The sequence below is a fragment of the Salminus brasiliensis genome, chromosome 22 (genome assembly GCF_030463535.1).
Source record: "Salminus brasiliensis chromosome 22, fSalBra1.hap2, whole genome shotgun sequence".
Taxonomy (NCBI): domain Eukaryota; kingdom Metazoa; phylum Chordata; class Actinopteri; order Characiformes; family Bryconidae; genus Salminus; species Salminus brasiliensis.
The window spans coordinates 24605703-24668667 of NC_132899.1; the positions used below are offsets into that span (position 1 = coordinate 24605703).

Genomic DNA, 62965 nt, shown 5'->3' on the forward strand with positions numbered 1-62965 from the left:
TTAGGTGGTTTCATACATTTGCACAGCAGAGATGACTCATATAATGCAGCATGTCTGATGTTGGTAGTCTCAGACACTGCCGGAAGTGGCCCAAATTACCACAACAGACCTACTTAGGAAGCAAACTAGTGCAGACATCATACAGTCTGGTTTATCTTCATCACTGTATATGATGGCTTTTATTCACCAGTGGCTGACAAAAAGTCAGTAAACCCATTATAGCCTTTTTAAGGCATTCATTCCCTTTTCTGTGTGACCTTTATGACTTCTTGAAACAGTGCATTAGCAGAGTCTAAGCTGATTAGTCCAGTCTAAACTTGGCTAATCTTAGTCTGAGGATTACAAATGTTCATCCAATACAAATGAGTTATTTGAGCATTTGAACATGCTCATGTCATATACTGTACAACGCATTCCCCACACACAGTATATACACTGTACATATCATATATGCTTACAGAATGTACACTGCCTATCAAAAGTACCATCAGTTTGGTATCAGATAAATGTAATATATGGTTCTAATATGTTAGTCAGTTGGAAAGTAGAAAACTAGAGCAAAACAATAATGAATAGGGCTCTAGCTGATAGTATAGCTTAGCATGAAGAATGAAGTTAATAATAAAATTATATCTATAATTTTTTTTATTTATCATTAAATATTTTTTTTTAAATATATAACAAATTTAAGTTTGATGTGTAATTTATAATATTCAAATCTTCAGCGTACAGGTTATCATATAAACAATGGCATAAACCAATGTTTTTCATTTGTCTTAATATTTTTAAAAGAACTACCAAAGGTCATAGGATTCAGTTACACTAAAATGTACTAATTTAATCTAGTTTTCTAGTTAGTGAACTGTGTTTTCTCTTAATGTAAAAGGAAGCTTCTTACTGTACCTGTCTCTAAGCAGAAGTCACTGAGAAGCCCCCCAGAAACTCCCTGTACTGGCTACTTCAGCACCTCCCAGTCTCCAGACGAAGAAGAGCAGATAAAATGAATATGAACAAATGCTCTTCAGGCTCATTCATGATCTCAACTGCCAGCAGGTCAGATGTTAAAGACAAACTCTAATAACAGATAAATCATGTAAAAGATTTCCAGTCTTTCATTCTATCAGAGCTCTCCACCTCCGTCCTAGCACTGCTCCAGTTCTGATTTCATTCATAGACAAACTGCCAAATAAACCCTCTGTTTCTGAGCCCCTCCCTGTCACCCAGCCCTCCAGTTAATCATCTCTAATTCCTCAAAAAAAGCTCATATTGACCGGACATGAGGTTCAATTTGTACTGTAACACTAAGCCAAATTACGAAACCCGTTCTCATCCATACAGCTTTCACATCAAAACATCATCTTGCACGAAGTGTTTCTGTAAACAGAACAACAACCGTGGGATTAGCAATGGCTTCAGGTCTACTGGTTGATTCTGGTGATTTTGCAAGAGCTGACATTTATATGAATACATACAAACACATTCGCTGAAATAACCAACATATCATAGAATATACAGATGTATATTCTATCATATCAGTTTTGTGGTCAGATTAGACCAAATTGGAGCTTGATTTGTCGCAAACCTAGTGTTGCCTACTCTTCAACAAACACCATCCAAACAGTGAATTATGGGGTGGCAGAATGATATTGCTTTTTCTCAGCAGGGAAAGGATGCCATGTATATATTTATAGACAAAAGTATTGGGACACACCTCTTAATCGAAAATTCAGTTTTATTGCCACAGGTAAAAAAAATCAAGCACCTTGCAGTGCATGCAGACTGCCTTTACAAAATGTGTGGCTGGTCATTCTAAAGAGTGTGGTGCTATAATAGACAGTAACATCATTGCACAAAGTAAATTCATGAATTTTGTCCCATGAGCCACTGTAAGTGATATTATTGTCTCACTTATAATGTTTAAAAAAATAGGCTTGTTGCCATAAAATTCACAAACGTAATACTGTATTGTCTATTCTCTTGTCTAATCTTACACTTTTAAATGCAGCTTTACATAGTCTTGGGAAAAAATATATGTAGAAATAGGAAAACCAGCGAGAGTGGCAAGATTGGGCATAGAAGGTGAGATTAGGCGCAGTTATGTAAGCAGTAGCCATCTAGAAGCTTAGATTTAATCAGAAACTACATATGTAAATATCTGTGTAAGATTACCTAACACATAAGGCAAGTGTGTGGTGATTCAGAAATTGTGCAGTTTTTACAATGCCAGTTGTTTAAATCAGCCTTGTAGCTCCAGTGCTAAACTACAGAAGCAAAACCCAGACACCATCCGTGTCTTGGCTGACTGGTTTGGTTATTTTTAGTATGAAAGGAAGAAAACAACTAGTCCTTGAAATTCTGACGCACGGCCGGTAGTGTACGTGCCGAACGCTACATACAAAAATTCCCAGAACAAACACACACACACAATCCAAGTAAGCTCCTTTGCCTACGACCAAAGAATAAGTGTGATTGTTCTCTATGCATTTAGACCAATGCATAAGTACATCATGGTGCAGAGGGACTTTAGGATTACTGACATGTAGGAGCACTTCCTGGGACCGCAGAGATGTAGTGCATAATCTGATGACAAAACCTTAGAATGCTGACGGATTTGGCCTGTTGCCATTTTTGCCATAATTACTTGACTCTGTTACTGCTTTCTTCATGTAATTCTTCTGTTAATGTGTTGTTGTAATATTAAAAATTGGCTTAAAATGAATTAATATGAAGGGGGGGGGTTGCTTTCATCTCATTCCAGTCCACTACTGCTCCCGCATTTCCCCTGAGCAGGACTGATGCCTGTCACATGATCATCAATAGTGGGACTCTTTTTAGTAAGTGCATCAGAAGACTCTTACGATCATATTTCTTTGTGAACCCCCTCTCATTTTCTTTATTACAAATTCTCACCCACTAACTAGGACTCTTCCTTATACATGAAGCTTTCAGCACTGGGAAGGTGAGGGCGAGCATGTGCTTCATTCAACATAAAGGAAACTATTCATGGGACAAAAAAGTGCACAGAGTGTTGGGCTTTCCTATAAAATGGGTCCAGCCTTCTTGGCGATGGCCTAAAAACACCACTTTAACACCAAGGTGAAAACACAGGTCAAGAGGACTAAACGCTGTCTAACAAGGGATATTTTATTAGCAACTGACTCTATGTTGTTTATGTATTCTTTATATTGCCATAAAAAAACATAGACCTAACTGAGGCCCATCCTAACCACGGCATGACTCTTAACAAGTGTAGTAGAAAACAAAATAAAGTTCATTAGCAATAACGTTTCGCCCCAAAAGCATGGTTCGGGCTAAGTGTGAGTACACCCTTGGCCTTCTCTGGATGTTGTGGCTAATGCTTAGTCGTGCCACTCTATAGCATAACTACATTATTCAACTATACCTAGACAGGTCCTTTGGCAAGACTCCTAACGGTACGCCAACTTGGTACCGTTATTAACCTGTCAGTATCTATGGAAGAGTGCTTGCCAAATGTCGTAAAAGTAAAATGCAAAGAGAAATGAACTTATTAATGACGTGTACTCGGTGTGTGACAGTAGACAAAGAAAGACAAAACTTATCAAGAAATGGGACATGGATTTAATGGCAAGTAACGGATAGAAAAATACACAGTAAAGCATACCGCTGTATAGTACGTACAACAGTCAGAGAGTACAGACTGACCAAATGTAGATTTCTCAGACAGGATGCAAAAGTGAACACAGTGAGGGACAATGAGAAATTAAGAGAAATCCAAGCACTTCAGTAGTAGCGGTGGTTTCATTTGTCATTTGGGCCCAAAGTCTGGTCCAAAGTACTTTAAAGCTGTCTTTAAGTAAACGCTTTGTGTATTTTAATTAAGCATACTGTCACTCTTTATTTCTATTTCTCACAGTCCTGCACTCGCCCTTGTGGCTCAAGTTCATTTGTTTTTTGGTGTTGTGCGTTTGAGTGAGTTAAGCTCTATAAGTATATATCTAACAGTTTCTGCTAAATCATGATCTTCAGATTACTGCTGCAGTAGCCCAGACTACTGCTGTTATCTGTCCTGTTAAATAAAAGTACCCGAGGTGTGTATGAGAGGCGTGTAGTTGATGGTTGCTTTGTCAAATATATGGTGAAACTGCAATGCTTAATCTTGCTGTTATACTCAGTGTAGTCAAGCACATGTGCCGAACATCAAACTGACAGTGTTTAATACCGATTCATTTAAATTCCATCCGTTCAATCAGTTCAACAGAGTTAATGGTTAGTGTTGAAGTGAAGGCTGGGGTTTTCAGTGCTCTGAGAATTTCCTAAACTGACTGGACGGCACTGACACGAGAGAGTATCTTAAAACCAGTTAATAATCGCAAACAGCTGCTCTGAGCTTTAAAGTTAAACTGGTGAGGAGGGGTTGTTGATTTCAGATATGTGACATCATTTTATATTTTTGCTTAAAATGCTAAAACAGAATAAATAAAATAAAATAAAAAATGTGTAAAACCTAAGGTCTAGGTCAAACAAAGGAACAGACTATTGGTACTAATCACATGTTCAGGAGAACAGTGCTTAGCATGCAATAGATTACCACATTTACCATCCATGAGATGGTGCATTATGCACTATGTCAGATTAGGTTAATAAGATCTAAAATAAGATTAAAATGTCATTTGTATGATACAGATGATTTTGCAGTTCTTGCATAAACCATTATTTACACAATTTAGTAGCTGCATATATCTATATCATTTAAATGTAATTTAAATCTTTAAAAGAATACTTTTATTTTATATTTATTTTTACTTGAACTACATTTAGGAGTGTGTATTTTATGCTTTTATTAAGTGTTTTTAAACTGGAGTATTTGTACTTTTACTTAAGTATAAGACTTTTATGTACTTCTGCCACCTCTGAATATTATAAGAACTCAAAAAAGGTGCTAAGGTCAGATTTCAACAGCAGAATCAATCAGCCGGGTATACAAGAGTCATGTTTAGCACCAATGGAGTGATGCATTCAAAGAAAGGCATATCCGTTGCATACACTCCACATGTCCCCTTACACAAAGACAGTCCCCCAAAAAACAAATATTTTCTAAAACAACCATATCGAGTACAAATATATACATACATGTAGTGTACAACATAAAAAAATCTCTTTTCCAACAATCGTTTCTAACAATCACTGGACATTTGCTAAAATGCACAACACACAAAATCTAAAACTCATTCATGATTTGAAATCCTCTCCTTTCATCACTTTTTTCGTTTGTAATGATTCTTCGTATCTTCTAATTCCTTCTGTATGAGATGGGACTCTGCTGTGGTTTCGGTCAGCTAAGAGAGATCAAATGGGATTCAATTAAGGCTCATAAAAATGTGTAGAAATCTGTTTTAACATTATTTCCAAAAAAAACACAAAACAAAAAAAACACACTACCGCCACATTTGTTGCCCCATACAGCAGTGCTGTAGTAGTCTCTAGAGTGAGATTTTCCTATTTAAACACTAGTAAAACGTTTTTGGGGTGACTATATATTCTTTATATAATATTCTAATATTATATGATTATTCGTTGTTGTTGCTGGAGCTTGTATAGTTAAAATTTAGTACCCTGTATTCTTCAGTTGAACTGTTTCAAGGCATTGGCTGGACTGGTCAGGCTTGGATGACCATAGCTGGTTTAGCAATGGTTATAAGATGAATTTGCCCAATTGCAGATTGTGTGCTGAAGTGAGACATCACTAATGGCCAAAATACTGCACAACTCACCAAAAGCTGTCAAATCACTTAGTGTTTTGCATGTACACATAATCCACTGTAATTATTGGATAGAAATTCTCACAGGGTTGTCACCAGAATACCATCTTCTTCAGAAGTTTACAGTTGCCAAATAATATTATGACAAACCATTAATGTGTCTTAAATATTAGATCATATGAGTTTAAGGGTTTAATGATTCGCAAAAGTATATTATTTAATACAATAATGCATTTTTTGATAAAGCAAAAATAAGGAGTGATGTGAATTGGTATATCTTGCTCCTGGGCTCCCTCTACAGTCTGAATGTGTCATTTGTGTTTTACACATGCACGTCTGGACAAGCTGAAATAATCATATGGAGGCAGTAGAGGGACATTACAGGATTTTACACAAATAAAACTGCAGTCTCACACAAGTTGTAAATATACAATACGATACTCTGCCTTGCACATGTATAAATTACTCTTTAAGTCTTATAATATTAAGACTACGGCCTCATAGACATGGTTTCTCACATACTGGAGGAGAAGGAGCTCTCCCATGGTGGAGGTGGAAGCGCTCTCCAGGGCAATCTGGGATTAAATACCTTTTTCAAGGGCATGGCAGAAGTGCTAAGTGGACAGAGCCTTCTAGCACATAATCCACATCTAGTGGACCTCAACAACAGACCAAACCACAGTGAAGGAGGTCAGCAAAAATTACTGTGGCAAACTATGTTTTTTACAAATAGCCTCAATATCCTATAAGGGCCATAGAGCACTGAAAAGTGCTTGTTTAATGTTAGACTCAAATAAATGCTTGTGGATTGTATGTGGTTTACATAATCTACACAGTTTTCAACATCATCTACCTCATCACAGCTTCTATACTGTTCGTTTTACTGAACAGCAATGCGGACAAACTAACCACGGCAGGAACTTACCATATCCAAGAGAAGTTCAATTTTAAGCTTCAGAAGATTATTCTCTTCTTCTAACTGAAGATTCCTCTTCTTCAATTTCTGCACTTCCTTGCTTGACACATTACCACCTGATTCTGTATATAAGAAAGTAACATGCGTTATACTGCAATCGAGAAGTTACCAAGTGGAGACAATACATGTTACTCAAACAAAAGACTGCACAGGAATAGGTGGAGTAACAACACATGAGAGTTGTCTTCTCACAAAGTCTCTTCTTTACCTGTGATCCACTGTCCTTCTTCAAATTTCAAGCTCTGACCTCCAATATTCAATACAGGGGCCCCATACTCCAGACCTAAGTCCACCTCCCTTGTGGATCGATCCAGCTGTTAGGTGGCAGAGGCAAGATTGTATCAGTTAGACTATCGCTTCACTTCATTTTGATCATCATATTGTTGTTAATTAACAGATCATTATCAGCGCACACTTGTTTAACCACTCTCTAAATTCTAGCTAGTATCAGTCTAATGTGAGCACAGATGTAATCATGGATACTGTCTACTTACTGTATGAAGATTGGAGAGGGAGGCTGATTTTCGAGGTGGTGTCTTCTTGGGGCTGAATGTGTTGCCAAAAAGAGGCATTTTGGCTGAGCTGTGGTTTCTTCTATACTGCAAGAGCAAAACCTGGACGAGGTGAGCAAAGTTATGACTGAAACACACACTACACTGTGGAATATACAAGCACTCATGCTCATACTTAAATATGAACTATAATACACTCAAAGTAACAAAAAGACTTGGATTTGCAAGAGCTGGATAACGATACCGGTAGCTAGTACCTAACCAGGACGAGGAGCTCAAAGCTAGAGGAACTGAATAAAACTACCACCAGCTCTCGGAAAGCTCGCTAAGGGACGGATTACTTTACGTGCTCAATTTTAAATTGTTAAATTGTTTCTGGAAACTATTAATATTCCTTAAGGAAAAAAGTGGGGTTTTATTCAGACAGATTGAGGACAGCTTACCGTTAGACTCCAACACAGAACCGTATAAACAACTGACTACTTCCGGAGCTGCTTAGCAACGTTGCATCTGATAAAAGTCCTCTGCAATATTAACTCAGTTAATAATAATTAACAATATTAACTGGGGAAGAAAAAAAACATACAAATGTTTCTTGCAATTCCTAATCTACATGGCATTAATAATATAAACCTAAATACAAATGTTTTACATTTTCATACATTTAATTGCGCATTTATCTATTTGAATACATTTTGGATTGCTCTTTAAAATATCTTACATATCACTCAGTATTTAGATCCTATAGTGCCTATAAAAGTATTGGTTGTTTTTTCCATTTGAATTTCTTTTATAAATTGGATCATGGCCAATATAATTTGGCTTTTCTATTAATTTTATTTAAGAATTTACGAAAAAAACTTTAACGTCAAAATGGGGGGAAAAATCTGCCAATTAATGTCAATTAAATAAAAAAACATATAATGTAAAATAAGAGAGCACATGGGTAAATCTGCCTACAGCACCCCATCCACACAAACGGAGTGACCATGTAAGTAAGAGACTAATGAGGGAGGCCACCAGGACATCTATGACTACTCTAAGGGGTTATATTGATGCTGCCACCACCATGCTTCATGGTTTGGATGTGGTGATGTGTAGTGTTTGGTATCTGCCAAACAGAGTGTCTAGTTTAGTCTCATTAGTTGTTTTGTAAATGATTGTAAAACAAAAACCAGATTATATTAATTATTGATTATTCCATTTATTTAAGCAATAACGACAAAGTATTCAATTTGGTGAATGTTTATATAGGCACTGTACTACTCACACTACCGTTTCTACATATGGTTGAAATTACAATAAAGAAGTCGAAATCTAAAATCCTCAGCCATCTGCTTGGACGAGCCCATTGTTGTTGAGTGTTAGCGCGGGTTAGGTTAGGTCATTTATTACACTGTGGGATTTTCGACAGAATTAATTTCCAATGGCGAGTCCTGACCAGTCATTTTAAACGAGTCAGTTGAAGATTCAATTCAATTCTGAAGCTTTACAAATGAAAGGATTTGACTGCGTGTTTTAACAGCTGCCGAAAAGTGCAGTTTACACCTGCACGTACCGATTTGTGTATGCCATGAGCTAATACTAAACTGGATGAATAAATGAGCCAAATATTGGTTTGTCGAATCACTGAGTCGGAGTCGAATCACTGACCAGTGTCGTCCTGAAGCCGTGTTGTCGCAGCGCCCTCTGCTGGGCGGCAGTAGCGCGTGCGTTCAAACCAACGTTTCAACCCGCACCCGCCCGCCTCTAGGACCCTGCGGTCTGATCAGCGGCCCGATTAAACTTGAGCACAACTTGGACAAAACCGACTGGGAAGTATCACATGTTCCGTCCAGGTTTATCAACCGTAATTTGGGATCAAACGGACCCTTTGGAAGCATGATTTTAGAAGAATAAAACAAAACCACGCGTCTTTCCTTTGCAGCTTAATTTTGCCCGGAATTGACGTGTCTTAAAGCAGACTGTGGAAGTGAGATCGGTTTTGCCCTTTAGGTGGGTGAGCGAATGTGCACAAAACAAGCCACTACTTTTAATTAACCTTACCTAGGTAGCGCTAGCTAGCTAGTAAACACGTAGCCAGGTCATTTGTGCGTGGATTTAATTATTAATTTGATGTGCTTTAATAACTTAACGCTAGCTGGATAGCGAGCAGGCTGCAGTGTTCGCAAGTTCATCCGCTTGCGACAAGTTTGACCAGACGCTAGCTGGCTAGCACTAACCCAGCTCCCGCACACATTAAAGCTCAGGGCCGTGGGTGTTTGCCAAAAACTTCGCACAGAAACGTCAGAATAATGTTTAAGTGCGTGATAAAATTGTGTATGTGATTTATAGCCAACGGTGCGTTTATAGTAACTGTGCTGTTTACGCTGTTATTTTGCGGCCCAGTTTAAGAATCGAGCTGGTTGGCTAGCCTCGGTTTATAGCGGGTGTAATTTCATGCAGTGATCTCCAGAAACTTTAAGCTGTCGTAGTTGATGGAGTGTATTTTACCACAAGGGCGACTGACAAAGTATTCCGGCCTTGAACTGCTAAATTTGCAGGCTTCAAATGCACTTAAAATTGATTGTGGCTCAGCGCCGACCTGTAAACAGATCCAGGTTGACAGATAGAGCGGAGCTAGCCGGCGAGCTGCAGAGCTAGCTAGCTCGCTAGTTAGCATCGGGGCTAATTGTCGTTAGCTGTAGCGACTACTGTTTGATTCCAGCTAGCTGGATTAATATGCCCTGAATTGCACATTTAAATTAAGTTTTACTAAGTTTAAGGGATATAAATACTTGCGTTGGATTGTGATTGCGAAAAAGTAAGTGATGCGGATTGAGTGAGTGGCTTTTATTAGTGCGGTTAGTTTTTTACTTGTGCGGGCAGTGTTAGCTCGGGAGCTAGCCTGCTGAGATCGGCCCTCTCCCTAGGCAAGAGCGGGGATCCGCTGGAAACGGCGCTGCCAAAAAAAACAGGCCTCACTAAAATAGCGGAGCCACTTCGAGTAGTTATGTACATTTTTGTTATGAGGAATTATGTTAAGTATATTAAAGCACTGGAATTTAACTGATGGTATATAATAAGTGCCCCCTTGATCACACATCAAGAAACTAATGCGCGGAAAAAATAAATAACGCGGGGGGGGGGGTGTTTAATTCTTTAAGTTAGACTAATGATGCTAACCTTATTTTTTCTCTCTAGAATATTTAAACATAAATAATATGTTGAATGTAATATCATAAATGTTGATTTGAAGGTGATCTGTCACTGATTCCCTTTTATATTTATGCACTTTCCAGCTATGGATCCAGAGAGACAGAAGCGCAAGGAAGAAATAGAGAAAGCTCTTGGATTCATTCAGTATGTTACTTTGTTTTTTCTTTGCATGTAATTGAAAGTAATAACTCCATAAGTAATAGTAGTAACTCGATAGCTATTATGATATCCCTAAGTTCTTCCTTTGTTGCAGCAGGTCGTCTTTGCCTTTTCCTGATCCTGAAGGTTATGAGGTCAGTGTGTCGCCAGGTTAAACTTAGTGCTATAATTTTTTTATCATCATCATGCAACCATGCAGTTATTAATGCCGTAATTTGAATAATGCTCTTCCATCTTTGTAGGGATTTCTGACTCAGTTAGTGTGCAATTTGCTGGATGAAGGTAACACAGTGTTTCGCGATGGAGAATGGAGGCAGGCTGCCGCACACTACAGCGAGGGTGTAAACGTAGCCCGCTATGCGCAGTCTGAGGCTCTGGTGATTCCTCCAGAACTGCTGGAGAGTCTGTATGTTAACAGAGCAGCTGCACACTATAATCTTGTAAGTAACGTCCCTCACCTGGTATCCACTTTCCATGTTGAACAATAGCTGCAAAAACGATAACGTACACAGAGGGTTTTTTTTGTTTGTTTTTTTTAAAACTGATTACCTTTTTGAAGCTTTTGTTGACATAATGTCCCAGTTTTGATGATCTGTGACCGAAGTTCATCAGGATAACATGATGAATGAGAGGGGTGGTAAAACAAAACCGTAAACCGTAGAGTGCAGTTAGGTACAGCCTAAAGCCTAGGCTGGAGCTGTGGTAGGACAGACTTTGCTGGCACTGATGGACAAAGGCTACTCCTCAGTGCCGCTGACGCAGATTTAAAACGCTCTGATCGACTGCACTTGCACATCACGGTTAACTGATATAAGCAACACAGCATTTAAATCCTATGTTTACACAATGTTAACCTCTGTTACACTAATGACCCTCTGTTACATTTCATTACAAACTCTCCTTCTCCACTTGTAGCTGACACCAGTTGTCACTTTTTCAGAAAGTACAGATATCAGCTACATTCAAAGGATTATTCAGAAGAGACAGAATAGTCTTTAGTTATGTAACTGCTGAGAAATGCAGCCTTCCTCAGTTGCAGCCTAGGTTTTGAGATGCAGCATGGTCCTCTTCCGGCTAGCCCAGTCTAGTGAATACTCTAAGCAGTTCTGGCTGGAGGGCTGAACTGCATGTCTAAATGAACCCGTTATTGAGTTAATTGCTGCATTCAGATTCTAAATGAGGTTCTTTTTTTCTTTCTTTTTTCTTTTAAAAACCTCATTTTGGTCTCCTATCCACTTGAACGCAAAGCTTAAACCCCCTGAGAACCATTTAAGGGGACACAAGAAACTTTGGTGAGCTGTGCAGCTGATGACTAGAGCTGTTTTAGTGTAGTAGGCTAATAGCAGACCCCTGTAATGATTAAAGCAAGGGTAAATATTAAATTAAAAATACACAATTCTGTGTGTTTTGTAACACCATGTGATTACCATTTGAAATTGTATTAGTTTTCTGTTAAGTATTTAGTAGATTTCAGTTTCAGTGTATCCCCATACACAATACTGTTAATATAGTAATTTACACCTTTAAAGTATCCTCAGATTACAATAACTCACTAAATTCACAGCCCTTCTTCTTTTTCTTATTTGCCCTAATAGGTCTTAGGCAAAATACAGGTTAATAGTTTTTATAAATCTGAGAATTTAACAAACGGGGGAAGTGTTTTGCTGGTTTGTAATATGGCAACCTATTAATGGAATATTTTTTTTATAATAGAATAATTGATATAAACAAAACAAATCCTGTATATGGGAAATTATTTGTAATGGCAAATATGCAAAAAACCTCTGATCTTCAGGCCTTTAGCAGTAAAATTGTTAGTTGTTAGGTAACCTTTGTCAGCTTGTAGTGTGTGTTTTTTTGGACAGGTGCAAAACCTGCAGTATACCATTAATTTAACAGCTTTTTATTGATGTTACTCCTGTAAGTATTTTTAAATTATTCATTTTTGCACTGTATTGAAATGTGGTCTTATTAATATACATTCTTTTTATGTTGCATTTTTGCTGAATGACATGTGGACAGTTAAATGCCCCCATGTCCTATTATTATGCCCTATAATAATGATCCGTTATTGCAGGGTTAAAATGAGGCGGATTATGAAAAGCTTTCTTATAAATCAGTCGCACAAGCATGGCCCATGATTCACTAAATGTGCAGTTTCTCATGAGAAGTTGCTTCGTTTAGTTATTGTCAGTAAGAGAATATTAAGTTTTGTTTTCTTTTTTCTTTTTTTTTTTTTAACTTGTGACCATAGTAATATTGCCATAAATCAGTTTGATGGATACACATTTTCATTGTCTCACTTGTAAATGCACTCTAAGCTGTCAGTAAGAACCCTGGTGACACTGTGCTCTGTGATTGAAAGTGCTTATCTTTGGTGCCGTGTCTTGTCTTTGTTTAGGGTGAGTATGAGCGAGGGGTGCAGGACTGCGACAGCGTGCTGTGTGTGTCTGAGGGCAACCGTAGAGCGCTCTACAGGAAGGCACTTTGCTTCAGAGATTTGGGCCGGTTCAGAGAGGCCTACGAGTGGGTCACTGGCTGCTTGCTCACTGCACCTCATGTACGTCCATTTTCACAGTACTTGGGCACATTTCTGCTGTGGCGGTACTTTTTTGAGTGTGATTAACTTAAGTTGAACTAATGGAGGTCAATAACTGCTGTTCTTAGTAGGTTTTATGCTCATTTTATTACTATTTTATCATTTAAACTGTTTGTATCTTCTTTCTATAAAAGGGTGTTCTATACATGCCATTGTCTATAGTCAGTGTTTTTGGTTACAGTATCAATTGTTTATTGTAATTTTTAGGCGCATGCTTGTCATTCTGTGTTGAATAATTGTTAATATTGATCACTAATTATCAATGAAGCTGCAATAGTTCATGTGTTATAGCTGTATGGCTTCTCCTTAGTAGATGATCATACTGAGCACTAGATTACAAACTTAAATTATAGATTGTCATATTCACAGTTCTTAAACATGTTGGGTAGACTAAAGAGGGGTGTTAAGTCCTAACAATTCTTTCTTCTCTTCTATGCAGGACAGACAAGTCGGTGAGTTGGCTCAAGACCTGGCCAAGAAACTTGGCCTGAAAATCCGCAAAGCCTACATCAGCTCCCAGGTGTGTAATCTGCACTCCTCTCTTTCTGTTTAAAGATTGTAGGAAAATTCCAAAGAAGCAGTGACATTATAAAGAAAAAGAGGGGTTGGCCTGCATTAATAACAGTTTGGTTTTTCTGTCTAGGGCGACTCCACGACTTCTCAGCCAGATAGTAATGGAGAAACTGCTCCATCTACAGGAGAGGTAATTGGCTTTTGTATGCTTAAAAGCTAAGATTCTAATGCCTTCTGAATGACAAGAGTCCAACCTTTTCATATGTTGTCTTTTTCTCTAGACATCTTCAAATGGGCTTGAGTCGATGACCGAGACTGGGTCAGGTACTTCTGCTTTATATACTCAAAGCTGTAGATCAGTGCTGCTTTTACATTTTGGTGTAATGCTCATTTACCTTTAGAATTAGTTTTCTTCATAATTAACGTTAATCAGTTGCACCCTCTTCACACCCCTTTCTTGAACTTTTAATCTCTTACAGAAAATGCCCAGTGCATTCCTGCACCTTTGGCCACTCCAATTCCAGTCAGTGATGATCCTCCAATGCCTGCACTCAGTCCAATAGTGCCCCAGGAGACGCCCGAGAGCCCAAGCCAAGGGCCCACAGGGCGGGTACAGTATTCTGTGCCTGTGTCCGAGCATATGGGGGAATGTGTGATGAATGAGGATCTGGACAGCCTGCTGGAAAACATCCCCAAAGGGGCTGAGGTCAGCGTGGTGAGTGAAACAGCACAGAGGGGACAGTGATGCACTCTACTTTCCTCACCTAGTATTGTTTGTGTGTCCACTGTAATTTGCTTATGGACAGTGTTCCAGTATTTGTTGTAATTGAGGAGAGTTGGACAGTTGCTTTTTAGTGCAGATTTACTAAATATCTAACTGACAGCCATAGGAGTCTATAATGGTTGAGTTTAGATTTAATCTGTTATTCTCTGTGTCTTCTTGTCATTAGAACCCTGTTCAGGGTGCCATTCCAACTAACCTTCCAAACACAGCAGTGGGGTTGCGTTCTCCTTACCCCTCTGGTCTCCCAGCCCCTTCCTCCCAGCTCACCCCACCTTATTTTGGCTCTGCTGTCAGTCCCCTCACTCAGCTGGACTCTTTCTCTACACTGGGCCAGAGTGAGAGTTCCACACAGGCCATGGAGTCTCTTATCCCCTTCGGTTCGGGGGCTGGGGCTGGAGAGGCTGCAGGGAGGGCCATTGCTGGATCACTGAGCACAGAAGGGCTTGACTCACTTTCTGAGTACACGCTACCAGGTAATCTAGAATGTTAGCAAGCTATTTTATATTGTTTGTATTATCATATGGATTTTTTTTTGTCTTAAGTCTCGTGTAGCTGTTCGGTCTAGATGTGTATGCACCTTTCAAAATTTCCTTTCTGTAGTTTAGCTTTGGAGCAATAAAAGCTTACCTCAGACTTTCATTCATTTTAAATAAGATTGTTTATGTGGTTTCTGACACTCTAAAGTGTCACATAGCTAAGACCAAAGTAGCAGCCATGTTTTTTGCCTCTTCTTTTGTTACTTAACAATTCTACGTTTGATTTGTTAGCTGTGAAATTATTTAAATTATCACTTTAAAATATGCCAAATTGTGTTTACATTTAGGAGGAAGAATCACTACCAGTTTCATCCCTGGGTTACGAAACCATGCCATCCATGCTGTAAGCCTTTTTTTCCTTCTCTTAACCCCCCTCCATTTAACCCTCACCCAGATACATTACCCACTGATGTTTTGTAAAACACTGCAATTTAATATGTTGTTTGGAACCTCTGCAGAATGGTTCAGCCGCCACCAACCTTTCCTTGTTGTCACGGAATCCGCTGGCACCCACCCATGAGTTTAGACAGGCCTGCCATGCCTGCTACAGTCGCATAGGTACTGTGTCTGACACTGCAGTATGGTGAGAGCTGTACGTACATTCAGAATGTTGTATGTTCATGACATCTAAAGAACTAAATGGACTTTTGTTCTCTGATGAAGGTCCTCGGGTCATGGATTATAAGTACCAGCCTGAAGCAGCTCATCGCTGTAAAAGAGATGTGCTGCTCTGTCGCCTCAAATCAGCAGAAGACACCACTTGGAAAAGGATACGCCCTCGCCCCGCCCGCAATAACTTCCTAGGAGCATTTGTTCTCTGCAAAGGTATGCATTTTGTATGTCCTTATGTGTGAATGCACTAGGTCTGTTGTTTATTTAAAAGAGCAGTCTGCACATAAAGTGGTGAGAGGTGAAAGAGGTGAAAACCACTTCTACGTGATATAAAGCTAGACAATTACTGCATTGCTGATGCCCACTAGCTAGTGGGTGGAAAAAAAACTACAGACAGGACACGTTCTAAAATATTCCTGTATTTTATAGACATTATGGGCCTATTCTTTCTATCTTAGCCATAGTATTTTTCTTTTTGGCCACAAGAAATGCAGATCTTGTGTCCATTTGGCCACATTTTCACCTTCTGCGCAAGATGCAGTGTTAGACATGCCTAATTGCCTTAGTTGTCTTTCGTTGTAATTTTAATTTTATCACTGTGGTAGTTTTGTCAATTCTAGCCACATATTCGTAATTTTGCACACAGGATTGGGTTAACTTGGTGGCCTAAGTGGCCAGTGCAAATATTTTTCTGCCCTGCCTTAGGGGTATACCCCTTACAAAAAGTAGCTTAAACTGGTCCTCCTGGTAAAGCTGGAAGGTTTTTGAGGAATTGGTGGCTGTTCATGCATCTTAAGTCTGTTGTAAATGTTTAATTCTGTGCATTGCGGTAGTTCTCTGACTTCTCTTTCTTTCCATGCAGAGGTGCAGGAGCGTCAAGAGTGCCAGTATGGAGAGAACTGCACCTTTGCCTATTGCCAGGAGGAGATAGATGTGTGGACTCAGGAGAGGAAAGGGGCTCTGAGCCGTGAGCTGCTTTTCGATCCCCTGGGCACAAACGAGAGAAGAGCACTTAGTGTCACCCGCCTGCTACAGCTTCATATGGGCATGTTCATGTTCCTCTGTGAGGTAGAGTACCATGATTACCACCAGACCACAACACTCATATAATACTAGTGTTATTTATACAAAGTTTGTCTCTATCTAATTTCACATCTTGATGTTGCTCTTTTACTCTAGGAATGTTTTGACAGTAAGCCTCGCATTATAAGCAAGCGTAGCAAGGAAAACCTAGGTGTCTGCTCCAACCTTACTGCAAGACATCCTTTTGATGACAACAAGTAAGCCTCAGTAATCACACACATCTTCAAAAAAGAAACACACTGATGTCTACATATACATAACAATTCATAAAAGGTAGAAATTGGGACTAATTATACTTACTGTTATTTAGAAATATAACACAGTACAATAAAAACATTAGTACATTCATAAAATACTTGGAGAGTTCATTTTATGTTGGCTCTTAAGTGCATTAGGGGTTGACATGTGGTTTGCATTCTGGCAGGTGCCTGGTGCATGTGGTCCGCTCAGCCAACGTGCGCTACAGTAAGATTCGGCCCCTGCACCCGTTGTGCCAGTTCGATGTGTGCCGCCATGAGGTGCGCTATGGTTGCCAGAGAGAGGACAGCTGTTCCTTTGCTCACTCAGTCATTGAGCTCAAGTGTTGGGTGCTGCAGCAGGACACAGGTACATAATACATGCACAATGCATAATACATATCCTGTAAGACCTACAGGGTGCTCTGACAGTCCAGTATGGCAGAATGTTGAGCCATAGACTAGTGAACAAAAGGAAACCCCACCTGGAATTTGTGTATAATAGGAATACTCTTGTCAAAGAAACTCTTGAGTACATTATCTTATATATATTTTTCTACGTTTAGCTGCGTTCACATTACATAGTTCGTACGTGTTAAGGTTGTTGTTGTTTTTTTGGTTTTTTTTGGTGCTTAGATCAGATATTTCTGACCATGTTCTTTGGGAGGGGGGGGTACTGTTAAATTTGTGCTAGATTTAATAGTCCTGAGTCTACTACTTGGAAGACGGAGGGCTGTAGTTAGATTTTAGTTAGATTTTGCAAGACGATTCAAACCAGATGTTGAGTATAATGTAGAGATGGACTACATGATCGCTGTGTAGTACTGGGTCATATGGGCCCGTGACAAGTTGAATTTCTTTACCTGCCTCAGAAACAACATCTTTTAATCAAGAACGATGCACAGGAACGTGAGTAACAGTGGAAACCGCAGAGCTGTGAATGTGAGGAGGTACTACAGCCACCTCTACAGTCTTTTATGCATTCCGCAGCAAGTGGTTGCTTCTGCACCAGGACACTGGCTGCTTAACTTCCTGTATGTAGACAGGTTTGTCCCCATTGACCAACTGTAGTAGTGGTCTTGTCTTGTCCAGGGTCTTCACAGATGGGTCTGTGGAGATGCAGTTGTCTCAAGACTGAAGAGCAAGATTAAGACAACACAGCTGTGTGGTTCTGAATGTCTTGCTTTTTTTTCTAGCAGCCACTGCTGTCTCCTGTTGGTCGTCAAACCTCTGATCCATTGGCAGGTTGAATCTGGCAGTGAGAGCTTTTCGACAAGTTGACCTGCAGGCGCGCTGGCACAGCAGTGTTAAAAGTCCACAAACATGAACTCCAGTGTATGACTGGACTGTTGACATGCTGTAGTACATGGCCAAGTTTACTGCATTGTCGAACTCTGTACAGAAACTGCAAGGACTTCAAAAGAGGGTGTATAATGACTTTCTGGTGGGCTAGGTTCAAATACCTTAATGACTACAGCGGCCCGAGCAACTGGCCTGGAAAATTATGCTAGTTGTTTAAGTTCTAGGCACAATGCAAGGAGAAAGTTAGAAATAATTGAATACCTTCTTTTGTGTTTAGGTATCACTCATGAGGAGATGGTACAGGAGTCTAAGAGACACTGGCAAAGACTAGAGCAGAATGCTCAGCGACAGAAGGTGAGAATCTCAAAGATGATGGATCTTGACTTTGGTACAAACGTTTTATTTGACTAGATAAATGACCCATCTTTGCGTAATACCATTTGCTTTATGTTTAAAAATATGCTCCTCTAAGAACTGACAACTGGTATTTTTTCTCTCTCAGCCTATGCATATGCCTCATCACACCAGCAGCAGTAGCAGCAATGCTGTAGGCAATGCTGGTGTAGGGAGTGGAGTGGCTGGTGGTGACGGCATTGGGGGCGGAGGCTCAGGGGGAGGCAGCTGTGGCAGAGGCCGCGGGCTCAACCTGAAAATGAAGTTTGTGTGTGGTCAGTGCTGGAGAGAGGGCCAGGTCAATGAGCCAGACAAGGCACTGAAATACTGTACTGCCAAAGCCAAACACAGGTTAGACTACCGCAGCACTGTCAATTTATTTATTTATTTATTTTATTGATTTATTCACAATTTTTTCACAATATAGATATGGTCTTGATACCCATCAGCAGAGTTGAGAACACTAAACCTAGGTTTACGGTCTCAGTTATTTCTGTGATATGATTATTTTCCTGATAATCCTTGTAACTTTCAGCTGGACAAAAGAGCGCCGGGTGCTGTTAGTAAAATCTTTTGAGAAGAAAAAGTGGGTGGTAGTACGACCGCTGCCTTTCTCCCGGACTTACCCCCAGCAGTATGACGTAAGTCCTTTTTATGTTATAGAACTTTACACAAACCATTGTTTACTGCTAACTACTGTAATATTGTAAAACCTGCCTATTAGATAAAACCTATATAATCATAATCAAAAAGGGTTCTTTAAAATTACACCTTAAGAAATAAAGTCTGGATGCAAAACTAAAGTAAAAATGTGTTCGTGTCTGCTGTAGATGTGTGTTCATGTGATGAAACAGAAGAAGTGCCACTACATTGGGAACTGCTCTTTTGCGCACAGTTTGGAAGAGAGGGATGTGTGGACCTACATGAAGAACAACAGTTGTGAGAATCAGAAGATCATCTTTAATCACCCATGATTTTCCATTTGTATCTGTAGCAGTTATTTATCTTTTTGGCCTTAATCTGGCATTGCGGTCGGCCTCTTCAGTACTGCCAAGGCCCAATCAACATGCATCCGGATAATCAAAAAAAAAACACACACACACACAATTCAGCTTTGCTGTATTTAGGGTTTTTTGGTTGAATTTGCCACCAGGCTTTGTGTAAACAGAGAGACTTTAAGAAATACTGCTGGAGAATGGGAGGATAAAAATGCTTTCAAAAATATCCAGATAAAGGCGAATAGGGCCAAAATGTCTTCAATTCCATTAGAGGTCAATGTAATAAGATCTATTCCAAGTCTGTTAGGACCATTTTGTTGGGTTTCTGGGTTTTAAGGTTAAAAAGTTATCAAAGTATCAAAGTGAAGGTCTCAGTCATTGATATCACAATCTGAACAGTTGCATGTCAAGAATCTTGACACTTTATCTAGCAGATTCAATGATATTGGACATGTCTTTAAATGTCCTTGGATGTGTTAATGTTACATGCTTTCTGTTCCCAAACTGAGAGTTCACGTTTTCTTTGTTTCCTCACAGTGAGAGACATGCAGCAGATGTATGATCTGTGGTTGTCGTTAACCAATCAGAACCGTCGATCAGATGGCACCCTGATGACTCCACCTCCTGAAGAAAAACCGAGTACCATGCCGGCTGACTACACAGAGGCAATGGTGGGTGACTGAATCATCATACCCTTCCTTAAACTGCATTGAGTTGTTTACAGTAACGCACAGACTTGCTGTCATAGTTATCATGTAGTAAAAATGAGCAGAAGTGCTCACATGGCTAAAACAGTAGAAGTAGCAGCCATGTTTTGGCATGAATTTGGTCCATATTTTTACTTGTGTAACTGTTTGAACCATTGCTTTATGTGAGTTTTCTGATTAGTATGTGGCTTTGATTGACAGGCTGGGCAGAGGTTGTCAGGAAGTGGGGATCTGTGATCCTGGCCAAAGTGTTGAGTAGCAAGCCATGTGGCTACCTGGATGAGGCTTCCTGCAACAAGATCCAGCCATCCTCCAGATGTCAGTTTGTATGCCCTTGTTCCTTTCGGTGCAACTTTAGGAAGCACTCTGTCCTCCTGCACTGCAGACAGCCTGACCATAGTACTAATGTGGTGATTGTGAACATGCACGTACATACATGCTTTCTCATTCATGCCCAAATGCAGTCATTCACTGACATTACATTTGGCTGCCAATGCACGCCAGTCGTTTTGACAGCCGATGTAGTTTAAGGCCAATTAAACAAATTAAAATGCCAATTTAAAAATAAAGCTCCTGTTCGCTCCTTGTACCGTTCTGTTAAAAATAGGGCTCAGACATATTCCAACTGGATCCCCAACTGACTATAACTAATCCACTATAGTGCGCCATAACAGATGGCAGAAAAACAATTGAATTGCCCCAGCCCTTTATTGAATGAGTGGTGCCTCACTCTCTATACCTGCCATATTGGCAGAACAAAAATGAATGTACAGCCAGCAAAAGGCCATGGATATGAAATTCAGATGTTTCTAAATGTGGAATGTATTCGACACACCTGGGCAAAAAGTTATGTAACCCCACCACCACCTCCCCTGTGGTGGTCTCCTTAAAACCTATAGAGCTAGCATGTAGGTTTACTGCGTGTGAAACTCTAGCTGCCAGTCTTGTGTGCACATACTCGCATTAACGTTTAGTTTGCACTGAGTGAGCTGTGAAAGGGGCAGGATGGATGGCGCTGGAGAGCTATTTGCACAAAGTGACAAGGGTAATAGTCTCTACTGCTCCACTTCAGTGGGATCTAGCTAGTCTTATTTAAGCTGTTCTGAAGCTAAATTGTTTGTATGCTTTTGAGACGAAATGCTTTTTGGTTTCGTTGAGCAATTTAAAGAGGGCAAGTGATTTGGAAGTAGTCTTGTGCGGGCTGCTGGACCCTGTGCTGTTGAAAGCTATGGTGGAGTGTTTGGAACTCACAGGGCTTAAATACCGTTCATTTATGAATTCTTTACAGTTCAAATTGGGCCAGAACCACCACCACCACCATTAGTATCTGTTGATTTCAGGCGAGGAACCTGAATGAGTCGAACTTACAAGGAAATGGGCAGATAAGCTCTTATGTGGTGTGCCTATGCGTAATTATATTCCCTCCAATAATATATCCTCACGGCATACCTTGCTACGTTTAGTAAGTCCCCATCTATGGTGGACATAATGTATACACATACATACATAAACATGCATACATATTTACTATATCAGTATACTACTAATGATTATTGATAACCTAGCAGTTAAGCTTAATTAAATATAACCTGACCTTGTATTGATTACATAGAACCTCTTGTTATTGAGCTATGCTATATGACCTGTATTGCTGATTAGATGATTAGTGATTTTTTTTTTTTTTTTTTTTTTTTCTCCTTTGGCTTCTGTGAGGGTCATTCCAGAAAAGTCTGTTCTGTAAGCTTTTCACAACAGAGAAGGTAATAATTGTAATAAATGAAGCTGGAATATAAGACAGGATGTGATAATGGGGCAGACTTTGTAGGGAACCAAACTGGAGATCAAAAGGCATGAATATTGTGCAGGACTTTCTGGAATGGCCTAGATGTATGCTTCACTGAGGGAACGTATTATATTATTATTACTACTACTACTACTACTATTATTATTATTATTATGATGATGATGATAATGATTGCTATTATGACTATTTCTATCCTCCTATATTCTATTGATATACGTATATGTTAATTGCAATGTATAACTCTCTCTTTAAATATATGTATCCATGTATGAATATAAAAAAAACTTAACAGTGAATAGTCTATGTATGCTGAGTGGCCTTTTCAGTTTAGGGAGGGGAACTGTGTAGATACATGTGCTTGAGAGGCTTATGACGTTAATTATTTAAGTTTGTTCTGGAACTGAAAGACAAGTTGAAAAATTGTCCCATTGGAAATTTGATTTAGATGATTGGTGCAGGTTGTATTGAAGAATCTACTGTTTTCTTTAGTTGGCATGTCTTTTGTTTCGGTTGTTTGGGTCAGTGGTAGATTAATCGTTTCCTGGAGAGGACGGAATTCAAGGATTTTGGTTGGGTTTTTTTTTTTTTTTTTTTTTTTTGAAGACTTTGAAATACAGTGAGGCTAATTTCTGATGGTTTTTTTTTTTTTTATTGTTAAGCTGATCCACTCTTGTCTTCCAAGGCCTTGTTTAGTCGTTGTGATGAAAACCTCAAGCACATGTATTTGTCAGCTGTATTGTAAGAAACTACTTGGCATACATATTTGTTTGTTTGCATAGCGCCTTATACAATATAAACATATACAGTTATAAATATCCTAACATGTATAATCTTTCTCCTTCAGTATATAATTATATACACACTTAGACAACTTGGATAAGAAAATAGATGCAAGGTGATGGATGTGTGTGTTTTGTTTTTTGTTGTGACTTGCTCTGTTTGCTGAAGTCAGAGGCTGATGTGATCTGTTATTAGTGGCATGCGACTCAAGTTGTCTCAAGCATTCTCCTGTGGACACGTGGTCGCTTTCCAGTGGATTGTCAGTAGCCGTTTGTTTGCGGTTTTGATGCCGGTTTAAGCTATTGGCCGCAGGTAGACAATCAGAGAACGTGTCGGTAAGCCAATGAAAAAGGACAGAGAGGTTTAGTCTATAGATATCGCCTTGATCATGATAGTGCTTGTAAAGACTCATATCAAAGGATAAGAATCTCTGCCCATCAGCAAGTCGAGGGGCTAGAGAGAACGTCATCCAGTTGAACCAACCCAACCCACCCCCACACATACACCCAAACACACACACACCCATTGTTTTCAACTTGAGTTTACTTCATTTAAATGTGAACCTGCCACCTTCTGGGCTTTCTTAGACTTTGACCTCTTCCCCAAGTATGATAAACTAGTGATGAAAGATTGCACATGGTTAGATGACCTTTGCGTTCGATGCCCTCTAACCTCCGTCTTGATGAATGGGAGAAGGATGAAGATAATTCCATATTCACCCTGAAAAGACATAGTTTTTTCAACAGAACACAAACCCACACTATATTGATGTTCAAGATGCTGTTTTCTGTCAAAATTAGTTATTTTTCAACTGCTTAAGATAACTGATGGGAAAAAATCAGGGTTTTGAAAAAGAAGAAAAACAATGCCTCTTTTTGTACTGTATTTTTACATTTGTTCGTTTTGTTTCTCCTTTTTTTTTCTTTTTTTTTTTTTTCTTTTTTTGCTCCCTGGTTGGAAGTGAATAATCACAGTGGACCAAATCTCATGAGTGTTTAACAATAAACAGACTGTTTTAGAAAACTTGTTGCTTAATTTCTTCCTATGTGATCTGACGAAACGGGACACTGCTGAATTACAGGTTTGGGACTCACATGCTCACATTGACTGAGTGGTGCTCACATTGCCTGAAAACGTGACTTTGAAGGCTTTGAAGTAAATTAATCAATTATCTAGGCAAGTTATATATGCTAAAGCAATAACTTGACTGTCTGTGTTTCCAAATGTACAGAGGAGTCATTTTCTGTGATTTTGATAGTATCTCTTTGGCATGAGAAGTCTCCTGACACTTTTTACACTGATCTACCCTCAGGAGCTTTAATACCTGGGGTCCGTGTGCTTTGCAAAACAGTGAAGCGCTCACGTGTTGCAACTCTCAGTTTACATGTACAAAAGCCATGCATGGCTTTGAGATTAAGTGTGTAAGATTATACACAAAGACCTACATTCTGAAATGTAGCTTGATCTGGTTAGATTATTTAAGTGTCAGTATTTTTGATGTTAATAAAAGTAGAATTAATGGATTAAAGATGCCTGGTTATTATAACACCTATAGCATTATTTGTATTTATTAGCCCAAACATGGATTTAACCCTAAAAAAAGTGTTTGGCGCACTTTCATAATTTCATAACAGCGACGTAGACGGATGCGTTGGGTTCGTTTAGCTTAGATAACTTCTCTTCGCTCCAATTGGCTTTCATGCGGGCGACGGACAATTCCGACATCCAATCACAGACCAGCGCTCGTTGAATATTCATTATCGGAGAGGCTCCGACAACGTTTATTGGTCAGACCCGGTCTCCATGGAAATGCGTTTCAGGCGGGTCTAGTTAAGTAACTGCGGTCTACAAACCTCGTGACATTCTGAAAGTTTCATATCTGACCTTGCCAGTCACTCTTACCTCTGTTTTATTTTATTCGTCTGCTGTATCCTCAGTTATCTTTGAGATGTCTGCAGATATTCCGGAGATATTCAAGGCCCTGCTTGAGCACCCCTTCTCAGTCCCCACCTTTCCTGACGGTAAGATTACTGGTGGACACTGAGCTGTTTGCCTTATAACCTATAGTGGCACTCATTTGCTGACTAGGCAAGTCTGACTAATTGCTCTGTAGTTCAAGCACTTTAATATTGCTTAAGGCTCAGTCTGAATGACCATATGGGTTCAGTGAGAGAAAATGAGATTTGCACATTTTTAAAAACGTTTTATGGATGTAAAACGTTTTGGGAGTAGCTATTCTAAATATGAATGGGATGTGCAGGCTTTTATCAACTTGGCCAGTTTGGTGTTTGATAACTCTGACGTGAATTTCGAATGGCTGCCTTCTCCCTACATAGTGCGCTAGTGAGGTTCTTGAAACTAGTGCACTTACACTTGTGCACTAAATGTTTAAAGGAGAATCGTGCAGCCGATGACTGCCTTTTAATATCACGCATGCAGTGCACGATTTGTGTGCAGAAGTTATTTCGTGCCCTACATAGTGCACTACATAGGGGCCATATAAGATGCCTCCTGGGTAATAGATCTGTGTGGGAAATGTGTGACGCGTGTATTTGGGTGCTGTTTCAATACGTACCCTGTGCGATACATGCACTACTGCTTAGTTGTGTGGGCTATTCTCTTGGTGAGTGCTCACACCACTGTTGGAACACGCCCACGGAGACCCCGTTAAAGCCCTTGCAGCAAAATCTAGCAGTCATGTTTTGACGCATTATAGTCTTTGACTGGAATAAAAAGTTTATGCTATTTCTAAAGCAAAAAAAAAAACTAGCCAATTTTACAGTGTAGCCGCCTGTTTGTTTTTAGCTTGTGTAGAAGTACCCTAGGGACTGGACTTGCATCATATCAGCCTCATCTGCACCACAGCTACATCACCATATCAGCGTATTGTATTAACCTAAAAAGAAGCATACATATCCAGTGAAATAATTATACAAATTAAATAATAAAATTATTATTAAAATAAAGCCATTTTTTTTTTCATTTATTTTACTTTAAACCCCGCCCTTTATTTATGCAACGTCGCCTCTGCGCATGCACACTTCCCCGCAGCACATGCTCGGCCACGTGAGCAGATTTACGCGCTTTTATTTACTAATGTAGACATGCCCATTTTTAAAAAGATATTCTGCATTAGTTCAGCTTTTTTCAAGGTATATTTGAAATGTAGTTGTTTATTGTTTTATAAACCAATATATACATAAGATATATATATAAACAATATATAAAACAATATTTTATATATTATAACGAGCGGGTTTGTGCAGATTGCAAGGCGTGGTGTGAGTCAGGGTCTCTGTCTGCCTGCTGGTGATATTTTAATTTTTTTTTGTGTGTATTCTGATTTTGCCAATGTAGAGCAGTAGGTCAGTGGTTGTGCACCTCTGACACGTTTTTCCAGTGTTTTCGACGAGAACTATCTATATGTAACACTCTCGACCGTCCAATGGCTTTCGGCTGTAGAGAGGTAACACCCACTTTAGGTGTGTTTGTCCGCCTACTTGTCTTTAGAAACGCTGAATAAATTATGCTGGGAAGGTTGGAGTGGCCTATCCGCGGCCACGTACCGCGTGTTTGTGGAGGACGGGGCTGCTGGCCTCATTCAGCATGGAGATTCTGGGCAAATGAGGGAACCGCTCTGTAGGGCGCGGTGAAGGCTTCAGCTGTTGGTGTAGTTTTCAGAAATCCGGCATTAAAAGTATACTTACACTCAGTCTGCGGTTTATCACACCAAAAGACAGATACAATGTCTTCGGAACCGATATCCGGTAGCCTGGACCAAGGTCCTGACACAACAGCTGCGTTTCCAGTAGCGTTAAAGAAAATCCTGGAGACTCCTCCGCCCAACCTGTTCGCTGGTGAAGACGGTGAGTGACCCGGGGGGGTTTGGTGGGTGTGTTTCGGGGCTTGATGTTATCGAGTGAACCAGAAGCATGGCCATGTAAGCTGAGCTGAGAACAGCGACATGTGTGATTTGTTAGGCAGTAGCTAACTGTGAACGATTGAAATGCGAAGCTGAAACGGGATTATTATTGGTTCTTATTGTCATTTTCTTTTCCACCTTAAATAATGTTTGTGCCTTTTAAGGTGGAACAGAAAATTTCAACTTCGTCGTCGTGATCACAAATTAGTGTTCAGTCTAAATACAAGAGAATACTGTGTGGTAAATATCCCACTTTATCTTTTTAGTCTGGTAAATAAAATAAAAAAAATTGTAAATTCTTATTATATTATATTTATATAAGATAAGATATTATATTTATCTTATTAGTGTGTTTTGAATATGTTTTAACATTTTAGCCCTCATTTATGGCAAATTATCTGTAAAAAACAAACAAAAGTAGTTTCCACATTAAATATAACATTACCAGTTATTCCTAAAAGTAGGTAAACTGACTGACAAAGTTGTCATATTTACTTATGTGGAAATTATGAAGACATTTAAATAATGTAAATCCATTACTTTCTTCAGTGCACTTTATAATCATTTGACTGCAAGTCATAAAACACAAGTCAAGACAAGTCAAGTTTGGTGGTAATGTTTGGATGGATTGTGTCCATGCGCTTTGGTATTCCAGAAAATGAGAAAGAGAAGCTGTCAGGAGATGAAGCAGACGGCGGAGGAGGGGTCAGTGGCCTTGGACCTTCAGCCGCCTTGACTCCTGCTATCTGGGAGAAGACCATTCCCTACGATGGGGAAACCTTCCACCTAGAGTACATGGATCTGGAGGAATTTCTGATAGAGAATGGTATTCCTACTTCTTCTGAGGAAGCCCAGCTGAAAGACCTGGTCAAGGAAAGCTCCCAGCAGACACCTGAGAAGCCAGTTGAAACCATTTCAAAGACAGAGCCAGCCTCTGTCTCTCTATTGCCAGTCATAGAACTGGACCAGTGTCAGGAAGAGGTGATCACAACCACTGCATCAGACACAACAGAGTCAGAGTCAACAGAGGCCAAAACAGGTCAGTATGTTACAATACTAATGATAGAATGTTGAATTTGAGCTGTGAACATGCAGCACATGAGAGAATAACTTTGTAATAAGTAAGATATAAAAAGACTGCTTTTCAACATTTCTGCATAGTAATTTAGTATTTAAAATGTAAATATGTTCATTGGGGTTTGATGTGTAACACTCCCTCCTGTCTGTCCTACAAAAAATTGTCAGAATTTGTCAAAATTTGTGGTGCTGATAGGAGCCAGAATTAAATGGCTCCCTACCAAGCTGCCCTACAGAAAGCTCACATACATGTAATGATAACTAATATTTACTCTACTACTACTCTCAGACAAAGAGCAGTTGACGCCAGAGCCCATTAACCCAGAGGACGTTGAGGTGGAAGTGAACTTTGAGCCAGATCCCACAGACCTCGTCCTGTCCAGCGTACCTGGAGGAGAACTGTTTGATCCTCGCAAACACCGCTTCTCAGAGGAGGAGCTCAAACCACAGCCCATGATCAAGAAAGCCAAGAAAATCTTTGTGCCCGAAGACCAGAAGGTATCATGTTTCATTGTTGACATCAGCTAATAAATCTTCCATTCAGCCCATTAAACTTTAAGGGCTTGTGTGTGAGCCCAAATCATCTCTCATTACTAACATAGTAATTTCATAGTAGTTACTGACTGTAGTGTAGTTTCTGTAGAATATGATTACAAATAGCTGATTGGGAATAAAGGTTAAAGGGCTAAAATGTAGTCCAAATAATAATTATGTAATAAATATTGATCTAATTTAAAAGGCACTGAATAAGCACATTCTGAAAGTAGAGAGAGTCCATAAACAAGACATCACTTACAACATCAGTAAATCACAGCAAATAGAACCAAGGTAAAAGTCAAGCAAAACAAAAAATAAATAGTTTTAAGTAAATGATTTTAGTATTTCGTAGAACCAACATTTCTTAACCAGTCAGGTCGTGTGGTTGGATCTGTATCATGATTCATATTCTGAACCATTCCAGGATGAGAAATACTGGCAGAGAAGAAAAAAGAACAACATTGCAGCTAAACGTTCGCGAGATGCCCGACGTCTGAAGGAGAATCAGATCACGGTCCGAGCGGCCTTCCTGGAGCGGGAGAACACAGCACTGAGGCTGGAGGTGGCTGAGCTGCGCAAGGACTTTGGGCGCTGCAAAAACACTGTGTCTCGCTATGAAGCCAAATACGGACCACTGTAAGAGTGCAAAACACCACTGTCAGCCAATCCACTCCTGTTCCTGTGTTTTCTGTAGTCAAATAATATGTAGCAGCTGACAGTTCATCAATGTGGCTAGTCACACATGTATGAATCCACCACACTGTAATTACATACTGAATGAGCCGAGCAGAGCCGAACAGAAGATCTCCATGAGTTGTTAATTTTGTAATTGACTTCTTTTAGAAATATGGGCAATTTCACTGTGTGGTAATGACTGACCATATCTTTCTCCTTCTCTTTCAAGTGCTCCAGCTGAAGACCAGTAGAGCATTTTAGTTACTTTGTGGAGAGGTTACACATTAAAGGAGCATTCATTCTAAATCCATCACCTAGTATGTGAGGCCGAAATGTTAGTTCAGAAAAATGTCGCTAGCATTGCCTGACCCCTGTTGACGCTGGAAGCAAAATAGTGCCCTTGTGACATCGTGATTTAGGGCCGAGAAGTCCCTTTTGAGAGCTGTGGCACAAAAAACAGCAAATTTATAGATACAGCTCAGACTGGATTGACGTAAATACACGATGAATACATGAGGAATGACGTAAATACATGATTTTCGTGTTACTACAAAGTCGACGTCTGATTCGGGTTCACTGCAGCTCCATTAACAACTGACAGAAAGACGAAAAACAGCCCATTCTGTTCACGTTTGCAGCTGTTATAAGCCAACTAAGTCAGAAATGCTACACAACGCAGTACAGTCTCAGTTCCAGCCAACGGTTTAGAAGATAAAGTCTCTGAGAGCAAGTCAAGTGAAGCATTTATGGAATGACATGTCGATAGCGTGTGTAGGTCTTACCTTGTCAGCTAAGAGCCATATATTCTCTGATACAGCAAAAATATACTGTGGCTATGTTGTCAAGTTACACCATGTTTTTTTTATTATCGTCTCTGGTGTTAACTGCAACTTCTAAGGCTTCATGTCCGCATCTCCCAAGGTTAAAAGGGCATGTGACCTCTAACTCTCAGTCAGAAATCTCACATTAAATGATGGATTTTGAATTAAACAACCTTTTAATGTAAAAAGAAAAAGAAAAAAAAGAAAGAGTGACGGTGGAGAATTACACGCTGAGAGGAGGAGGATGAAGAGGAGGAGCAGACAGGATGTGAGTGAAGAGTGAATATTTGGGTTACCATGGTGATCAGTATCTTGTTGGAGGCTTGCTTTCACATCACAGTGTGCACCAAATGTGTATGAACTTTTCAAATGCTTTCTCCAGTGCGCTAAGTATGAAGTGACCTTTTTCCCTTATATATTCCTTTTCTGGGGAAACCTGAACATTCAGGATTTTAAAGAGATTATTCTGGAAAGATGGCGTTGTGTCTGCAGCAGCAAGCTATTGTAGCCTGTGGTAATGGTCTGTGTTTGTCCTTTTATTATTATTTTTTACCTTGTTTCTCTGGAGTGTGTTCTTTTTGTGTGTTCAAGTACAAAAAGTAATAAAACTGTATAAATAGCTGCGGCTGCAGAGCTGGATATCATTAGACAGTGCTTAACGTAAGATTCTCACGAGTTCTTAAGCATCGCAGTCGTCCCTCTGTGTTTGTCGTCATCGTCTGTGTGTCCATGACTGACACTGTGTACTGTGTCTTCAGAGATTTGTCTTGTATATGTGGTTTATGTTACAACTCAAAACCACCACATTCACTTACACTTTTTTTCCTATCCTGCTTCCTTTAATTGGGTCTGAGCCTTGATTAACACCAGGCCTCCTTTACTGCACCCAATGCAATATAGGTTAATCCTCTCTAAAAGCAATGTGGTTAGGTCAGCACAGGACAAAAACTAGCTGGATTATATAATCGTGTTGTGCAAGTAAACGCCTGTAAATAGCCCTTTCTGTGTACATAAGTTCCAATTCTGAGCTTGTTTTGTGTAACAATGACGCACATCTCATCTTTCTCCTAACCGAACCAATACAGTTACCCTTAAGGCTTTCACTGTGTGTATATGATATCAACCCAGCAGCTTAAGGCTTCAGTAAATGTCTCAACATATAAACACCCGTTTGTTTACAACGGACATGAAAGAGGTATATCATAAACCATTATCTGTGTTAGAGTGGTGTGTATATCAGATTCCTCCCCATCAGTCAGACAGAGATCATTACTGTGTGCTTCCAGTTCATATTATATGTGTAAATAATAAATGGTTTAACAGTGGTCTTAAGATTGTTTCTGTAATGGTTTAAAGGGAATATTGATCCATTTCTAACCAAAGTCAGTCACGTTCAACAGTTCTACTGTAGTAAAAGGAAAATAATTCTGATTAGATGAGGATTGGTTTACTTTCTTTTATTTTTGAGAGAGAATGTTTGCTTTTAAATGATGGTTTTAAAATTGGACTTATTTTTTTAAAGCATGTTTGAGGTTTGTGTCTGAGAATTTAAGGCAGGGGTAGATAGAACTTAGTGGCTGTTCCCCTGCATTAACCCCCCCTGAACAATGTACATATTCAACAGTACTCCTTTCTTTCCCAGAGAAGAAATTATTTTGACTTACCTGCATGAAAAGCAGGAACCAGGGGATTTCACAAAGCATGATTTCAGTTAGCCACATGACTTGAGCATAAAGGCGAGGACAGTTCAATAGGAATGTCCTGCACTTATCTTATTAAGCAGACTAGACATGGGGCTTAAATTACTTTGCTAAACAGATCATTTCTGACTTGTGAAATACCCCTCATACTGTTAAGAAAAGATCTTAGTGATAACAACCCTGCATTTAAACCTTAGGTTTATATTCAACATCGGAATTACAGAAAGGTTCAACTTTTTCATCTTTCAAATTACTCACCTATTAAGTTTACTGGCATATTTTGAGATACTTTTTATCTACTGTTTGTTTTATATAAATTATCTGCTCTAGTATTTCTAAAGAACTAGCCCTGTAGTGCCCCATCCCCCTTTGTGTCTATACAAACTGTACATCCATGTTTTTGCTTAGTTTTTAATGTAAAACTGTTCTGATAACCCCCTGTTGTACACATTAAAGAAAAATGTCTTGACAGTCTCTCTCGGAATTCATTCTCCCTGCATGGTCATATTTCCCGTCTATCAGAAAATAACTTAAGTCAGATTGTAAAACAAGCAGTTTTTTTTATTACACTGGAAACACTATAAAAAAAAAAGAAGTAGTATCTGTTTACAAAACAAACGCTTTTGAAAACCACATCAGAAAGGCCATTTTCAAAGTCTTCACCTCTTTTTGAAGCCATACTTTTTTCTCTCGTAAAAGAGGTCAGTCTTTGAGCTTCCCAGGTTGACAATCTTTGGGCAGCCGTCTCTCTGAGAAAGGAGAAGGGGGGGGGGGTATGCAATAAAAATCAGGTTAAATGGCACTTGTGATTTCTTTCAACATGTATTTCATGTGTGATACCAATTCTTCAATTATTTTTATATATATATATATATATATATATATATATATATATATATATATATATGTTAGTGCAGCAGCGTGAGCTGTCGAGACTAATGTCAGAACGGCCACAGTAAGAAAACAACGCAAACAACAAAACAGCTTTGGGCCACTTTCACCATTATTAACAATTATTCTATTATTCTAAATAAATACTGCAGAGAGCTCTACTCACATCTTTCTCCTGAATGGTGCATTCCTTGCAATAGTAAGCGTCCGACACCCCCGGGCCTCCGCAGATCACACAGCGCCCTTGGTAGGACCCGTAGTTACACTCATCACAAATGCGCACAAGTGTGCAAGGTCTGACGTAAGAATCGCAGATAACACATTTTCCATCACCTGAAGGGGAAGATAAACACATTTGAACATATTTCGCCATATTTAATTAATTATACGGCTCCATACTTTGATCACAGTGTCACTAGAAATCAAAAGCAATTCTAAGCGTAAACAACCTCATAAAAGAACACTAGGGACCATCACACTTGGGCTACACACATGCTACTGGTCCTATATCTGTACAGGTTCAACTACACTCACAACTAAGACATTACAATGTCAGTGGTTGTTGTACCACAGTAAAAAATACTGCTGCCCTCCGAGGTTCTCTTCCCTGTCTGTATTAAGTCTATTGTACAGTGTTTAGTGTGTAGTTTATCATATGTACCTGGAAAGTTTAGCTGCAAAGCACATTTAAAGGCATTTTTCTCCACTTCAATTTTTATCCTTAGCCAACATATTTTACTGCTCTAGGAATATTTATTTTGCCCTTATCACACTGACATTATTTGAAAATAATGAGGAAGAACAGAGCTGACAAGTTCACTTGTTGTATGAACCAACTTCTCTCTGGGAATAATTAATAAATAATTAGATAAATATAAAAACTTACACTTTTCACAAAGCCTCCCGATAGCTGTAAAGACAAACAAGAGCAATAGCACAACATTAGTACGTTTCCATACAGCAGAGCAGTTATTACAGCGAGCTGCATGAGTAACCTGCGTGTGTACAAACACACACACACACACACACACACACACACACACACACACACACACACACACACACACACCACAGTCTGAAACACTGTTCTGCACGGTCTTGCTAGGACAGGAAAGTACATCAGCATTTATTTTAACAGCCGAAAAACAACAAAGAAAACGAGCTCTTCGTCTGTTGAATGTATTTCATCGTTTAAACACAGCAGAGCTCTTCTCTACTGGACCTACAGCAGCAAGCCAAGCTAGGCTAGGCTAGGCTAGGCTAGCAGCTAGCTAGTTACTACTACTACTCTACCACGCTTTTACGTCTTAAGACTGTAAATATGGGTGTTAGGATTTCGAAACCCGTTACAACCAGGCTGAACACTCTGATTTATGGTCAATCTTACCAACACCGGCCTGTTTCCTACAGAAGATCAAATCTGGATGATGCTTAGCCATTGCGGGTGAGCAGACAGTGCGGACCACAGCAGCGGCGTCCGTTCACCTTTAACACTGCGGCGCCACTCACAGCGCCACCTGCAGGCCCGGCTGCACTACTGCAGTGTTAGGAAAACGTGAAAAGGCTGAAGTGGGTCTAATAAAACTTTACCTTACCGTAGAGTAAAATATTACATGTATGCATTCATTATGGGTAGTACATGGTAGTGGCAGCCATCTGCGGCCAGTCGTGTTTAGTGTCATTTTAGACAGCTAAGTAAATGACTATTGCAGATGTACAGAGGTCCTGAGGTGCTCAAGGTTGAACAGTCCCCTCTAAACTCAGGGAGTGATTTATGAAATTGAGGGAACGATTTATTGCATTTATTGTAATTTAATTTTATTTTAAATAATAAATGTTATTATTGAGAAACTACTTAGGGAAGGGTTTATGCTTATAAATATTGTTTTTCTGATGATACTTCCATGATACTTTACATGTTGGGAGATGTACAGATGACTGCCTGTAATGTATTTGTCAGTGGCCTCCATTCTTTTACCATTACCAGGGCTCTGGTATTCTGCCACCATGTTTACCCAGTTAACGGGTCTTTTCTGATTAATAACCAACCACACTGTGTTTTGACCTGGTATAGAAGGCCGGGAGACATTTTTCTAGTGTTAATATCTCACTAAAATGGCTCCCTGAATGCATCCCCGTATCCATCCATCCTATTGCCTGTAACAAGCCTGTCGAATACAATGACTTTATAATGACCTTAGAGTTTATAATGACCTGCTATCAAGGGACAAATGGTATTTTTCTTGATTATTAACTCTCTCACTCGTTGTAGAGTTTTAGTCAGTACCCTTTCCCCCTTTTCTGTGTTAATGTTTCTGTGTTAACATTGTCACCTTACCTTCACCCCTTTTCCTCTTTATTTTGTCTTTTACTCTTGCCCCCCTCTTCCTCACTTCAGTGTGCTTAAACCCTGACAGTCTATGCATTCTTTGGACTGGATCAAACTGCTGGCTGAAAGTTGATCAACTAAGCTGTGCCTGTGTATGATTCTCTGTCTGCATGTGAATAAACTCCAATGCTGAAGATCCAGTCTCCTGCCTCTCGTAGGCCGGAGGCCTATGCCTCCAGCCACCAGTTCAGAGTTCAGTTCACATGCCACCAGTTCAGAGCGCTTTTGTTGAGGGTCTGCCCGTTTCTGTGTCTGAAGCATTGCCCTGATGTTCCACCTTAACCAAAAGCACTGGTGAAGAGAAATGTCTTTCATTAGAGTACGGTTAAACTCTCTGAACACGGACGAGGAGAAAATATATATTTTTTTGAGTATGCGAGGAAACTTTCTTGTTAATAACTTTTTGTGACTTAATACATTTCAGGACTATGGTATAATCACAAAAATACTGTTGTACTGTGTCATAGATATTGGCACAGATGTGCTGATCTTTAGCCCTCAGCCACAGCACACAATATCTAACAGAATAACCCTCCCTCTGCTGTAGTATTGCGTAAGTAAAATACTCCATCCAGTGTTTATCATGTCCCCAGTGAATTCACTCAGGGTTAAAAAAAAGGGGTCCTGTAAATATGCAAGACTGGCTTTTCATACTTTTCCAGCATTTCAGTATGAGAACATGCATTGCTGTTATTGTCTGTCTCATGTGGAATCATTAAAAAAACATCACATTGTTTTTTTCTTTAATTCTGAGGATGTATGGTTAGTGAGAGCTCTTTGTTTATTTATCATAAATTGATACAAAATGCTAACAGTTTCATAGGGTTATCCACAAAATATTTGCTTCAGCGGCTAAAGTAGTGGACTATAATTTAGAAGATCTTAGATTTGAGTACTGTCATCAGTGGTATTCTAGACAGTGGTGTATGATCTGATGAAATCACTGGCATTAATTACAATCAGAAAATAAAAATAGAATCTGTGAAACTGGTGTTACTTTAACAGTGACTTTACTCATTTGATCACTTTTGTCAGAAATGGTGAAAAATAGTGCTGCTGACTGGCAGTTTCAGACTTCTTAGCGGTGGTATGGTAGGAATATCTTTATGAAATATTCTGTCTATGTTACTGTGTAGTTAATATATGTTCAGTACACATTTTTTATTTGTTTTGTTCTATTTGTTCTATTTATTACACACACAGATTATGTATATATATATATATATATATATATATATATATATATATATATATATATATATACACACACACACACTAGCCCATGTTTAAAACATCTGGTTTTAGATCATTTGCAGAAAACAAATGCTTCGATTTTTATTCAGTATATTACTTTAATTAATAAATTATGTAACTATGTAATTATGCTTCTTCTAAGTGGCTGCCTTGGCTTGGTGCTCTCTTTAGTGTCCCAGGTGGTTGCTTTGATATTCTACATGATTAGGATGGCTTGTGATCTAGAAGGTGTTGACATAGAAAAATAAATAACAACATAAATTAAGTAATAATAGTATTTTCATTAGTGGGGGTCTGTGGAATAGTTTCATACAAGATGGTGCCTGTGGCTGCAAAATGTTGAAAGACCCCTTAGCTAGAACATTAGCAGCTCTTATTTTGATTAATTTAGATTAATAGGAGTTTTACTAATGTGTGTGTTATTAATGTGTATATTAGTATGAGTTTTATTAATGTGCGTGTATTTAATGTGTGTTGGGTTTTATTCTTGGTCATTTATGAATTAATGAATTAAGTTTTATTGTTGTGAGTTTTATTAATGTGTGTTTTAAATGTGTGTTTTATGAATTGCTCTCGTGTTTAATGTGGATATTATTGATGCGAGTTTTTTTGTTTTATTAATTTTATTTAAATGTATTAATTATTATTATTTATTACTTTTTAAAAAAATATATTTTTTTAATCAAACATTTGTGGTAAACGTCTAAACCCTTGTGAAATGAGTGAAATGAAGCGGACTGGGTGATTTTTGCTGTAAACCCGGGTCCTCTGGGTAAGACTGGCTCTCCGCACAGGCGGAGGCAGGCGTTAAAGTCCGCGACGTCATATTCCGGCGTCACATCTTTGTCAGTGAACAAAATGGCATCGTACTGCTTGACTGTTGCCCGGCTTCAGGTACGTGAGAAAACACACTTTAATCCGGTACTGACCGCGTAGCTGAGTGTGCAGCTCAGCGGATAGAGACTTTCCGAGCTCGGGTGGGTGTGTGTGAGTGGTGTTAAAGAGGGGGGTTTGTGTCGGTGTGGTGAGAAGTAACGGTCAGACAGCTCTCAGGTCACCCGCTCCAAGGATGCAGCAGAGTGAGAGAGAGAGAGTGATATTCACCCGGATCAGAGGAGGATTACACCGCTCACACACACACACACACACACAGGATTTGAGAAACACTCCTTTACATTAGCCTTATACCCGTGTTTAACTGCTCGAGTGTGTGAAGTAGAAGGTCAGATGTTTAATTGCAAGGTGAACACAAGGTTACTGTGAGACTACTGGAGCTGCAGCAGGCAGGGCTCACAGAGGAGGGCGAGACAGCGGTCAGGGGTCTCATGGCAGCTTTCCATAAACATACTTCAGCTTAAAATACTATATTGAATGTTAATAGTAAAAAAATAAAGTTATAATATAAAAATATAATTAAAAAGAGCAAAATGTACATTTTCCTCTATATTGAAAAACTGCATCCTAAGACAAGCAGATATTTCTTATTATGGGTCATAGATGTTCTCTCTTTTATGGCAACACATTTAAAGTACAGTTTAAACCAACATTTGGCTAAATATGATAAAACAACATTAACTGTGGTCATTAACTCTGTCTGCTGGCAAATAGTTGTGATGTTTCGTCCGTTATTTAAAATATAAGATATATGAAAATGGTTGCTTGGTGTTTGAATGAAATTTTTGGTAAGACTGGATTTATAAGCAGTGAGATTTATGAGAAATTTGGTGGTGTGTTGTCGTTGGGTTTTTTTTTTTCTTCAGCTCAAGCCTTATGCATTTCAGAATGTCCCTTTTCTTTTTCCATTTTTTCCCCTCTGATTACTGTAATTTAAGGAGTTAAGTAAGTCTGCTCCTCATGTCTTTAATTACACAGCTTTGAGCTGCTTTTATAGCGTCTTCCTGGGTCGAGGAGTAGGCCGTCATTATACTGGAGATGAAAATGGTTGAAACATGTCTTCCTTTGTGGTATTTTGGCTGTTTACCTTTTTAAAAATAGTGCTATAGCAGTGGCATAATGAGAAGTTGAGGGTTTTTTTTTTAATTTTATTTTATTGTATCATGTGCTTGTCTTAAATTATTGTGACCAGAGGTTCTCTGTTTTGGCAGGTCGTCCTGGGGCATGGCGTCCGGCGCATGCATGTGTCCGCGGCCTTCAGTGCCAAGGCGAAGGTGGCCATGAGCCGCTTTGAGCCCAGCTCCTTCATCAACTACGAGAAACTGCAGTCGAATGTAAACATCGTGCGCAACAGGTCAGGCTGCTGCTCCAGCTTTTTCGCTCTCTCTTGTTTGTTTTTCCTCCCTTATCAGCATGGTCCTTTTTTATCTCCACTCTCACTATTGATTTTCCAGCTATTTAGGAGCCTCCCTGTTTTCCTCTTTTACAGTAAAATAGTGTTGGATACTACAACCCTGTGACTTTTCTGTGACCCCTAGGCTGAACAGACCGCTCACCCTGTCAGAGAAGATTGTCTATGGCCATCTGGATGACCCTGCAGGTCAGGAAATCGCTCGAGGGCGCACATACTTGCGCCTGCGGCCAGACAGAGTGGCCATGCAGGATGCAACAGCGCAGATGGCCATGCTGCAGTTCATCAGCAGTGGACTGCCCAAAGTAGCCGTGCCCTCCACCATCCACTGCGACCACCTCATCGAGGCTCAGGTTGGAGGAGCTCAGGACCTGCAAAGAGCAAAGGCAAGTTGAAATACGCCACTGTTCTACATGAACATCAGCACTGTACTATAATATATACAGTATAGTTTTTATTTTTACTATTATTAATAATAATAATAATAAAATGAAACCAGTACTAATGTTTAAAATGCTGTTGTGTTACTGGTAGCATTATTATTATTATTATTATTATTATTATTATTATTATTGCTACCGTATCATAACATTTTAAACATTAGTGCTTGTTTCATATTATTATTATTATTATTATTATGAACAATCATTATAAAATGAAACAAGCAAGTGTTAAAATACTGATAGCAATAATAATAACTAAAATAATAACTAAATTCAAAATTTCAAACATTAAGGTGTTGCATTTTTATGATTATTGTTCTTAATATATTATTAAATACTGAATAATAAGTTATACAATTCAATAGGCACTAAACTACATGTTAAAGCTATGATTAAGCTACAATAAAATGAATGACAAAAGTAGGGTTGTATTGCTACTACAAATAATGAATTATGATTTTTTTATTTTATTTTAATTGTTCTAAAATGCAACACACATTCATGCTTGAAATAAATTACTATTGTTATTATTACTACCAGTATTACAATAATGTTTGTTACATTTTATAACATAATAATAATAATAATAATAATAATAATAAAATGTATTATTATTTGTAGTTGTAGAATGCTTCTTTTGTAATTAATTGTATTGTAGCTTATATAACTTATTATTGCCTATTAAAAATTATTTTTACTTTGTATATTCATTAAGTAGTTTGTCGATTCATGTTTAGAGTATTTTATAAATGGAATTCTGATTTGTACATGCCCAATGACCATATTAAACCTAAATGGACTTCTAACTATCTGCCACTATAATAATATTACCACTATTAACTCTTCATTACTCTTACCATCACTACATAAGTTCTACTACACCATGATTATTATATTATAATTAAGAATATGTTGCACACATGAGCAGTACAACAGTATAGGTGGTTTGGTGACTAATCAGTAATTTATAAATGGTTCTGACCAGAGGAGGATAGATGGGTCTCCCTTATGAGTCTTGGTTCCTCCCAAGGTTCCTTCTTCCAGCTCTGAGGGTTTTTGTTTGTTTTTTTGTTGTTGATTTTTTTTTTTTGTCTTTTACTAATTACGGATTGTGTAAAACTGCTTTGTGACAACAACAGTTAGTAATAATAACTTAACTTGTTAATGTTACTTAATAATGTAAACTTCTGTACCAAATCTGTTTTAGCTGTGACATGATCCAATGGTCAGAGATTCATGCCTCTATTAATAAACCCTCTGTGTGTGTGTGTGTGTGTGTGTGTGTGTGTGTGTGTGTGTGTGTGTGTAGTTACTTTATGACCAATAAATCACTGACATATGGTTTGTTCCTCTCTGCCTTACTGTATCCTGCTCTGATCCAGGAAGTGAATCAGGAGGTCTATAACTTCCTTGCCAGTGCTGGAGCTAAATATGGTGTTGGTTTTTGGAAACCCGGTTCTGGGATCATCCATCAGGTACAGTTCAAGACCACTATTGGCACCGATGATCACTGGAGACTGAAGGCCTCCTGAAGCTCTCACATTGTGTCATTGGTTAATCTGAATCCTTATATCTCTCTCTCAGATTATTTTGGAAAACTATGCCTACCCTGGGGTAATGCTGATTGGAACAGATTCTCACACTCCTAATGGTGGTGGGTTGGGCAGCATCTGCATCGGAGTTGGTGGAGCTGATGCAGTTGATGTCATGGCGGGAATTCCCTGGGAGCTTAAGTGTCCCAAGGTGAGCTTATAGACACACACCGTCCAAGACTAATACCTTCATAAAGTTTTATTAATTGACCCTAATGGGTCATGGTATAACATGCCATGAGGACATTGTCGCAATATGATATATTGCTTTTCTTAAGGGAATCATTGTTTACTTAAAAAAAATTTTACAAATTAACTATTAAATAAAGAGTCAGAGAAAATATTCAAACAGGTAATTGCATAAAGGACTGCTGTCCCACTAGCTACCATACAGGGTTTGCACTTTCTCTACTCTATACTATTGGTGTAGTTGGTTAAATTTCAAATATTTTGTGTTAAGTAAGTACCAGTGATTTTATACTCATGTTTCGTACAGTATTGATAATGTCTTGTTCTTGAGCATTTGGAACACCCTGGCTTTAATATGAGTTAAGTATAATTAGAGTTGTTTGTCCAGGTCATTGGGGTGAAGTTGACAGGCACTCTGTCAGGTTGGACCTCTCCAAAAGATGTGATCCTTAAAGTGGCTGGAATCCTGACTGTGAAAGGTGGAACTGGTGCCATTGTGGAGTACCATGGTCCTGGTGTGGACTCCATTTCTTGCACTGGTGAGCGCCTATGCAGTAATAACTGAACTTGAAATCCAATCTTGCTGTTTAACAGGTTTGTTTAAAATTAATCTATTATTAATCTACATTTTCTTATTTTTTGACATTTCAGGAATGGCTACTATCTGCAATATGGGGGCTGAGATTGGAGCCACTACCTCAGTTTTCCCATATAATCACCGCATGAGGACTTACTTGCACAAAACGGACCGTGAAGGTTAATATTTGAAATGTTTGTCTGAACCTCACAGAACTAAACCATTGACTTTGGGCTAGGTCTTTGGGTGTGAATTCAAAGCTTGTCCCTACAGGTTAGGTCAGGTCAGATTCAGGCAGAATCTTCACCTATATGTAGCTGCATATCAACACCTCCAGTACAGATGGACCACTCTGACCATCCTTTGGCTTCTTTCATAATAATATTTTTTTTTCTTGTTGGCAACAGAAATTGCTGCTTTGGCTGATCAGTACCAGGACCTTCTGGTCCCTGATCCTGGTTGTGAATATGACCAGCTGATTGAGCTGAACCTGAGTGAGGTAAGGGCACTGGTTTTCCAGATATATATATATATATATTATCAAATATATATTCCTTATTGATTGCGATGGGAAGTCTTATTGCTGATTCTTCTGTGACCCTGAGCACATGCAGATTAACTCTAACCTCTTGCAGCTGAAACCACACATAAATGGTCCTTTTACCCCTGACCTGGCTCACCCGGTGTCCGATATTGGTGCTGTTGCAGAGAAGAATGGCTGGCCCCTGGAGGTTAAAGTTGGTAAGTACAGCCAAAACGTTGTATTGCTTTCTGTGGAAATTAAGTTAAATTTACACCACATTTATTATGAGGGGTATATACTCCTATAGTTCCTTTATGGTGGTACTTCCTGTAAGTAGTTTATGGTATACTTTCAGACTGTGCAGTTAATTATTCGTCTAACATTAAAATATACCAATGGCATAATATGTGGGTTTCTATGTAGGGCACAGGATCTCTGAATGTTAGTGAGGGAGTCTGTGTGTTATTGATGTTATATTTTTAACATAACATGCTTGAAATTGAAAATCAGTGATATGCGTTACCTGTTTGTTTAAAAGCTAAATACACAAGTACAGTGGGGCAAAAAAGTATTTAGTCAGCCACTGCTTGTGCAAGTTCTCCTACTTAAAAAGATGATAGAAGTCTGTAATTTTCATCATAGGTACACTTCAACTGTGAAAGACAAAATAAGGGAAAAAAAACAGATTATCACATTGTAGGATTTTTAAAGAATGTATTTGTACATTATGGTGGAAAATAAGTATTTGGTCACCCACAAACAAGCAAGATTTCTGGCTCTCACAGACCTGTAACTTCTTTAAGAAGCTCTTCTGTCCTCCACTCATTACCTGTATTAATGGCACCTGTTTGACCTCGTTATCTGTATAAAAGATACCTGTCCACAGTGAATACTTGTCCTTTTTGGTAAAAACTCAACTCGTCGTATTTGGAGGAAGAAGAATGTGGATTTTAATCCCAGGAACACCATACCCACTGTGAAGCATGGGGTGGAAACATTATGCTTTGGGGGCTGTTTTTCTGCGAAGGGGACAGGAAGACTGGTCCGTGTTAAGGGAAGAATGAATGGGGCCATGTATCGTGAGTTAAGCCATAACCTCCTTCCATCAGTGAGAGCATTGAAGATAACACGTGGCTGGGTCTTCCAGCATGACAATGATCCCAAACACACCGCTCTGGCAACGAAGGAGTGGCTCTGTAAAAAGCATTTCAAGGTCCTGGAGTGGCCTAGTCAGTCTTCAGACCTCAACCCCATAGAAAATTTGTTGAAAGTGTTGCCCAGCGACAACCCCAAAACATCAATGCTCTAGAGGAGATCTGCATGGAGGAATGGGCCAAAATACAAGCTACAGTGTGTGCAAACCTGACTTGGAGGAAACGTTTGACCTGTCATTGCAAACAAAGGTTATGTTACAAAGGAGTGTTGAGTTGAATTTTTGTTATTGACCAAATACTTATTTTCCACCATAATTTACCAATAAATTCTTTAAAAATCCTACAATGTGATTTTCTGACCCCCCCCACCTCCCTCATTTTGTCTCTTATAGTTGATGTGTACCTATGATAAATTACATCAGAAGAACTTGCACAATCAGTGGCTGACTAAATACTTTTTTTGCCCCACTGTATATATTTATTAATTAAAAATGTTTATTCAGCTACAATCTCATATTGAGAGTAAACTGTTCTCATGAGTAAGATTTGTCTTTGAGACTGCCTTTCATTCTTTTAGGTCTGATTGGAAGTTGCACCAACTCCAGTTATGAAGACATGGGTAGAGCTGCCTCTTTGGCCAAGCAGGCTTTGGACAAAGGACTCTCGTGCAAGGCGAAATTCACGGTCACTCCAGGCTCTGAGCAGATCCGTGCCACCATAGAGAGAGACGGTTATGTGAGTTTGTTTAAATGTGAACCTATTTTGTAAGTCTTATGTTGGAGCCACAGGCAATAATCAGATAAAGATGTTGTAGTGGCTATTAGAACACTTTCTCAGTAACACTTGTTCACAATTGATGCTCCGTACTTGCTTGGTGGTGTGTGGGTGAGCTAGCGGAGAGCGTTTTAACTTATGTGGAATTTGTTTCTGTGGTTGCAGGCCAAGACCTTGAGAGATGTTGGAGGTGTTGTTTTGGCTAATGCCTGTGGACCATGCATTGGGCAGTGGGACAGGTGAGAAAAGAAGACCTGAACATCCTTATTATTATTATTTATTATTATTTTATTAAAGTGTAGAAAAAACACACCTGTCACTTTTCACTCCATATATTAAAATGATGCTGTGAAAACAGGCTGTTTTTGATTTCACTGTTTCTCTGTCACCGACCTCCTAAGAACCAACAAATTAACATATCCCCCACCCATTCAACCTACCACAGTTTAGCCCTGCCCACTCACAGTGCAGATCTCTGGAGCCTTTAAGCTCCCAGGGATTTTAAAGGCCAATCTGAAAACAGCTTTTATCCTACATTTATCCTAGATCTGTCTTAAAGATAACAGTAACCAAAACCGCCTGTTTAATGGGATAGTACGTAGAAAAAAGGTTGTATTAAAAACGTATTCGTTAACTTCATTAAAGCAGCACAAACCTTGTAAATGGGCCTCAACAAAAAATATAATATACATGAAAATTATAAAAAAAAAAGAGGAAATGAGAAGATATGGACCCTTTGAAATAATTATGTTTCTAGATGTGATTTTGTGTAATAATAATCCTCTTGTGTTTTCCAGGCGAGATGTTAAGAAAGGAGAGAAGAACACTATCGTCACTTCCTTTAACAGAAACTTCACAGCTAGAAATGATGCCAACCCTGCTACCCACGCTTTTGTCACCTCTCCAGAGGTACTATGTTGTTGATGATACTAACAACAGTTTACATACTCTGTTAACCTATTATTATTTTTTATGGCCTTTTTTTATGGATTTATAAATAAGTTTAAATAATGTCAGGACAAAGTAGCGTTTGAAACGTCACTATAAACACATGTACTATTGATGTTGAATTATTAGAGATGTCTGATTTAATCTTGTAGAGCTTAAACTATAAATCATTTAAGGTGTAAATTAATCTCAAGCACTGCAGTGCAACAAATCTTGAGGCATAACACAAAAAAAAACATATTGCTCCCAAGGATTCTCTAGGTATATTATAGATCGCCTAAAGTAAACTGTGTGTCTACAGTAGAAATAAATATTTATTTTTCTCTTTTTTGTCATGATCAACACTGTTGACTTTCAGTTGTTTCGACACTATCTCAGATCTTTTGGTATATTTTGATTCTTATTTCTCATTTTGTCCCCTCCACATTTTACTTTTCAGATAGTCACTGCCCTTGCCATTGCGGGCACCCTGAATTTCAACCCTGAGACGGACTTCCTCACAGCTCCTAATGGAGAGAAATTCAAACTGGAGCCCCCGACAGGAGACGAGCTGCCCGCCAGAAACTTTGACCCAGGCCAGGACACCTATCAGCACCCCCCAGCCGACGGGATTGGCCTTCGTGTGGACGTCAACCCACAGAGCAACCGGCTACAGCTCCTGGAGCCCTTCGACAAGTGGCATGGAGGAGACCTGGAGGACCTGCAAGTGCTCATAAAGGTGTTGTGGAGAAACCCTAGTTATTGTTTGAGTTTGGCCTTGTGTTTTTCTCCAGAACAACTCTGAACTCTCTTTCTTTTCTCAGGTAAAAGGCAAATGCACCACAGACCACATCAGTGCTGCTGGACCTTGGCTGAAATTCCGTGGTCATCTGGACAACATTTCCAACAATCTGCTTATTGGAGCAATCAACATTGAAAACGATGCAGTCAATAAGATCCGTAACCAGTTGACTGGAGAGTACGGAGCTGTGCCTGATGTGGCCCGTGATTATAAGGTAGTACATTGAACAGTATCCCAGTTTCCCCCACATGTTTTTAAAAAAAAAAAAAAAAGCTCAGATAAAAACATATGCTGTAACTGTATATTGTCACAAACCTGCGTCTCTGTGGTTAATGCTGTTTATCACTGGCTCCCTTTTGTAGAGTAAAGGCATTTCATGGGTTGTGGTTGGAGATGAGAACTATGGTGAGGGATCAAGCAGAGAACACGCTGCTCTGGAACCCAGACATTTAGGGGGCAGGGTCATCATCGTCAAGAGCTTTGCCAGAATCCATGGTGAGTGTGTGATTACTTGATTATCTCTGCTTCTCCAGCATATCTTGGTTACATAGGTTTGACTTGTTGCTCATTTATCCAACATAATACCCATGATCAAAATAGTTTTTGGGTAATGTTATATTCAATGTTATATTGAATGTCTTTTTTTTTTATACATTCTAACATTTATATTATTAAATATAATTAAATCACTGTCCATGAAAATCAATTGTATGCTGTATGCAGAAAATCTCAAATCTCAATCTTTTCAAAGCTTCTGCTTCAAACCACTGCTTAACCTTTAACTTCTCTGGACAGAAACAAACTTGAAAAAGCAAGGACTGCTTCCTCTCACCTTCGCCAACCCTGCCGATTATGAGAAAATCCGCCCAGATGACAAAATATCCATCGCAGGCCTCAAGACTTTTGCCCCTGGAAAGGTGAGGCTAATTTGCTTCACAAGGTTTTACTTACTTTGCTGTATCTATAGTGTATGTAATTCCAGTACCCAATATATATTCTCTCTGTTAACATTAATTTGGATGGATTGATTAATCTTAACCTTTTGTAAACAGAACTGTTGTCTTGCGGACTTGCCCATTAACTTGCCTGTCTGTGCCTGTCTAGCCTCTGCAGGCCATCATCAAGCACCGTGACGGTAGCAAGGAAACAATCGAGTTGAACCACACTTTCAACGAGACTCAGATCGAATGGTTCCAGGCTGGCTCCGCCCTAAACAGGATGAAGGAGCTGCAGCACTAAAGAGGGACTGATCATAAAGGAGGAAAAGGAGGAGCTCCGCATGCACATTGGAGTGGGAGGAGTCATATACCAAGCTAAAGGATCATATTCAGATTGAAGATGGGAATAAGCACCCCTTACTTCTAGTTACAACATCCTATTTGATTGACTTATTGTATGTGCCCAGTTAAACAGAAAACAAAACAGTAAGGCCTGGTTCCTAGGTGCAGATTAAGCTCAGTCTAGGACTGAATTATACATCTTAGTGGTAATTAATCATTAATCAAGTATTTTAGTCTAGGATTAAGCTTAATCTAGTTCTTGGAAGCCAGCCCTATATGTTACAAAAAGGCATACAGATACATAAACAGGCACAAGGACACATGAAGAGTTCAAGTGTGGATAAAGAGCATGGCATTTCACTCAGCTTCTCATGGTTGTTTTCAAGTGAATGGAGCTTTTTTTTCTTGTATTTTACATATTTGTGACTGGTTTATTTGGGAAAAGTCAAACCGGAATACATCACAATTCCATACAGTGCAAAATGTGATCCTGCTTGATACTCTGAGATACACTGCCATTCAGTTTGGGTCCCTTATTGCCCTAACATGTAATCAGATGTTCTCTCAAGGGCAGATGCTTATCAGTACCCTGACCGTTTTACACTAGTCATGTGAATCAATACTGCAGTGGAAACCGCTTGTGAATTGTGTTCTGTAATCGACTGTGATCATAGACGTTTCACACTCTCGCCAGTCCACACCTTCTTGACGATCCTGGTTGTGCGTGTGATCTGCTGTAACCACAAAATGTTTATGGTTCTCATAAGCAGTTTTACTGATGTGGAGAGGGGCTTGGTTGGTCCTGCTGGCTCGTTGGTTCAACAACACACGAGAAGTACATGCAACACTGTGTGCTTCGTACGACAGATCTTTTAATATTTAAGAAGTGCTTATTTATTAATAGTATCAAAGGCAATCATGTGTCTGTTCAATTTTTTCTTGTTCATACTTGTTGATTAAAACCCCAGAGGCAGACATCCGGACATGACATTGTTTTTTCCTTCTGTAGCACTGTGAGACTGTTTCTGCTTATTTGTGGATGTATGGGACATGCATTTCCCATTGCTGTGGTGGTAAATGCTCACCTTGTGACTGACACTATTACTATTACTTCATTCTGATGCTGCTCTATTAAATGAACCCAGTTGTACTCTTCAGTAGTAGTGCGGTTTCAGTAGTGCACTTTCCCAGATGTGCTTTTCTTCACTATTTGGCTATAGTTATGGGCTTGCTGCTAATGCATTACACACTCACATTTTCCTAAGTTTCTCTTACCTCACATTCATCTTATGTGCATTTTTTTATGAGCCGAAAAATTCCTGGCTTGTTTCCCCTATTTTACAGTACCATATTAGTAGTATTCTGCCTTTTGTACAGCAATGTGCAGAACTAATCTCTGATTTTTAGATTCTCATTGAGCTCTGTAATCATTCAGGCTTATTTTTTCTCCCTTTTCAAAGAGATTATCTTTTATGCAGCCCCATATTGTTAGTTTGACATGTGTGCTTTGCTTATATAGTCTTTGAATCAGGTCCATGCTATATCTGCCACCATCCCCAAGCTTCAGTTGTTTGTGTGTAAGCAAGAGCTGCAATCCATGGTGTTAAACAGTGACTATACACCACTTAAAGAAGGTGCTAAGGTAAAGGGTGCATGTATTTGTCACTGTACAGTGTGCAGCGAAATGTGTCCTCCGCATTTAACCCATCTGGTAGTGAACACACACTCACACACCCAGAGCGGTGGGCAGCCAACTCCAGCGCCCGGGGAGCAGAGAGGGTAAAGGGCCTTGCTCAAGGGCCCAACAGTGGCAGCTTGCCGAGCCCGGGAATCGAACCCACAACCCTGTTATCGATATTCCGGCGCTCTAACCGCTGAGCCACCACATATATAACATATAACATTTAATGAGATGTCAATGCAATGAATTAATGAACTCCTAACTAGGGCTGGGTGATATGGTAATATAGTATTATATTTATATATAATTATCACAATATTGAAACATTTAGCACAATACATTTATATTTATCAGTAAATACAGTAGCGACTGATTCTTAAAATTACTAATCAGATACTCTCCCGTACTGAGTACAGTGATTTTTACTCTACATTTGCTGAACTTCTTTGAATTAAACCAGTCTAATTACACTGTTGGTAATGAAACTTGCAGCTTATCAATGTTCTTTAAGCACTAACAATATCATTGATGCATTTCGAAAAGCACATTGTGTATCATGATACCTAAAGTTATCACAATACGATAAAATATAATCACATTGCCCACAACAGAAACCATTGCTACTATTGCAACTAAGGAGAAGAATATGAATGCTTGGCTCGAGTTCACTAAGAAACGCCCGGCTTTCTGGAACAGTGTGTTTCAGACAGATTGATCTAAATTGGCTGACATGGGCCCTGTTATGTATGGCGAAAAGCATGAAAACACGGCTTTTCAAAGTAAGAACCGCATACCAACTGTGAAGCATGAGGGTGGTAGTGTTGTGGTTGGGGACACTGCATAACTGATTTATTGAAAACAATACATGTATTGTGGAGTGGAAATAACAAATGCTCTGTTTTTAAAATAATAAAAGAAATCTGTAGGGTCAGATTTGAGCAAATAAGACTGTTACAGTTGCAGTTAATTATTGAAGACTTTCTTTGTTCTTTGTTCATTATCTACTGCTGGAATATGTAGGTGGATGGTAGACTGATGCTGATGCTGATCCAGACCGAAGGCTCACTTTGCAGCCACATCCTGTTTGTAAGTTATTTTTGTGGGCTTTTGTCTTTTTTTGTAAAAGATCTACGAGGTTGAATCCCGGAACCAGCACGGTGAGGATGAATGAGTGTACTCATGTGTCTGACTGGGCTTTATTCTTCGGGAACCCCAGGCCCCCTCCTTCTCCTCCCCCAATTCTGTCGTCGAGTCGCTTCAGTCTCCAGAACAAAACGGCTGTGGAGGATGGAGGGCATGATTAGCTGTGGAGATGGGTGGCACACTAACTGACTACTCTCCTGATGCTATGTGAAGATTTTGGCTGCGTCCATTTGCTGTGAACAGGTCTAATAATCTCGCGGACGTTTTAAAAACACGGTAAGAACAGGGTTTGCGGCTGTTACACGGTGGATGTCGTGTTTAGCCTAGCCAGCCCTCGCCCATACGCGGCTAGCGCTGCTCCGGAGCCGCGGTAGTTTAGTAATGGAGTCAGACGGAGAGGGCGAACAGGGCGAGGACCCGTTCCTCCACATTCACCGCAGTTTATGATCTCTGTCAAATGGTCGCTCGGGTTGGTGCTGATTGTTAAATCGAGGACTGTTGAAACGAAATAAAGCGTTTAAAATGTGCTGCTAGTCTCTTGGTGGTGTGCAGATGTATTTCTGACTGGTTGTTGTTCACCTGCTGTAGCCTGAGAGTCTCTTCATTGATTTCCTGCCAGACAGAAACAGCTTTATGTGGTTTATTAGGCTGGGGTTAGTGGGAGGAAGCTCAGTTTCAGTGGCTAAGGGGCATTTAAACATGCCAAAAATCAAGATATCATATGTACCCAATATTATTGATTGGTTGGTTTCAGATGGGCACTGATAGTCGTTAATGTTGACCCCAGGATTCTAAAGGGGTAAAAATTAGGGATGCACATGATGTCAGAGTACTATTGGTTCTAAGGATAATCAAATTATTAGATTTGACCAATATTTTAGACTGATATTGATATGTGCATCATTTTGTTTTACAGTTGATTAATGTTTATATATCAGCATTGGCAGATATGTTCATGAAAATAAAAAAAATCAGTGCATCTCTATGAAAAATTCACATTGATCGTTCCATCAGACATTTTAGTGTAATTCATCTGAGGTCTGCTCAACTTTTGCTATTTCTAAAACCCCACCCCCCCTCACACACATCCAAACATCTTTATTCCACTCCTAAAGAATCATGAGCAAAACCTGTGCACCTCTGTGATTAGCTACTTTATAAGCGGTGTGAACGGATCAGTCACTGTGATGTTTCGTGATGATTCATGATGTTTTAAATCTTTTCTCAAAGAATCATAATTACATTGAATAAATGCACGGTCAGAGGTTTACACCTCTACAATAGACTCCAGCTGGTGTTGTAACTGATCTGCCCTGTTTGTAGCCACAGACGCCTGAGGCTTCAGAAGCTCCCGATTCCTCCAAGCGATGGCTGACTCGGATACTTCATCGTCACCATCTGAGCCCCCGCTGCACTGCCCCCGCACACCCCTCTCGCTCTCATTCCCCTTCCTGAGAGAGGGCAGTCGCGTCTGGGAGAGGAAACCTCCACAGCCCGGAGAGCCGCCTAGTCCACTGCCAACCAAGCGCAACCGCACATATTCAGCGTGAGTACAGAGCAACATGCAGGAGGAAAGAGGAAAAGTGTGTTATACTCCACTATATCGTGGGGTTACTATACACTGTACACTATACAGTAATAGAACAAGAGAGCAACCAAACACCAAACATAAAGACCCGTAATCCAAAGGCAACAGTGGCATGGAAAAAACACCCCCAGAGCTGGGGGAAGAAACTTCAGGAGGAACCAAGACCCATCCTCCTAACTAACTACTCATAACTGTAACTAATACGTCACCCTTCTTCTGTTCAGGTGTGCTGATGTAATCATAATTATCTAATAAACAATGTAAACATAATAGAGAATGGTAAGAATAATGAAAGTAATGATAATAGTTAATAGTAGTAATAATAATAATAACAGAAGTTATAATCCATGACTACTTCAGCACAGTCGTTGGCAGATAGCAGAAGCAGTTAACATTTTACAATATATCCATCCAAATAAATGATTGAAAAGAAACTTAAACATTTTTCTTTACCACAAAGTAAAAGAGCCAATATCATCGCCATCAAATCTGTTATGTTTTTGATGAATCTGTAAATAAACACTTGACAAAATAAAAAATATATATTTTGAAAGTATATGGCAGTATATATCCAGGTCCAAATATCCATAAATGAATTCTGACTAGTAAAATGCTAATTTCTTACATAATCTCTAATGTAGTCTTGATTAGTTGTACTGTGCATCTAGGATTTTTTTTAGATTTCTATAGTATCAGGTTATACTATAGAAAGTTTTGACTAGTAGTAATATTATTGATCTCTAAAACTGGTTAGAATTACATTGTAGATATCTGGAGCTACAATGTATACTAGTGAAAATGGAATTATAGAAGAGTGAAACTTCATGTAAATCCATGGTAACATGTGACTAGGTAAAATTACAAGGATGTGTTGTCCTGGCAATATGACTAGTGTCTAGTCATTAGTAGTATTATAACTAGTAAACATTTAATAGCTAATATCTGAAATTAGAGCTTCTACTTAACTGCTGAGATCTTGAAATTAGGTTTTTAGTGGTATTAGGACTGTATTTCTGGTGTGATTTTAGGCTAAAACGACATGCTTTAGTTATAACACTGGCTAAAACTACCTCACCTAGTCCACCACAGCTAGTTCTCAACGTGTCTCACAAAGCAGGATATTCAGTTAAAATGGTAGTAAATTCTGTCGTTTGGTGTTCAGGGAGAATCTGCAGAAATCACTTTGGGTCATGTAAACCTGTGTAGAATTTACCTAAATGAATGTAATGTTTTATCCATATAGAAACCCAAGATTATGTATGCATACATCTTATCATAGCAGTCTCAGTGCAAGAGCTGCTAGGAGCTGAATGCTTGGGTATTGTGTGTGAGAGCGCTTGGTTATGTCTTTAGTAATGAACATTTACAGAAGTTCTTTCTTCATGCACCATCTGTCTCATCAGTACGGTGAGGGCCAGGTCTGGACCAGTTTTCAAGGGGGTCTGCAAGAACTTCTCCAGGTCTCAGGGCCATGGCTTCATCCGCCCTGCTCACGGAGGAGAGGACATATTTGTTCACATCTCAGAGTGAGTGTAATTTCTCACCTAGAGCTATGATCCAGGTATATGTTAATGAGATACCCACTTCCTATATTATACTAGAATCTTTTGTTATGCTCTGTTTACACCACTCCCACTACCATAGAGCCATTTATGTAACTGCAGCATTGAGATCCGTTTTCAAGAGTTAACAAGCAGTTTAAATGTCTAAAGTGGAAAATGAAAACCTGCAGTGTTTTGCCATGTACACAACCACTACACAAGCAGCATTGAGCAAGTCTATCTTGAGGATTAAAAACTATATTCACTAATATATCCACTATAGTACTAGTATGTAGTATGTAACTGTGACGCAGTTTAGTGTTAGTGTCTCGGCTGTAATTAAGCAAGTTGCTGTTCAATAAAACATAGTTAAATTACCCATCCCTAACCCATATTGTTAGATCATTTTTATCATCATTCTTGTGGCCATAGGTGGCTGTAACAACAGTAAACACAACCTGCCACTTTTTACTTTTTTTCTGAAGAAACATCATTGTAACAAATGTTTGAGGAAAGATTTTGACTTTTTAATTTATAATGCAAATCTATAAAGCTGTAGCTCATGTGTGTTATCGTCATCACAGCCATGATCAGTGTGTATGGAGGTGTGTATCTAATACTCTATTATTATAGGGAGAGCTTCAATCAGAGTATTTTAATGTAAAATGTAAAATTTGTTATAGAGATTTAAGGACTTATGGAGTTTCCAGTACATTGTTGAATAAAATGTCTTCACAAATATAGCAATTTTATTTACTATCCCATACCATCAGTGAATCTACGTGTGAGTCTTCTATGCTTTTATGTAATGGTGATGATGATAAAACAGTGGTACATCTAAAGAAAAAAAATCTAAATTTTACATTACATTACATGAAACCTTTCTGAATGAACTTTGTTCAATGTAAACATTGAATAATAATGTGCATTTTCTGCTTCTCAGCGTTGAGGGTGAATATGTGCCAATGGAGGGGGACGAGGTGACCTACAAAGTGTGCCCTGTGCCGCCGAAGAATCTGAAGGTCCAGGCTGTGGAGGTGGTCATCACCAACCTTACACCGGGAACAAAGCATGAGACCTGGTCCGGACAAGTGATCAGCTCCTAGCTCAGCCTTTAAACCCTGACAGAATGAAGAACAGACGTTTGGACAGGAAGGGTTCTGACACAACAGAGGGAGAACGCTAGCATATGGAACAATAGATAGCTAAGGGGTGTAAATTAATATGTAAAAGGGGGCTAATGAGGACAGAAACTCGATGCAGGAGCTTGAAATGGTATTATGTGTAAGTAGGTTATGGATGGAATGGGAATTAGGGTTATGTAACTTCTGTTTCTGTAGCCTGGCAAGTGTGGTGAAGGAACAAGCGTTGGTGGGAGGTCTCCTTTGGAACGAACTGGACTCGGCTTGGCAAGGTCAACTGATCTGTGAATTGGCAGCAGCAGGTTTCCCTCTGGGTAGCATTGACTCTGTCTGTATTGTCATTTTTATTTATTTGTGTATTTATTTTCATTTCAGGAAACGGAGGTTTTGTTTTTTAGGGGCACTTAAACCTAGAGTGAAGTCATCTTAGAGAGTAGCTCTTTTATTACACATTTTACTGTTAAACAGAACTTTGAGGGTGGCTTACAGATAATTAGTAATAGTTATTATAATAAATAATTATAGAACTTTTGCATTAACTAAAATCTGACAGGTTGTTGGTGCAAAGCACTTATTCGACATTCGTTTTGTTAAACCCTGTCGTCACACCTTTAACAAATCATCTATTTGCATTTAGAAAACATTACCTCACATTTGACTTGACCTTTGTGTGGATCGTTGTGACAATGTTTGTTTAGTCATTACAAGAAAGATTTTTTTTTCAATAAATGTTTTCATGATGTAACATTTGAGGTCTTAATTTTACAATAATTGTCACATTCATCATATTATACTGCTGTACGTTTTATATATTACCTGCACGACTCACACATTAACTGATTGGCTGCTTCAAAACCATATTTGCATGCCAACATATTTGACCGCAGGTGGTCTGGGTTCAACTTCAAGGGGGGAACGAACAGCGACTAACAGCGATGTAAACATAAAACCAGGTAAATGAAGTAAGTGAACCGAAAGTCCCAAAGAGATATTATATTATCGTGCTCTCTAATGCTTAATACACTGATCAGCCATAACATTAGTACCACCTGCCTAATATTGAGTAGATTCCCTTTTGTGCCCCTCACAGACAACAGACCTGACCATTCAAGGCATGGATTCCACAAGACCTCTGAAGGTGTCCTATGGTATCTGGCACCAATACTTCTGCAGCAGATCCTTAAAGTCCTGTACGTTATGATGTTGGGCCTTAGTGGATTGCATCAGTGAGTCTTAGGTGCCCATGACCCTGTTGTCGGTTCACTGGTTGTCCTTTCTTGAACTATATTGGTTAGTACTGGCCAATGCATACCACAACAAACCCACAAGACCTGCCTGGTGTTTTGGAGATGGTCTGACCCAGTCATCTAGCCTTCACAATTTGGCCCTTGTCAAGACTGTCTCAGATTCTTACACTTGTCCACTCTCCTGCTCTGAACACTTCAAGAACTGACTGATCACTTGCTGTCTAATATATCCACCTCTTGACAGGTGCCACTGTCCTCACTTTAGTGGTGCTAATGTTATGGATTAACAGAGGAAAACCAGCATTATAATAAAAAAGAATTATATTTATTATATAAACAGGAAATGGAAACTGTAATTTTCTAATACTGATATACATTCAATATACATATTCCATGATATAACAGTGACAGGTTACAAAGAGAAGTAGCATGTTGCCATAGCAACCGCCTAGGAACACCTTAGCAACAACTTTGCAACCTCAAATACCATAGCATTTGCATAGCAACAACCTACCTACCACCTGGGGTTTCACCCTAGTGGAAACCACCTAAACTCTGCAACCATTTTGCATGTTCTTCAGGAACTATTGTGCTGTTGATATGGAATAATCCATTAACTTTCTGTTGCTTGGCAACCAAATCCTTCCGGTAACCAATTTTTTTTTTTTGGCAGAAAATTATTTATTGCAAATAATTGTGTATCATAAATGTGTAGCTAAAAACAAGCAATGACTGCTTTACCACAAGCCTGAACACCTAAATGTGGTAAAATGACTGTAACACACAGCCAGGGGAGGCACGAGTGGCTTATTGCTTTAATAAATGTTATAGGACTCAACTCTTATCCCTGTTTATCTCTGTTTCATTCTCAACCCTACTATGAATGAATTTAGTAAGTACTGTGAAGCTAATATGTAGGTTATGTGGTGACCAGACAGGAACATGCAGTGCAGGCAGATGTTCAGTGCTGAAGGGGTTAACAGCTGGAGCGTGGTCTTATGTGCTGACGTAAAATGGTGCAACAGCTGTGACAGAGCTGTGAGAAGAGTGAGAAGAGGAGTGGAAAGCCATGAGACCAGGCCACACTCATCAGAATCATTTAGACTAAAAGCAAAACACTGACTAAAAGGAGTATAACCATTCCCACAAATAAAATATATCAAATCAGCACAGTTGTTGTTTATTGTACTTCAGTATCAGTATTTGTGTTGATGTATTTAAATTACGCAATTAAAGTTAAAGAAATGTACTGATTTCTTGTTTGTTGTTAGTGTTTAAGACAAGCTTCGCGCACTGCTGTGTGTTATGTGTAAACTCCTGTAACCCCCTGCAACGTTCTGCTGCATCGTGCACTGGGGGTGTTGGTGGGATGTCAATGGGCTGTGGGTTGTCAGTGGGCTGTCAATCAATCATGTTTGTTAGAATATTACGATCACATCCTACAGTTCGTAGGTTTAGCTGCAATTTTATTGTATTCATATTGTCTTATTTTCCATCCAGACATTGTTAGATGTTTAATATAGCAATCAATTATGGTGAAACAAAAACAAATTCAAATATTTAATCTTATTTCACTTGTTTTGCTCTTAAGTGATTACTGATTGGCAGTAACAGGCCCAAATATTTTTTTTTATTATACTACAGAAGTTATAGAAGCATTATTAACCCTTTAAATCCTAAAGGGGTGTATGTAGGCCCACACCTCAATTCCTCACCCTCAAACAATATATGACAATACATATTATTGTCATAACAGTTATTGAATCATTTACAGTTGATGCTAATCGATTATAGCAGTTACTGAAGCATTTACAGGAGATGGTAATAAGTTATATCAGTTACTGAATAATTTACAGTAGGTGGTAATTAGTTATAGCAGTTACTGAATCATTTACAGTAGATACTAATAAATTATAGCAGTTACTGAATCATTTGCAGTAGGTGCTAATTAGTTATAGCAGTTACTGAATCATTTACAGTAGGTGTTAATTAGTTATAGTAGTTACTGAATCATTTACAGTAGATACTAATAAATTATAGCAGTTACTGAATCATTTGCAGTAGGTGGTAATTAGTTATAGTAGTTACTGGATCATTTGCAGTAGATACTAATTAGTTATATCAGTTCCTGAATCATTTACAGTTGGTGCTAATTAGTTATAGCAGTTACTGAATCATTTACACTAGATCGTAATTAGTTATAGCAGTTACTGAATCATTTACAGTAGATACTAATAAATTATAGCAGTTACTGAATCATTTGCAGTAGGTGCTAATTAGTTATAGCAGTTACTGAATCATTTACAGTAGGTGTTAATTAGTTATAGTAGTTACTGAATCATTTACAGTAGATACTAATAAATTATAGCAGTTACTGAATCATTTGCAGTAGGTGGTAATTAGTTATAGTAGTTACTGGATCATTTGCAGTAGATACTAATTAGTTATATCAGTTCCTGAATCATTTACAGTTGGTGCTAATTAGTTATAGCAGTTACTGAATCATTTACACTAGATCGTAATTAGTTATAGCAGTTACTGAATCATTTACACTAAATCGTAATTAGTTATGGCAGTTACTATATCATTATATGTGTCTGGGTGTGTAAATAGGTACTGAATGATAGGACTTTTAGGGAACTGAAAAGCTCTTTGTAAGTGTCATTCCCACTTCCTCTAAACCTTTTAAACATTAATTCCACCTCAAACAGAACTGAGAAGATTTACGGTAACCACTTACAACTTCCTTCTAAGTCAAGAAGAGGATGTTAGTATCCGTGTTTACTGGAGTCACAAGAGTGCACCCTACAAGTGTGCATATACAATCTACAGACAGGACAGTCAGAGATAGTCAGACTTGTTATCATACTCAGAATTATCACAACGTTTTATTAGGTGTCTATTAGTGGTACAGTAGCAACATCCTAATCAAAATAACGTCCGGTGACACACTGATCCATCATAGGTGTGTCACAGTGCAGTCTTTATAATTTTAGGCAGTAGCACAGTCTTTACTCAGTACTCCAGCACATCAGATTTTAAGCAGTTTCATGACCAGTTCCCTCATTCTTTCATGACAGATTAGGGAGATAAAAAGTCTGGAGTTGATTCCTCGTGTCGTTCTTTGTACAGCTGATGAAGGCCATCATTAGGTTGAAAAAGCAAAACAAACTAAATAAGTGACCAAATCAACAGTTTCAACAAGAAGAAAATATGCATTGGTGAACTCAGCAACACCAAAGGGCCTGAAAGGCCACAGATGATGTTAAGATACATTAAGAGACACCTCCATGAATGTAAATACACATGGTTAACAGTGAGATGCAAACCACTGGTAACAGTAAAGAACAGAAAGGTCAGATTAGACTGATAGAAACCACCTAAAAAACCTGCCCAGTTCAGTAGACCTATGAATCCAAGATTAACTTGAGTATGAAGAAGGAAAGGAAGAGTTCATTATCTGTCAAACATGGTGGAGGCACTGTTATGACATGAGCATGTATGACTCTCAAAGGTACTGGGTTTGAGGGTTCTTTAGTAAACAAAATACCATTCTCTACCAACTCATAGAACCTTTTATATGTTATTAAACAGTTCTTCACTGTGATGCAAAAAATGTTGTAGATTGTTCGTTAAAGGACCTCTAAAAATGGTTCTAGACAGCACCAGAAACAGCTGTACTGTTGTTACGAGCCAAATAACCCCTCTTCAGTACTACACTAGTACACACTCCCTGAGCACTTTCCTAATACTGGATACTATACTATACTATACACTATACTAATACTGGATAGGGCCTGCTTTTGTTGTTATGTCAGAGTACATGTCTCTAGTCTTCAACTGTCCAGTGTTGGTGAGACTGTCCACTGCAGCCTCAGCTTTCTGTTCTTGGCTGACAGAACTGGAACCCGACAGCAGCACTCGTGTTCTGCTGTTGTAGCCCATCCACCTTAAAGTTGGATGCGTTGTAAACAGGGGCGCTGCCAGGGATTTTGGGTCCCATGAAAAGATATTACACTGGGCCCCACAACTTAATTAAATTAAATACTCAATTAATAATTGGTCCCAGGTCCTTAGAATCATCCTAACCCTACATCTGACGCTGTTGGATCATTTCAATGTCCAAGTTTGCAAATGACCACCTTCACATGTGGCCATGTCATGTTATACACTCTTTCAGCCTCCCAGCTTAAGCTGGATTCATAGATCGTGCAGCAGCATGAATACATAAATGGGTTCCTTTAAGGGCTGCATTTAACGATTATTTTAATAATCAATAATTTGTCGATTATTTTTTCGATGAATCAATTTATCGGATTAAAAATACATATATGAGCAAATAAGTGATGGCAATAATTCAATAATAATAGATTCAATTATTCAATTAAATGTATTCATTAAAAATAAAATAAATGAAATAATAAAGAAAAATACGGCATAGACGAAGCGCCGCAGGTGACATAAGTGAATATGACAAGGCGACTAGCACATAAAAGCAACTGCATCTTGTTGCAGCCCTAGTTCATTTCACCCTTTCACAAGTACAGTCCCACTGTTGGGATCTGAAAATTTTGTCTCGAAAGTGACGCAACAATTAGCTTTAATTCTACCAATTAGCTGCTCTACAACATACAGCACATCCCTAACATGCAGAAATGTTTGGTTTCACCTTTAATGGTACAGAAGTTACTGAAAAGGTACTTACTCTGGGTGAAGCCTTACAGGTAGGCAGAACTACTTGCGAAAGGGTTAATACAGATGTAAAATAGTGTAGTCGAAGCTGATATTCTAAAACTGCACCTTATAGTCATTATCATTTTAAAGCCAGTATGCTAGAGAACATGCTGCCAAAACAATGAATTAACTCTCTAGTTACATTTTAAACTGATGAACTAGTGGTTTATGATCATTTCTCATGCACACTTTACTTAACCAATGGGTCATAAGAAAAAAAAATTTTTTTTTAAAAGGCTGCATAATTAAATGATTAAGTAGTGGTGGACAATGTTTGTTGGACAATGTTTTATTCAACTCCATTCTAACTGTTTACAATAATGGGGACTGGAACCAGATGTTTGAAGTATTCAATGCCTTTTGAATCTCTTTCACAGAAAGAGTTGTAGTTGTAAATATATTTTCCCTGTTGTCTGAGGAACAGTTTTTGATGGCCTAAAACATTTTGTATCTGTTAATTGCGGACAGGTACCTGAAGGGTATGGCAAAATAGTCCAAAAGGAATACATACTTTTTCCGATTTTAGAAGGCATAAACTCTATAAACATAGAAAACTCAGAAGACATATAAAACTTACCTGTAAATCTGAATAGTTAATAAAATGGATGTGGACATTGTTGACATTGTGATGCATGTTCCCCACCACTGTAAAGAAACAGTAAGTCAACTTCTGTACAATACACCATTTCACATCAAACACCTCTAAATGAATCTGCTTACAGCTCAAACAAGGCAGAATCAGGTACAGAATCACTGCTAAAATGTAATATAAATATAATGAGATTAAGTCTTTAAAGTAGAGAGTAAAATGTACCAATCTCAGAATCTGCATTTACAAGATAAACAACACAAAGCATACGTCTGCTTTTATGGCACTTCAGCGTATCAGCAGCACACATACAGCACCCCAACCTTCGCTCTCTGATACTTAATCGGCTTCTTCCTGTTCCTTTCTGGCTCTCCTAAACCCTGGCAATGTTGAAACTCCTTTAACCCCTTAATACTCCATGGCTTATTATACACTAAGGTGTGTTAGACCTTCTGTATAAATTGGTGGGGCTATATGTTTGTAATAGAATTCTGTAATAACACTTCCAGGCCCGTTGGCCAATAGGCTTTTAAGGGGTTAATGAGGCAGTAAATCAGGTCACATAAAAAGGAGCCACATTCACTTATCATATCAGTTGCTCATAACAGTTAGGTTTCAATAACAGGGCTGTTCAGCTGCTATTCAGTCTTGCATCACTCTCCACATTTCTACTGAACAGAATGTTTCTGTGAAAAGAGATCACACTCCAGAAACTCACTAACCTACTTCTCTCCTGTCCTACCTTTTAAAACACAAGTGAAAATATCAAAAGGAGCACATGAGCACCAACAGGGATAGGTGACCTGCTGCAGTGCAATAGCGTGTTCAACCATCTGCCCTAAAAATGAGCTGGGACAGTTTCTGCTGTAGGGTGCCGCTGCAAAAAAGGGCCCCTAAAGGATTAGCAGTGGAGATGAATGGATGTAACTGTTGAAAAGGCTAAAGCTTTTCACTGTTAAAACGTGCCAGGATAGAGGTAAAGCGATGCATGCGCACCAATGTACAACACATCTGCAGGTTTGCTTCTTTTCTGTACCACAAAGAACATAAATGAAAGATGCTAATATCAGCTTGAATGAGACACATTATTCAGTTATCATGTAATGTGGCTCACATTATTGGATTGATAAAAAAAAATAAAAACCTTAAAGTTTACACCTAACTCCAACAAACACCAACATCCTAATGTTGACAGCTGCTCCACTATTACAACTGACAAACCAAATGAATCAGAGTGAATGAATGCTGATGTGTTCTAGAACAGGAGAAATAGGAAGAACACTGTAGAGTAGTGTGAATGGGGTTCTACAGCCGTGTGAATGTAGGTTCTAGAAGAATGTGAGTGAGTAGGACATTCTAGAAAATGTACATAGGGTTTTAGAACAGGGCAAATAGGGAGAACATTCTACAACAACGTGAATGGGATTTCTAGAACCGTCTCAATGGGGAGAATGTTGTAAAATAGTGTCAACAGGCACAACAAGATTGATAAACAGACAGACAGACAGACAGATAGATAACATTATTACTTCCAAAGGGAAAGTCAGGTATTACAGCAGCACAGAAGTACAGTAAGAAGCAAACAACAGCAAAGCCAAGTAAAGAGCAATGTTCTAGAATAGTGTGAATAGGGTTCTACAACCATGTGAATTGGAAAAATATATTATAACAGTGTGAATGGAGGTTTTAGAAGAATATAAGTGAGTAGGACATTCTAGAAAACCATGCAAAGGGTTCTAGAACATTCTACAACAGAGTAGAATGGGTTTGTAAAACAGTCTGAATGGGGAGAAAATTCTAGAACAGCATAAACAGGCAGAACATTCTAGTTTGAATGACACCCCAAACAGGTATCTAGAACAGCTTGAATAGGAAAAACATACTTTGAATGACTGGAGAATTTTAGAACACTGTGAATAGAGTTTTAGAACATTGCAAATGAGGAGAACACTCAAAAACAAATGTAAATGGGGGTTCAAGAACAGTGCAAATGAGAAGAAAAAATACAGAACAGTATTAATGGGGCAGATTGTTCTCAAACAGTGCAAATGGGGAATGACACCCATAGGATATGTTAAATGTGTAGAACACTCTACAACAGTGTAAATGGGGGTTCTAGAACAGCATCAATGAGGAGAAAAGTACAGAACCATGTAAAAAGGTTAGTGTAAATGGGACAGACTTATAAAACAGCGTGAGTTGGAGAGAACATACTAGACCAGTGTAAATAGAGGTTTTAGAACATGAATGAGTAACAAGTACATGTCCACGTGTAGAACATTGCATAACACCAATAATAGGGTTATAAAACAGGGCGAAAATCAGTGTGTTCTAGAACAATGTGACCTGAAGACTACATTCTAGAACTGTGTGAACTAAGGATGGTTCTAGACAATATGCAATATTCTGGTTAGGTGCACTGGACGTTAAAGCAGCTCTGTAAAGTAGTACCATTGTGATGAAGCCTGAGGAAATCCACAGACAGGCCTAAAGCTCCCTGTGTGGTGCCTCAGTGAACTTTATCAAACAGAAAAA

General features: G+C 38.9%; 6 protein-coding genes across 12 annotated transcripts; 4 read left to right on the forward strand and 2 right to left on the reverse strand.

Moving 5' to 3' along the window:
- Positions 1 to 3577: 3577 nt before the first annotated feature.
- On the reverse strand, positions 3578 to 7723 carry cby1 (chibby 1, beta catenin antagonist). Its single transcript, XM_072667416.1, has 5 exons — positions 7673 to 7723; positions 7212 to 7331; positions 6926 to 7031; positions 6667 to 6779; positions 3578 to 5318 (listed from the first exon to the last, which is right to left on the reverse strand). Exons 2-5 carry the CDS (start codon positions 7287 to 7289, stop codon positions 5238 to 5240), a joined length of 378 nt encoding a protein of 125 aa, XP_072523517.1. The 5' UTR covers positions 7290 to 7331; positions 7673 to 7723; the 3' UTR covers positions 3578 to 5237.
- Positions 7724 to 9010: 1287 nt separating this feature from the next.
- Positions 9011 to 23956, forward strand: zc3h7bb (zinc finger CCCH-type containing 7Bb). Of its 3 annotated transcripts, none has more exons than XM_072667125.1 (22): positions 9011 to 9224; positions 10511 to 10571; positions 10681 to 10720; positions 10829 to 11026; positions 12988 to 13146; positions 13625 to 13705; positions 13829 to 13888; positions 13980 to 14022; positions 14178 to 14413; positions 14649 to 14955; positions 15306 to 15361; positions 15477 to 15576; positions 15682 to 15843; positions 16493 to 16698; positions 16810 to 16910; positions 17138 to 17319; positions 18529 to 18605; positions 18754 to 18995; positions 19180 to 19285; positions 19475 to 19583; positions 20180 to 20313; positions 20551 to 23956. In XM_072667125.1, exons 2-22 carry the CDS (start codon positions 10513 to 10515, stop codon positions 20584 to 20586), a joined length of 2694 nt encoding a protein of 897 aa, XP_072523226.1. In that variant the 5' UTR covers positions 9011 to 9224; positions 10511 to 10512; the 3' UTR covers positions 20587 to 23956. The 3 variants fall into 3 exon arrangements, with proteins under 3 accessions (XP_072523226.1, XP_072523228.1, XP_072523227.1); XM_072667127.1 differs by having other exon boundaries at positions 10684 to 10720; XM_072667126.1 differs by lacking the exon at positions 9011 to 9224 and adding an exon at positions 9239 to 9569.
- An 809-nt stretch (positions 23957 to 24765) lies between these two features.
- tefa (TEF transcription factor, PAR bZIP family member a) lies at positions 24766 to 32139 on the forward strand. Of its 2 annotated transcripts, none has more exons than XM_072667313.1 (5): positions 24766 to 24954; positions 27511 to 27894; positions 28222 to 28430; positions 28894 to 29105; positions 29374 to 32139. In XM_072667313.1, exons 1-5 carry the CDS (start codon positions 24882 to 24884, stop codon positions 29393 to 29395), a joined length of 900 nt encoding a protein of 299 aa, XP_072523414.1. In that variant the 5' UTR covers positions 24766 to 24881; the 3' UTR covers positions 29396 to 32139. The 2 variants fall into 2 exon arrangements, with proteins under 2 accessions (XP_072523414.1, XP_072523413.1); XM_072667312.1 differs by lacking the exon at positions 24766 to 24954 and adding an exon at positions 26143 to 26799.
- Positions 32140 to 32205: 66 nt separating this feature from the next.
- Positions 32206 to 34035, reverse strand: phf5a (PHD finger protein 5A). Its single transcript, XM_072667532.1, has 4 exons — positions 33944 to 34035; positions 33443 to 33466; positions 32723 to 32889; positions 32206 to 32414 (listed from the first exon to the last, which is right to left on the reverse strand). The coding sequence occupies exons 1-4, from the start codon at positions 33993 to 33995 to the stop codon at positions 32325 to 32327; spliced, it is 333 nt and encodes a 110-aa protein (XP_072523633.1). The 5' UTR covers positions 33996 to 34035; the 3' UTR covers positions 32206 to 32324.
- Positions 34036 to 37011: 2976 nt separating this feature from the next.
- On the forward strand, positions 37012 to 47740 carry aco2 (aconitase 2, mitochondrial). The gene is made up of 17 exons (XM_072667630.1): positions 37012 to 37093; positions 38305 to 38447; positions 38632 to 38890; positions 40330 to 40422; positions 40532 to 40690; positions 41117 to 41267; positions 41380 to 41484; positions 41713 to 41804; positions 41941 to 42046; positions 43560 to 43717; positions 43922 to 43995; positions 44554 to 44665; positions 45144 to 45422; positions 45508 to 45699; positions 45848 to 45980; positions 46281 to 46402; positions 46590 to 47740. Exons 1-17 carry the CDS (start codon positions 37058 to 37060, stop codon positions 46722 to 46724), a joined length of 2349 nt encoding a protein of 782 aa, XP_072523731.1. The 5' UTR covers positions 37012 to 37057; the 3' UTR covers positions 46725 to 47740.
- A 1725-nt stretch (positions 47741 to 49465) lies between these two features.
- Positions 49466 to 54605, forward strand: csdc2a (cold shock domain containing C2, RNA binding a). Of its 4 annotated transcripts, none has more exons than XM_072667182.1 (4): positions 49466 to 49532; positions 50913 to 51135; positions 52581 to 52703; positions 53662 to 54605. In XM_072667182.1, exons 2-4 carry the CDS (start codon positions 50957 to 50959, stop codon positions 53822 to 53824), a joined length of 465 nt encoding a protein of 154 aa, XP_072523283.1. In that variant the 5' UTR covers positions 49466 to 49532; positions 50913 to 50956; the 3' UTR covers positions 53825 to 54605. The 4 variants fall into 4 exon arrangements, with proteins under 4 accessions (XP_072523283.1, XP_072523282.1, XP_072523284.1 ...); XM_072667181.1 differs by having other exon boundaries at positions 49518 to 49603; XM_072667183.1 differs by lacking the exon at positions 49466 to 49532 and adding an exon at positions 49666 to 49865 and having other exon boundaries at positions 50919 to 51135.
- The last annotated feature ends 8360 nt before the right edge of the window (positions 54606 to 62965 follow it).

Coding starts and splice junctions, on each gene's coding strand:
- tefa (XM_072667312.1), top strand. CDS start 26,679: ATGTCTTCGGAACCGATATCCGGTAGCCTGGACCAAGGTCCTGACACA. Junction 26,800..27,510: donor CCTGTTCGCTGGTGAAGACG/GTGAGTGACCCG, acceptor TTGGTATTCCAG/AAAATGAGAAAGAGAAGCTG. Junction 28,431..28,893: donor TTGTGCCCGAAGACCAGAAG/GTATCATGTTTC, acceptor GAACCATTCCAG/GATGAGAAATACTGGCAGAG.
- cby1 (XM_072667416.1), bottom strand. CDS start 7,289: ATGCCTCTTTTTGGCAACACATTCAGCCCCAAGAAGACACCACCTCGA. Junction 7,032..7,211: donor CCCTCTCCAATCTTCATACA/GTAAGTAGACAG, acceptor GCCACCTAACAG/CTGGATCGATCCACAAGGGA. Junction 6,780..6,925: donor AGAAGGACAGTGGATCACAG/GTAAAGAAGAGA, acceptor TCTTATATACAG/AATCAGGTGGTAATGTGTCA.
- phf5a (XM_072667532.1), bottom strand. CDS start 33,995: ATGGCTAAGCATCATCCAGATTTGATCTTCTGTAGGAAACAGGCCGGT. Junction 33,467..33,943: donor TAGGAAACAGGCCGGTGTTG/GTAAGATTGACC, acceptor TTGTCTTTACAG/CTATCGGGAGGCTTTGTGAA. Junction 32,415..32,722: donor GCACCATTCAGGAGAAAGAT/GTGAGTAGAGCT, acceptor CTCCTTTCTCAG/AGAGACGGCTGCCCAAAGAT.
- zc3h7bb (XM_072667125.1), top strand. CDS start 10,513: ATGGATCCAGAGAGACAGAAGCGCAAGGAAGAAATAGAGAAAGCTCTT. Junction 14,023..14,177: donor GATGACCGAGACTGGGTCAG/GTACTTCTGCTT, acceptor AATCTCTTACAG/AAAATGCCCAGTGCATTCCT. Junction 14,414..14,648: donor AAGGGGCTGAGGTCAGCGTG/GTGAGTGAAACA, acceptor TCTTGTCATTAG/AACCCTGTTCAGGGTGCCAT.
- aco2 (XM_072667630.1), top strand. CDS start 37,058: ATGGCATCGTACTGCTTGACTGTTGCCCGGCTTCAG. Junction 38,891..40,329: donor AGGACCTGCAAAGAGCAAAG/GCAAGTTGAAAT, acceptor GCTCTGATCCAG/GAAGTGAATCAGGAGGTCTA. Junction 40,423..40,531: donor GTTCTGGGATCATCCATCAG/GTACAGTTCAAG, acceptor TCTCTCTCTCAG/ATTATTTTGGAAAACTATGC.
- csdc2a (XM_072667182.1), top strand. CDS start 50,957: ATGGCTGACTCGGATACTTCATCGTCACCATCTGAGCCCCCGCTGCAC. Junction 51,136..52,580: donor CGCAACCGCACATATTCAGC/GTGAGTACAGAG, acceptor CTGTCTCATCAG/TACGGTGAGGGCCAGGTCTG. Junction 52,704..53,661: donor ATATTTGTTCACATCTCAGA/GTGAGTGTAATT, acceptor TCTGCTTCTCAG/CGTTGAGGGTGAATATGTGC.